The sequence below is a fragment of the Silene latifolia genome, chromosome 3 (genome assembly GCF_048544455.1).
Source record: "Silene latifolia isolate original U9 population chromosome 3, ASM4854445v1, whole genome shotgun sequence".
Taxonomy (NCBI): Eukaryota; Viridiplantae; Streptophyta; class Magnoliopsida; order Caryophyllales; family Caryophyllaceae; genus Silene; species Silene latifolia.
This window is the reverse complement of record NC_133528.1, coordinates 64,349,457-64,421,545: the sequence shown is the minus strand read 5'-3', so window position 1 is coordinate 64,421,545 and position 72,089 is coordinate 64,349,457.

Sequence of the window (72,089 nt, the reverse complement as noted above, 5' to 3'; positions counted from 1 at the left end):
TCTAAATGCTTAGCTTCATATCTTTAGTACTTCCTGAGTACCAACTAATGAACTATGTGGCTATATAGAGACTTCTCTCAAAGATTTTATTTGTAACATCTCGTCATACTCCATGTATACGAGGTTTAAGAATAGTGATACATCTTAACGTAATGAGTTAATCCCGCATCAGAAGCATGTGGATTCAGTTTCTACATGTTCAATACTTTTGAACTTGTCTAGACTCTTATCAATATAAGAATATTCATTTAACGCTAATATCCTCTTAGAACTATCTTTATAGGTCTAGATACCTTAAAAATGTATTATTCCTCTCCTAAGTCTTGCATCATTCACAATGATCAATATGTCATTCACATATTAGACTAATAATACCACCGTACTCCCACTAAACTCCATTTATAAACAGAAGCACTCGATAATTCGAGAAAAGTTTATCACATGATCAAAACATACAATTCAACTCCTTAACTTCCACTTAAGATTTCTTCTTAAGTTTGTATCCTACCTTAGGATAGTTGCGATTTACAAAACTCATGCAAGATGATTTTAAAATCCAACTATATCAAATCATATCCGAATACAATGAAGCGTTGTTGTTGCATGCAAAACCCTTTGCCACCAACCAACCAAGCTAAATAAACATTTTCATGTTTATGCTTATTTCGGACTCTTGTGGAGTTGAGACTAGATAAAGCATCTTAATAAGTTACAGGTTTGTTACTTTTAAAAAATAACATGACTCCTGTCCACTTAGGTTTCGAATCAATAATTACTGATTTTGACCAAGAAGGAACATCTTCCTACGTCTTATTCTCAGTTTGTGGCTCTTGAATATTTTCTCCCACTTTGTCTTTAAGAAATAAACTTCCTTTCTGAAAAGACAGCATCACGAGCCACAAACTTGTTGTTCTCGTGATAGTTGGGTTACAAAGCCACATGCTTTCTTCCGAAACAAGCTACAACTTAGGTACCATGCCTAATCATATCATATATGAATTGTACTTGATTGCTTTAACTATGTTTTGTTTTAGTGGGAAAAATAAATACTAGACAAATTGTGATAGAAACTACTTCCAATTTTATAATAAAGATTCAATCATATCGTATAGGATTCTTTGTATCCTTATAACACACCTTATCTTTATAGGGTGTGATTATGATAGTGATCTTGTGATACCATATCACACTTTATTTGGTATAAATCAAAGTCTTCACTTTATTGTTTCCTATTTTAACAAAGTACTAATACTTTGGTTTTATAATCTCTAGGTTTTGATACTTTTTAAATATTCATTGAACTTATTCAAAGAATTTCTCTTCTTACCTCATTAAGTGGATAACAAGTATCTACCTAGTTCGTTGGTAAAAGAGATGAAGAAGTAATAACCTTTTCTGATTGAGATTGTATTCGACCATACACTTTAAAGTGTAAATAGGGCGAATATCTTGCTCTATTCATAATCCTTTTCAAGGAAAAATCATGAATTATCTTGCTTTGAATACAAGATTCACACACACTATGAGATTTCCAATCAAATGGTTTGGGACACTAGTCAAAACTAGTTTCTAAATGCGAATTTCAATCGAGAATTGAGAAATAATTTGGGTCACCAACTTGAGTCTTGTATATATGACATTTATTTTAGTTTGAATATAATTACCTTGATTTGTATGGTCTCACCATAAACTTAATCGTGGTATGTAAGGGCACAACGCTGGTTTTAATTGCATAATAGAGAAACCCTTCGCGTTTATAAAAACTTGAATTATATTCTTATTTAGAGTTAGTGTACATCATAACGTATACGTACAATTATTGGGGTACATTTCTAAATACAAAACTAATATGAGTACACTACATCATTCATATGTTCATGGATGAAATGGCAACTACCCTAGTTTCATTCATGCAAATTTCTGAACTTATTCTTGCTTGTCATTGCACTCAAATGCTCATGATGTGGTGATAGGCTTGAATGTAATGTCAATGTCATATATATTCAAGAAGGAATATGTTGGAGTCACACAACCAACTTCCTTGATCTTTACTTATTTGGGGTTTGTATCTATTTTAGTGTCTAACACCTTCTCTTTTGAGCCTAGTTCTATCCTTAACAATTAAGATAGGTACTTACTTCTTATTGCTCCCACTAACTTCAAGAATTTCTACTTGATGAAGACTTATCTTCATATAAATTCCTAGTTTAATCCTCCACAAGGGTTAACTCTATTAAGGTATTTGGTTAATCAAAATTTCTAACAAATTAATTTTTCAATTTAACATCGTCATCTTCTTAACAACTTAAGTTCTTGATGACAAGTGTTTAGGTTGAGCAATAAGATTGTTGAACCATGAATGTATAGAAGAATTCATCAAAACATATTTTGATTAACTATGATTTCTATTCATATTTCTTCACAAGAAATCATACATAGGTATGTTTGGAATTTAAGATGCTAATATTATATGACACATGAGAATTCCTATGGAGTTCAATGGAATAGAACGATTCCTATTGAACTAGTCCATGCCCTATTTAAATGGTTCATTTGAGGATTTAGAAAGAGATTATACTTGTCGTTAGTAATAGTGGTTTAGCGGAGACTCGTGTTACAATCGAATGATATCGTATATGAGTAGGAGCGATGATAAAGAACAATATAAAACAACGAAATAGTGGGAAAAGAAACATTCATCGTTAATATATGAAAACATTTTAGCATGTTTTAGCATTTATATAATGACCTCCACCCAATTAAATAAATGATTCCGAGATCCAAATCCATATTAACTCGGGCACGGAAAACCGATACATCCCTCACTAATATAACTCGGTGGGTTAACTCTTTAACCGATTCTACAATTAGAACTCTCGGTCGATACCACCTGGGCAAAGGTCATCACACAGAGGCCTGCTTCAAACTGAAACACGCAATTCAAGATATGATCGAGAAAGGGGAATTACCTTTACCTCCACCCACCCAACCAAATAACAAAACAAACCCCTTGGGAATCCATGCAATCTCTAATGACGAGCCAACCTTGGATTGCTCATACCTCATCCTGCTGATTGATGACGAGGTGAATACCTTTGAGAAGGATACCCCGCATGGGATATTCCTGTTCAGCGCCGCAACCATGCTCATCATGTTCCAACAGGTTGAAGAAGCCATAACCAGTCTCTCAGAAAGGATTACACGACTTGAGGATGCCTACCACCGTTTGATTTTCAATCCACCAAAGCCAACATCACGTCCAAGAGAGGGTCCTCCAAGCACCCAAAACTCCCACTACTAGAAAGGATTGCTCCCGCGACCATTCTGGCATGCACTCCGCAATAATCAACTCCACAAAAACTACCCCCACAAGAACTTCCCCTACAAAAAATACCCGCCGAGGAACACCCCTCCAAGGTACCCACGCGATGCCGAAATTAACGGTATCTGGAGAGACGACACGGAATATATCTTCATCGCTTCGGGAAAGGGCAAACGGGTAAAAGAGATCGGTCACCGTACCCGATCCGGATGCCCCTACCAAAATCCGAACAATTCAACGGTCTTTCCAACAACGAATGACCAAATTGTCCCGGACGTGGACACTCAACCCAATGTTCCCGAAAACTCGATCCATAAACAACTGCAAAAGGCGAAGGACGAAATTTTAATTTGGCAACTGGTTGCTACATCCTTCGTGTTAGGTTCATATACCTATTATTAGACTCTTCTAATAGTGAACAAATTAACATTTTAATTATTAGTTCTTTAGATCTAGTGCATGCATAACAAAATAGGATATTAATAAGGAAAAACAATGTCCCTTACATTGTTATTTGGTTCGAAATAATGGGCATAAATAAGGTCACCTTCCTTATTTGTTCTTGAGCTTAAAATGATGGATGATCCTCCAAAAATCCCAATGTAGAGATTCTCCTTTGATTGCACCCAAGACTAATCCCTTAAACTAGTATACTAATTAACTAGATTAATACACTAGTACCCTTAAAATTAATTCTAATATTGTTATTATTACTACACTAGTAACCTTATTTTGATATTAGAATTTGTGAAGAACAATCTTTTAATCATCTAAAACATTTTAGAGAGAAGTTGGAGAGTAGAGAAAATTTTGCATGTCATGTGAAAATGAATGAATGAGTAGTGAATATAAGAGAACAATTCTCTCTAAAACAAGAGGAGGAAAACCGGTGGGGGTGAGGAGAAAAGGCCAAGAATTGGAATCTCCTTTTTTCCTTTGACTCTTATCAATATTATAGATGTGTAAGAGAATTAGAGTAGGTGCAAGGCTAGTAAACAAATAGCTATGATGATGTGCACTTTATCTCATAAAATAACATCATCCTCACACCACTACTACTCCCTCCATTCGGTCCATTTCCTTAAATGGACTACCATTTTGATTTGTCAATTTGTCATTTGTCACACAATATGTCACATGTAGTATGTTACATGTTATTTATTAATTTAATGCATATTTATCAAATAAATATCATTTTATAAATTAATCAAATCACATACAACAAATTGACTAGTGATACTTGATCACATAAATAAAATGGGTCATATAATTATAATTCACAACATCTTGTAATTATAATTAGCCATTCATTCTTATCTCAATTGTTTCACAAACAATAATCAATTTTAGTAATAAAGTATTTCAATTACTAAAATAAATCTTATTTAATCCCATTACAATAAGATTTCAATATTCTCTCTCACAAATGAATTGTTTAATTTTAAGGAATTGATTAATTTGTATCGTCATACAATTAATCAATTTGTCTATTAAGGGAATTGTTCTTTAGGTGTGACCTTAAGGGATCAACTGATCACCACCGTCAAACGACAGTAATGTCAAACTCTAGTTAGCCAATCATTACCGATTAATGATGACCAGTTGACTATATAAAGAATCATCCCTTACGTATTCTTAATATGAAATTTAAACATGTGATCGCACTATTGTTGAGGACACATACTCCAACAATCTCCCACTTGTCCGAGACAAGTGTGTGTCACCAATTCTCTTGTCCTATTACAATCTCCCACTCAATGCAAGGTGTCTCGCAGGTTGTACTTGCATTTGATCATATCTTGAGTGGTTTCCTCGATCTGGAGTGTAACTGTCTGGCCGGAATTATCTACCGTAGATACCTTCCGAGCGTGGCCACGCATTTCCAGTTCACTACTCCTCGAGTGGCCTTGAGATTTCAATTAACCCTGACAAGGGGGTGGACAATTCCTATCGCACTATTCCCTTTATTCAGCCACAGTTCATCATAACCCAAAATATACTTGTTTGAACTCATTTACGATAGTCGTAGAGCATAAATCAAAGCCAATCAGAAATTTCTGCCAACTTGGGCGAATAGTCTCTAGTCAAAAGAATTGACTCATAACAATACTATAGTAGCTCTTGCCACGACCAGGCTTTATGAATTACCAGAACTCTATAAGCGGTCACTGCCCGACAGAGTGTCCCATACAGTCTGCCTATGTGATCGACTAGACATCCCGTATGACTCTATGGCACTTGAACTTGCCATCAATCGCATCACACTTTAGTCACTTCGAGACGTCACCTCTTTAAGTAACCAGGGGCATATATTATGTCAATCCAGTTCACTTTAACGGGGTTTGATGCGTGCCTTAAAAATGATTTTTTACACCCTATTTCACACGCATTTCAGAGCTCAATTATGTAGTTTATGCTACTATTTTCCCTATTTCCGTCTACTTTCGTGTTTTTGTATAATATTGCAGAAATGTGAAGAATCCAGCGAAAATCGAGCCGAATCCGTCCGTAAGTACTTAGCATTAGAATTTGACATGGAGTAAAGACTCGGGAAGCGAACTTGGTGCGCGTTTCAAGGCCTAAAAGATAGCAAAAGCATGGGTGCGTACGAGTTTAACAAGCAAAGAAGCACTTCACAATATTGCAGCCTACTTAAGATGGCATTATCTCGAGTTTTAGAGCCGATAATCAAGTGATTCCAATTGGAGGTGAAAGCTTATCCTCTTAGCTTTCCAACGCCGCATAGAACGCCTGATTTGACCAAATAACGAAGAAATGGCAGCTCTTTTACAATCGTTGCGCGCTGCAAAATTCGTCAGAATGCATTACTGTACAGCACCCTTGGTCGATCGACTGACCTACATGGTCGATCGACCAGAGCACGACTTACAGAAGCTACTGTTCAGCATATCCCAGTCGATCGACTGCCTTGCATGGTCGATCGACCAAGCTTTGAATCTGACGCAAATTAAGAACGAGAAGTTAGAAGCCCAACGCAATTAGGTTTTAGAAAATAAGAAGTTGTGTTATTCCTGTATAACTCGACTGCTATCAGATTAGGAGGTATCTCCGCACGGAGACATTAGTTTAGAATTTAGCATACGGTTTACATTCAATTACTTTAATTTGTACTCTCAATAAAACTCGTTATTTCGCTTTCGGATTCTCTTGTTCCTGCCTTGTTACGGTATTCCTTCTTCATAATTCCAGTTTGTTTTAGTTATTCTTGCAGTAGTTAGAATTGTTAGAATAATCCCGAAACCTTTAGTTTATTATTGCTTTTAATCGTTCAATTTCAATTATGCATTCGTTCATCGTGTTTATCGAATTAGTTGTTGTTATCTTCATTAATATGTGTAGCTAAACCCTTCGTGCTAAGATGTAGGGGACCTATAGCGTAGATGGCGTAGAATTAGGCGGCCTGAATTAGGGCATTGGTCGATCGACTGGCTTCTCTGGTTGATCGACTGTGCCAGTTGGTCGATCGACTGCCTATAGTGGTCGATGGACTGACGCGTGTATGATTAGCACCGTTTTTAATTTATTAAGTGCAATATTTGACAACGAGACCGAGAGGAGACTTGTTAGATGCTTAGTATTGACCAACCCATTAAGATCGAGAAATAGGGGAGGGAAATAATTAATGAATTAAAACAACTAAATTGCTAAGATCGAAAGATAGGTAATTTAGGCTTTAAGAATCACTTTTCAGGGCGAGAGCTAGCATTAGTGAGACTTAGGGGCTAGTAGCATAGGCCGAAAGGAGCTACTGGTTAACTTGGACCGAGAGGACTTGTTATTTACCCATCTACACGACTTTATTTCAGACTCACCCAGGACATGCGCCGTCATAGCTATAGTGAACCGACCATCTTAGCATTCCTTTTAATATTTGATTTTATCCATTTTCTTTAATTGCTTATTTATTTGCTTTAGTTTAATTATATTGCATATTAGCTTTAGATAAACCCAAAACACCCCCCTCCCCCTTATTTGTTACTTTTAGACTGAAATCTAGAACAACTGAAATTCCCTTCCTCCCTGTGGTTCGACTCGTGCTACCGCTGTCTACAGTAGTAGTTTCGAATTTATAAATTTAAATCTTGATACTTTACGACGGTATCAAATTTTGGCGCCGTTGCCGGGGAGGCAGCGCTTGTTTTAGTTGTTTTTAATTTTAGTCTTTCCTTCTTTAGTCTCAGAGAACTTCGGTTCCTTGAGACCGTTCTCATGTTTCATGTTCTAAGTTTTCCACAGGAAGAGGATGAAATCTTTGGTGCTTATTTAGCCAAACTTTGGGAGTTTGTTGAGCCCAGACGAGATGCCTTTTCTGATCTCCAAATATGCTGCACTATTTTCCGGCATATGAATGACCTTACGCAAGCATACCTCGAGTCTATAGGTAAGTGGGATTTCGAAGGAATCCCCGTAATTGAGGTATTAGAATTCTTTAATTGGTTTGCTACTGAATCTCTTAAACCTACTTTTTCTCTTCATGTTGACTCAGATGAGGGGGTGGGTGAGACCTTAGAAACCAATCTAGGAAATACCGACGGAGACGTAGAGGAGACCATTAGCGTGGTTGACAATCCCTTTTATGAGGATAGTCTAGAACCCCTTTATGATTCTTGCAATGTTAGTGAGGACGATTTGGAGGCTCTCTTTGAGAACCTCCATCTTGACGAGTCTAGCGATGAGGAGGGTGATAGTCTAGAGGTTAAATGGGATACTTATGATGATATCGATGATGAGCCTATTTTAGGAGACCCCATTGACCCATTTGACTTTACTATCCCATGCATTTGGGACGATTATCCACCTTCTCCCTTAGTTGACCAGACTCCTCCACCTCACATTTCATACCCGTCAGAGTATTTTAATTCTACTCGCGTTATTATTGAGTCGAATGCACCTGAGTTCGTTAATTCTCCACCTGTGGTTAACTTGAGCTTTTATATTCCGCCCTTAGCTGGAGGGCAGAATAGCTTTGTGGACAATTTTGGGAGCTGTCATAGGAAATTTGTCAGACTTAAACGATTTTACATTTTAATTTCCTATGTTATTACTATCCTATGGTGCTACCAACAGTTTTGTGTAGCACATGCGCAGCTATTTGACAGGTTGCTGCGAGCTTTAAGCTGCTTTGATTAGGCTCAATTAGAGTAATTGGCTGAAGGAAAAGAGGTCGAGCGGGACCTGTCTGAAACCAGCGCTAGCCGGGAGGCAACCCGGATGTGTTTTGTTTTTGTTTTGAATAAAATTTCATAGTTGTTTAGAAATAAAAACTCTTAGTCGTGTGCTTGGTTTTTAAAGACTATAGACTATAATTTTGGGCTGCGCAATTTTTGGGCACGTTATTATGTGCAATTGCAGGTATAAAGACCACATTAACTCAATTTATTGAGTTATGTCGAAGAACAAAGATCTTTATTCGCCATGTATGACAGTCGATCGACTGCCCATAGTGGTCGATCGACCGCCTTATTCAGCACAAAAGCTACTGTTTCAATTCCCATGGTCGATCGACTAGCTATATTGGTCGATCGACCAAGGCCCGATGCTGAGTTGTTCTTTCTCCAATTTTAAATTCTTTGCAGGTAATTTCCGCTTCAATTTTGTTTTCTCGAATTACGCGCGGTATTTTGTTTCTTTTCAGGTACCTATGGTAGCACTGCTGGCTACTGAAACCTCCTAGCTCACGCTGGTTTGGGGAGGTTTCCTTCTGCGCTTAAAGTCTTGTGAGTTTCCCAGTTTAAACTTCATGTCTTGTTTAGTTATAATAACGCAAATTCCCGTTTCCCTTTTATTTCATTATATGATTTTGCACAATGGGGACATTGTGTAATTTGGTTTGGGGAAGGGTTTTGCATTGCATTCACATGTTTTATTGCATTTCTGTTTCACGTTTATTTCAGTTTGCATTGTTTATTTCATTTCCTATATATATATATATATGTATATATATATATATATATATGTATATATATATATATATATGTATATATATATATATATATATATATATACGGAAAATTCAAAAAAAAAATTTGAAAAATTTCAAAAAAAAATTCAAAAAAATTTCATGTTTATTTTAGCATATAAGTTGAGTCGGAACGGTAGTATTTCAATGATGACATTGCATTTTCATCTGTTTACGCCTAAGTCGTGCTCATTGACATGTTATTAGTAGAATCATATATGCATAGTCTATGAGTTTTCGTTAATTTATTTGCTGAATCTTGAGACTTGACTTAGTTTTTTGGCAAACTACATCATTTTCTGAGTTTTAGAGCTTATAACTAGTGTCATCTATGACCAGTTTATTTAGGATGTGAGTAGTTACTCCTTATGAGACATGTTACATAAATTTGCATAAATATGAACTTAATCTGCTTAATACCTGTATGCATTCGGTTTGTGGTTTGTTGACACATGTGGTAGAGGTCCCTTTTATTCCATTCTTACCCATAAACCCCTCATAGCCAAATTTAGCCTTTTGTCCCTTAACTACATCCTATATTTAGCATGCCTTTGTCAAGCTAGTGGTCTTAGTTTTTGGGAATGTGTTTGTTATGGTTTGGTTATTTTACTCTTTATTGAGATGTTGGTGAAATGGTGAAAGGGAAGGAAAGAAAAAGGTTTGAAAAGAAAAAAAAAAACAGAATACGAAAAGAAAAAAAAAAGAGAGATTCGAAAAAAAGATCAGTCTATCGACCGGATACATTGGTCGATCGACCGTTGACTGCAGTAGTGAAAGAAGAAAAAAATTTCAGAAATCACATGTTACAATGGTTATAAGTTGGTGATTTACACTCCAATGTTGTGTTTGTATCTTATGGGGAGTTGACTTATTATGGAGATTGCGAGATTTGTGCTTCTAATTAGCACCGGTTTTATTGATCTTGAGTTTAAAGTCTCTATAGTTGACGGTTCAGCAGTTTTTGATGACTACATAACTCGTTTGCATGATTTATATTGCTAATTGATTGTTGATTTGTAGCATTAAATTGGTTTAGGCTTTACAGTTTGCATTTCGCTCTGAGATTGAATTCGTTCCACTTAAGTTTTAGAATCGAGTCTAGTTCTTGCTTGGGGACAAGCAAGGGTTTGGTTTGGGGAAGTTTGATGCGTGCCTTAAAAATGATGTTTTACACCCTATTTCACACGCATTTCAGAGCTCAATTATGTAGTTTATGCTACTATTTTCCCTATTTCCGTCTACTTTTGTGTTTTTGTATAATATTGCAGAAATGTGAAGAATCCAGCGGAAATCGAGCCGAATCCGTCCCTAAGTACTTAGCATTGCATTTGACATGGAGTAAAGACTTGGGAAGCGAACTTGGTGCGTGTTTCAAGGCCTAAAAGATAGCAAAAGCATGGGTGCGTACGAGTTTAACAAGCAAAGAAGCACTTCACAATATTGCAGCCTAATTCAGATGGCATTATCTCGAGTTCTAGAGCTGATAATCAAGTGATTCCAATTGGAGGTGAAAGCTTATCCTCTTAGCTTTCCAACGCCGTGTAGAACGTTTGATTTGACCAGGTGACGACGAAATGGCAGCTCTTTTAAGATCGTTGCGCGCTGCAGAATTCGTCAGAATGCATTACTGTACAGCACCCTTGATCGATCGACTGACCTACATGGTCGATCGACCAGAGCACGACTTACAGAAGCTACTGTTCAGCATATCCCAGTCGATCGACTGCCTTGCATGGTCGATCGACCAAGCTTCGAATCTGACGCAAATTAAGAACGAGAAGTTAGAAGCCCAACGTAATTAGGTTTTAGAAAATAAGAAGTTGTGTTATTCCTATATAACTCGACTGCTATCAGATTAGGAGGTATCTCCGCACGGAGACATTAGTTTAGAATTTAGCATACGGTTTACATTCAATTACTTTAATTTATACTCTCAATAAAATTCGTTATTTCGCTTTCGGATTCTCTTGTTCCTGCCTTGTTACGGTATTCCTTCTTCATAATTCCAGTTTGTTTTAGTTATTCTTGCAGTAGTTAGAATTGTTAGAATAATCCCGAAACCTTTAGTTTATTATTGCTTTTAATCGTTCAATTTCAATTATGCATTCGTTCATCATATTTATCGAATTAGTTGTTGTTATCTTCATTAATATGTGTAGCTAAACCCTTCGTGCTAAGATGTAGGAGACCTATAGCGTAGATGGCGTGGAATTAGGTGGCCTGAATTAGGGCATTGGTCGATCGACTGGCTTCTCTGGTCGATCGACTGTGCCAGTTGGTCGATCGACTGCCTATAGTGGTCGATCGACTGACGCGTGTATGATTAGCACCGTTTTTAATTTATTAAGTGCAATATTTGACAACGAGACCGAGAGGAGACTTGTTAGATGCTTAGTATTGACCAACCCATTAAGATCGAGAGATAGGGGAGGGAAATAATTAATGAATTAAAACAACTAAATTGCTAAGATCGAAAGATAGGTAATTTAGGCTTTAAGAATCACTTTTCAGGGCGAGAGCTAGCATTAGTGAGACTTAGGGGCTAGTAGCATAGGCCGAAAGGAGCTACTGGTTAACTTGGACAGAGAGGACTTGTTATTTACCCATCTACACGACTTTATTTCAGACTCACCCAGGACATGCGCCGTCATAGCTATAGTGAACCGACCATCTTAGCATTCCTTTTAATATTTGATTTTATCCATTTTCTTTAATTGCTTATTTATTTGCTTTAGTTTAATTATATTGCATATTAGCTTTAGATAAACATAAACCCCCCTAGTTGTTACTTTTAGACTGAAATCTAGAACAACTGAAATTCCCTTCCTCCCTGTGGTTCGACTCGTGCTACCGCTGTCTACAGTAGTAGTTTCAAATTTAATCTTGATACTTTACGACGGTATCAGGGTTCAAATTGTCTATACAACCCATTTGGATTTAACAAAGTAATGAATGAGTTTAAAGAAACTCAAACGATAAATGTGATTATCATATATGAATAGTTAATACCCTATTACTACTTCATATCTTATAATCTATAGTGTATCTTTAACACTAACTGAAATGCAATAAAAGCTTAGCAAGTGGATATACCAGATATCCATGTATTCTAACTTTATTATTGCCATTTCCTTCTATCCAATGTCATCTCTAATAACATGAATTTATCTAAGTATATGTCTAGTCTTCTTATTAGACTTGGGCTCTTTAACTTGAAAGATGCTCTCACTGTTATCACATAACTTGTGATGAAGTCTTTGGTAGAGGAATCTACTCTCATTCCCTACGTTGACCATTTTATCACAATTTACTTAGATTCCTTTTGTAGAATTTGCAATGTACGAAACTAAAACACTTTTCTAGTCTCTTACTCCTTAGTCAATAAAATCAGCCTAGGATTTCGACAAATCCTTCTCGGTTTGGAAACTAAAGTTTGTGTAACCCTTCAACATATAACTTAGTTTATCATCCAAACAATTGAACAAATCCTTAACTGTTCTTTAAGGCTTTCACAAGACCATCTTACGAATTAACTTATTATTGACTTATTATGCTCCAAGCATATGATTCATCACAGCGTGTGCGTCTGTTGGCATACATGATCATTCTAATGGCGGAATCATTAGCAATCGATTTCATGTGATCAACAACTTAATAGGTTCAATGAACGACTATGACTCCATTATAGCAATTCCACTTTCATCAACATGAATAGCCTATTCAACCTTGTCAATGTTCAACAGATATGAAAGATCTTATCATCATAAGATTCTCAACTCTATGCCAATATACTCTCACATAGATTCGGTAATCTAAATTATATTGCACCTTTTCCTAGTCTCCCAATCACTCTTGACAGAAGAGAGCATTGGTATATTATTCTCAATAAGTAATATGTCTTCAACATATAAGACTCGGGAAAAATAATTCTAGCTCCCACTTAACTTCATGTATAAGCATGATTCTTCAATCATGTGAATGATACCATTCTCAATTATCACATGAATGAAAAGTATAATCCTTTTATGCTTGCTTAAGACCATTCTAGGATCACTTAAGAAAGCTACGTATAATATGTTAGGATTCTTAGATCTTTATCTAAGGTTTTGTGTTCCATACACATCCTTCTCTAAATTCCCATTTTAGAAAAGCGAATTTTTACTATCATTTGCCATCCTTTATCAAAATGAAATGTGGCGATTCCTAACATAATTTATCTTGATCAACATCTTCATGTCAATCCATGCATTTAAGTACTCTAAAGCTCTATTTACTTTAAAGAGACCCTCGCCTTAAAGTAAATCTACTCTTGAGTAATAATCTTTGGATTGTAATGCTATGGCTCGTATGCAACAAGGTCGATTTGGGATAAGGTCATAATACCATTACTTTTGAAAAGTAAGATATTATCAATAAGACATGTGTGCTACACTCCCACTCTATCTTTATAGATTATAGTTTCATTACTTTCACAAAGTAACACATTAACTATATATTATAGTTCCATTACTTTCACAAAGTAACATAGTAAAAATAAGATATGTTTGTGACGATCTAATCTACTCCCACTCTATCTCTTAGAAATACATCTATCTTTTTAAGAGATAGCTTTATGAGTTACAAACATATGTGGTGAATTAATTTGGAAGTTTGTCTAGACTGACATGTTAGCACATAAAAATACCATCTCTATCATGACAGTTTAATTCATGTTAAATATACTCTCTATTTCAGGTATCTCATGGTTGACCATCCGTTTTAGAATTACGTGTCCATTTTGGATTACAAATTCCCAAAATTGAGTTCAATAACTCAAACCGACTCATATTAGTTTGATCTTATTGGTAGTGACACTAAGTCATAATCCATATTTAATAAATCAAATTCATTACTTAGATCTTTACCACTACGATAGGATCGTAATGCTTTAGTACTTTGTTCAATTGGTTCTCTACGTCATTTAAAAATTCCTTTAAATTTCTCAAATGCTTCACTTTATATTTGATTAAGTAAATATGACCATATCTACTTAAATCATCGGTAAAAGTGACGAAGTAGTCATAAATTCCCTTGCGGTGATGCTCATTAGAACACATACATCGGTATGTATTAGTCCCAACAAATCACTTACTTGTGTCCCTTTACCACTAAAGGAAGTACAAATCATTTTGCAAAGGAGACAAGATTCGCATATTCCATATGATTGAAATTCAAATGGTTCATTAAATCTAGTCGACACTAGCTTTCAATGCGTTTCTCATTTATGTAACCTAATCGAAAAAGCCAAATGTACAAATCATTTGGATCACTAGTTATGATTCTTTTGGTTTGTATGTTATAGATATCTTTAGTTGAGTTGGAAGTGTCTAAAACATGAATACCATTACGAGAATTGACTTGGCTCCCACCCATGTTAATTTTTAAACAAAATACGACGATTGTTTTTTATGGCAAAATATGAATCCTTCCATGTCTAACATGAAATAATGTTTTAGATAAAATGGGTACATAATCATCATTATGTAGATTACAACTCAAAGCTATTAGCTAAAACAAGTACACAAGTCCCTCTCGAAGTGGCGGCTACCATAGCTCCATTTCCTTGTCGGAGATTATATCACTCTTGTTTAGCTTTTCCACATTTCCAAGCCTCTGTATACAATTACAAAGGTGAAAACCACAACCGGTATCCCATACCCACGTTGAGGTGGATGTATAATTTATATCAATAACAACGATTTCGGAAGAAATAGTACCAAGTGGAGTGACAAGTCCAACTTTGATATCTCCCAAATACTTGAGGCAATTTCGCTTCCAATGGCCCATGACATTACAATAATGACATTCTTCGTAAGATTGGGCACGCTTCTTGGTCTTGGTTGTGGTAGTCTCACTATCCATTTCTAATTCATTATCAGGTTTGGGTTCGTGGCCCATCTTTGCATTCCCTTTAATTATACCATTACTCCTTTCAGTTGCAAGGACACTCTTGCTAGAACTCCCACTCAATTTGATATTTCTCCTTGCTTCATCAAACAAGGATACCTTAGGTTTAGTGAGATTTTGTTCACAAGATTTTCTTACTAAAGAGGTAGGCATAAATATCGGAGTGGGTGGTGTGGAAGTGGTAAAGTAGCAAAGATTTCCATCCTGACCAATGCCAATACGTAATTCTCTAATCGTATGATCATTGTCATACTCGGAGCACTTTTCATCGAATGATTGTAGTGATTGGTGTAAGAGTATTAGATGAATCTATTGCGAATAAATAACTACAAAAAACGGAAATGAAGGAAATAATAAACGTCTATCGTTTTAATAATAGTTGTAAACAAGTATTGCATTTATATAGTGACCTCTACCCAACTATTATAAATGATTCCGAGATCCAAATTCATATTAACCTGGGCACGGTGAGCCGATTCATCCCTTATTAATATAACTCGGTGGATTAACTCTTTAATCCATTCTACCTCTAGAGCTCTCGGTCGATAAAAATTACTTTAATATTTATCTTTAGCCCGGAACACATGCAACTACGGTCACGAATACTTCCGTTGAGCTCAATCCAAATTTCGATGTAATAACATTTTATTACCCACTTACCCAACGTAACAAGTTTAGTACCCCGGTGAGCCGAGCCTACTTCCTCATGAAATTGGGACTCATGGTTTCTACTATTTGGTAAGGCTAATTCTCAATTATTATAAGTGAGAGGTCTTGTCAATTTATTATCTATCACGTTTTAAGTGAACTAAAGCGGTGAACTACGATAATTTCAATTGACACGGTCGATGACTCGATATGATATGCATGTGTTGTTATGGCGATTTGGCAATGCATGCAACATATTAAAATAAATGCAAGGCAATAAAAAATAAATTCCTAGTATGGCCTTCCTAAAATAGAAAATCAAATAATCTATTACATATTCGGAAACCAACTCCTTTGGTCCCTTGAATCTTCAAGTGGCACGCCTTCCAAGAACACCGTCTTCATCGGAACACCTTTTCGAATGGCACCGTCTTGAAGAAACTCCATGATTACAAATAATAATAAAAATACAAAGCTATTCCTATTATACATTTGTAAAATGAAAAAACTAGTAAAAATAAAAGTGATACAAGATCACATTAATTACAACCGAATCAATATTCCCTTTCATTACGGGTAATATCGATTAAAACTAAGGCCATACTAAGATAAAATTACATAATTCAAAATTATATAAATAAAAACATTCAAAAATTGAAATATGCAGCATTATAATATGTGTCTATCATGCCAAATTATGTGCCAAATCGCCCTATTTAACTCATATCGTATATAAAACTTGGTTTTATGAAAATGCGTGATAATAACTTCTTAAAATCACAAATCAATACTTAAAATCAATTTAAGCTCAAGTTAATTATCCTAACACTCTTAGGACTCAAAAATTAGTCATCACTCAATTTTTGACAATAATTCAACTTGATTTAGTTTTATGCTCATTTTTGACCTTAAAATCACAACATTTATGAAATAAATCCAAATTAAATTACAATAATTTCAAAATTTGAATTTTAAATTTTGGAACATTCTGGAATTATTTCATGACACTCATAATTTTAAAAATCATGGTTAAAAGTTTCGAATTAATTTTGAGAATATATAGTTGCAATTTATCGGTTTTATCTCATAAAACATCTAAAGTATCCAAAAATTAATCCAATCAATTTTACAACTTTATATCTGATAAGTGGGATATTTATGCAACCTAAAATAATTTTATCATGCCATGTAATTGACTTTAGCTATTTATGCTAAAATAGTCACTATTTATGCCATTTTTACACTAAAAATTCATAAATCATGCAAAATGAAATCATTTCATCTCAAAATTTACATACAGTGTATAAATCATGCATGTGACAACATACTAAAGATTCATGGCCTGGTTCGAAGTTTAACTATATTTAACCATTTTACCTCTTTTAATCCATTTTTATCTCATAAAAATCATAAATCGTGCAATATTAATCAAATTAATACGAGATTTTACACACAACTTGTAAAATATGCATGTGAGGTCATATAAAACTTTCAAGGTCAGAGAGTAAGTTTAACCATTTTTAGTCATTTAACCTCCATTTATGCCATTTTATCACATAAATATCATAAATCATGAAATATTAATCATATTAATAAGATATTTTACATGCAATACATAAAATATTCATGTGAGGTCATACTAAAATATCACGGCCATTAGTGAAGGTTAACCTATTTTAGTGAATAAAAGTTCATTTTACTCATAAAAATGTAATTATTTCACTAAAAATCATAAAAATGAATAGTAAATTACCATAAATCATAAAAATGACCTAAAAGCATTTTAGGACCAGAATATATAACATGCATCATGGTTTCGTGACTTAATCTTATAAATCATAAATTTTTAGTTTTATATGTTAACATTTTAACTCGGAAAAACAATAACCGATTATGCATGCAACATTCTATGCTCTGATACCACTTGTTAGGTTCATATACCTATTATTAGACTCTTCTAATAGTGAACAAATTAACATTTTAATTATTAGTTCTTTAGATCTAGTGCATGCATAACAAAATAGGAGATTAATAAGGAAAAACAATGTCCCTTACATTGTTATTTGGTTCGAAATAATGGGTACAAATAAGGTCACCTTCCTTATTTGTTCTTGAGCTTAAAATGATGGATGATCCTCCAAAAATCCCAATGTAGAGATTCTCCTTTGATTTCACCCAAGACTAATTCCTTAAACTAGTATACTAATTAACAAGATTAATACACTAGTACCCTTAAAATTAATTCTAATATTGTTATTATTACTACAATAGTAACCTTATTTTGATATTAGAATTTGTGAAGAACAATCTTTTTATCTTCTAAAACATTTTAGAGAGAAGTTGGAGACTAGAGAAAATTTTGCATGTCATGTGAAAATGAATGAATGAGTAGTGAATATAAGAGAACAATTCTCTCTAAAACAAGAGGAGGAAAACCGGTGGGGGTGAGGAGAAAAGGCCAAGAATTGGAATCTCCTTTTTCCTTTGACTCTTATCAACATTATCGATGTGTAAGAGAATTAGAGTAGATGCAAGGCTAGTAAACAAATAGCTATGATGATGTGCACTTTATCTCATAAAATAACATCATCCTCACACCACTACTACTTCCTCCATTCGGTCCATTTCATAAAATGGACTACCATTTTATTTTGTCAATTTGTCATTTGTCACACAATATGTCACATGTAGTATGTTACATGTTATTAATTAATTTAATGCATATTTATCAAATAAATATTATTTTATAAATTAATCAAATCACATACAACAAATTGACTAGTGATACTTGATCACATAAATAAAATGGGTCATATAATTATAATTCACAACATCTTGTAATTATAATTAGCCATTCATTCTTATCTCAATTGTTTCACAAACAATAATCAATTTTAGTAATAAAGTATTTCAATTACTAAAATAAATCTTATTTAATCCATTACAATAAGATATCAATTTTCTCTCTCACAAATGAATTGTTCAATTTTAAGGAATTGATTAATTTGTATCGTCATATAATTAATCAATTTGTCTATTAAGGGAATTGTCCTTTAGGTGTGACCTTAAGGGATCAACTGATCACCACCGTCAAACGACAGTAATGTCAAACTCTAGTTAGCCAATCATTACCGATTAATGATGACCAGGTGACTATATAAAGAATCATCCCTTACGTATTCTTAATATGAGATTTAAACATGTGATCGCACTATTGTTGAGGACACATACTCCAACACTTCGAACATCGGCAGGCTTTGTTACAAGCCTTGGGAAAGTTGACAGTTCCCTCTACCTCCTCTCCTAAAGAAGTGGTAGCACACATGACAAGGGATCTCCCGACACGAGCAACACGGTCATCTTGTCTGACGAAGATATCCCTCCATTCGGAGCCTACCTTAATCTAGCCCTGTACATCACTGTACAATGGCTCAAGAAAAATGTGCCTATGGTTCTAGTGGATGACGGATCCACGGTCAATGTCATTCCCCTCAAGACGGCTCATAAACTGGGTATCAAGGAAGCGGACTTGGTCCCGACTAATGAAGGAGTACGCGCATATGACAAGCTAGTTTCCAGGTGGTCGATATCGACGCCTCTTTCAACATGCTTCTGGGACTCCCGTGGATTCACGCAGCCAAGGCCGTCACCTCAACCCTTCATCAGAAAATCAGGGTCCCTTTTAACGGGAAAACAATCACAATTCTAGTTAGCCAATCATTACCGATTAATGATGACCAGGTGACTATATAAAGAATCATCCCTTACGTATTCTTAATATGAGATTTAAACATGTGATCGCACTATTGTTGAGGACACATACTCCAACACTTCGAACATCGGCAGGCTTTGTTACAAGCCTTGGGAAAGTTGACAGTTCCCTCTACCTCCTCTCCTAAAGAAGTGGTAGCACACATGACAAGGGATCTCCCCGACCTGAGCAACACGGTCATCTTGTCTGACGAAGATATCCCTCCATTCGGAGCCTACCTTAATCTAGCCCTGTACATCACTGTACAATGGCTCAAGAAAAATGTGCCTATGGTTCTAGTGGATGACGGATCCACGGTCAATGTCATTCCCCTCAAGACGGCTCATAAACTGGGTATCAAGGAAGCGGACTTGGTCCCGACTAATGAAGGAGTACGCGCATATGACAAGCTAGTTTCCAGGTGGTCGATATCGACGCCTCTTTCAACATGCTTCTGGGACTCCCGTGGATTCACGCAGCCAAGGCCGTCACCTCAACCCTTCATCAGAAAATCAGGGTCCCTTTTAACGGGAAAACAATCACAATTCTAGTTAGCCAATCATTACCGATTAATGATGACCAGGTGACTATATAAAGAATCATCCCTTACGTATTCTTAATATGAGATTTAAACATGTGATCGCACTATTGTTGAGGACACATACTCCAACACTTCGAACATCGGCAGGCTTTGTTACAAGCCTTGGGAAAGTTGACAGTTCCCTCTACCTCCTCTCCTAAAGAAGTGGTAGCACACATGACAAGGGATCTCCCCGACCTGAGCAACACGGTCATCTTGTCTGACGAAGATATCCCTCCATTCGGAGCCTACCATAATCTAGCCCTGTACATCACTGTACAATGCCTCAAGAAAAATGTGCCTATGGTTCTAGTGGATGACGGATCCACGGTCAATGTCATTCCCCTCAAGCGGCTCATAAACTGGGTATCAAGGAAGCGGACTTGGTCCCGACTAATGAAGGAGTACGCGCATATGACAAGCTAGTTTCCAGGTGGTCGATATCGACGCCTCTTTCAACATGCTTCTGGGACTCCCGTGGATTCACGCAGCCAAGGCCGTCACCTCAACCCTTCATCAGAAAATCAGGGTCCCTTTTAACGGGAAAACAATCACAATTCCCCCCTCTCTGATCGAGGCTATCATGAAGAAGGGAATAGCCTCTCAGGTTATTGAAGAGGACGACAGCGAAATATGGGGATTCCAAGCTGTGAATGCCCTAACCGATGAATCAGTATCCTTTTATTGTGACCCGTTCTCGAACCTCACAGTCAATCGCATTTTGATGCGCCAGGGTTATTTCCCGGGCTTACCGCTCAATCCGCTGAAGAGCACCTTTCCTCCCTTGAAAAAGGCCAAGGTCCCCAACATCCCCTTCGGGCTAGGCTATGAGCCAACCGATGAAGACATCCAGGAAATGAATCTCCTAATACGGAAACACAAAAAGCACGGAGTCATCCTCCCTCCCTACCATTTGACTCTCAATGGATACTTCATCCCTGAGGGAGAATACGAGCTCTACAATGGCTTTCCGGACCCAATTCACGACCCCATAACTAAGGTTAAACACCCGGGCGTAGAAGTCTTTCAAGACTGCTACTTCATCCCAGACCACACCAAACCTGCGTCGACCAAATCTGAGTCAACCCCATACCTGGACGGACAAGCCGTCAGTCTGCTCTTCGGAGAAGACAACATCAAACACCTCGGCTTTGAGGACATCATCAACATTGCTTTAAAAGATAACCAGTTCAATCCCACTGCCTTAATCTCTGATGCTGACCCAGAGAAAGCTACACAAGGCAGGAGGAAAACTGTCAAGTGGACCAATCGTCAAGGCCGCATTTTCAAGATCACTACTAGAGAAGGCCCCATGTTCAAAGAGGGAAGTGAAGATGAAAAGGAGTCCGAGTCAGAGTCTGAGTCAGAGTCTGTCTTAGCTCCTAGCACTCTTAATCTCCCAGTCAAAGTCCCCTTTCCACTATTTTATCACAAACTTGTGGCTGCCTCAGAGGCTGAATCAACTAGGGTCATTCCCACTCCCGCAGAAGGGGGCAACCTGGAGCTTATTCCAGGGACAACCTCCTCTGCTGTGTTGCCTTTCACTGCCCATGAGATGTCTGTCCTATCCAATATTTTTGCTCAATTTGACTTAATGAACGCTAAGTTTGCTTATAGCTTGTCTCAATTTAACTGCAATGCAATTCTGAATGAATATGAGGAGTTTGACTTGAGTGACTACCCGCCTCACCTAGCCAAAGAACTTGACAAACGAGAAGATATGACCCCCATCATTGAGGAGACTGAACCTATTAACGTAGGGATGGACAACACACCTCAAGACCTTAGGATAGGGACCACCCTTGACCCCTCGGAAAGAGAGCAGTTCATCGACCTCCTACACGAATAGAAGGACGTATTCGCATGGTCCTACAAAATTGCGCCGTATGCGCCCTGAATGGGCCCTAAAAATCAAGGAAGAGGGAGACAAACAGTTCAAAGCCGGATTCATCAAAGTTTCAGAATACTCTGACTGGGCGGCCAACATAGTCCCCGTACCCAAGAAAGACGGGTGAATTCGGGTTTGCGTCGACTTCAGAGACCTAAATAAAGGAAGCCCAAAAGACGACTTCCCTCTGCCACATGTTGACATCCTGGTGGATAACACCGCCGAGCACACCCTATTATCATTCATGGACAGGTATGCTGGGTACAACCAGATCAAAATGGCCGACGAAGACATTCACAAAACTGCATTCACTATATAGTGGGGAACATATTGCTACACAGTCATGCCCTTCGGTCTAATCAACTCCGGAGAAACTTACCAAAGAACCGCCACCACTCTCCTACATGACATGATGCACAAGGAGGTAGAGGTATATGTCGATGACATGATCATCAAATCAAAAGAGTGGGACGGCCACATCAGCGCCCTTCGGAAATTCTTCTCTCGCCTTTGGAAATACAACATGAGACTAAATCCTCAAAAGTGTGCATTCGGGGTCACCTCCGGAAAACTCCTGGGACACGTCGTCAGTAAAAGGGGCAACGGAATTGATCCTACCAAAATCAAGGCTCTTCACCAAATGCCTCGACTTAAGAACGAGAAGGAGATTCGAGGGTTTCTTGGCCAAGTCCAATACATCAGCCACTTCATAGCCAAGCTCACTATGATTTATGAAGCAATCTTCGAGAACCTTTGCGCCTCCGATCACACTGATTGGGATGACGACTGTCAAAAGGTCTTCGACGGGATAAAGGAAATCATATCCAAACCTCCTGTCCTCATGCCACCTCATCAAGGAATTCCTTTATTCCTATACCTGACTGTCACCGACACAGCCATGGGAGCAATGCTAGCACAATAGTAGAAGGTGAAGAACGAGCCATCTATTACATTAGAAAAAAGTTTATCGAGTACAAAACATGGTACACCCAACTGGAAAAGACATGCCTTGCCCTGGTCTGGTCAACAAAGAAGTTGCGACATTACATGCTCGGCTACACGGTTCACATCTACTTCAAGATGGACCCGGTCAAATACATCTTCGAAAAACCCGTACTAAACGGAAGGCTGTCTATATGGACACTCTTGCTATCCGAATTTGACCTCAAATTCGTACCCCTCAAGGTTATCGAGGGAAGGGCAGTCGCCGATTTCCTAGCAGAAAACCCCATCAACGAGGATATAACGACCGACACATGGTCACTTCCTGACGAAGACATCCTTTGTGCCGACACCGACGCATGGGACCTATACTTCCACGGTGCATCAAACCTGAGAGACTTCGGGGTAGGAATCCTTCTCATATCACCAGAAGGGGAACACGTTCCGATCTCGGTCAAGCTAGAGTTCGCCGTCACCAACAATGCCGCCGAATACGAAGCATGCCTTATCGGCCTACAAGCAGCCATAACACTTGGCATCAAGAGATTGAGGGTCTACGGCGATTCCTCACTCATCATCAATCAGGTGTCTGGACCATGGAAAATCCGAAGCGACGGCCTGGCACCTTACCAAGCAAAAATCAATCAAGAGGCCGAATTCTTCGACCAAGTCAACTACTTCCAACTACCACGGGAGGAAAATCAATTTGCCGATGCCCTAGAAAAACTTGTCGCGCTCGTCAACATACCTGACAACATGACATCAATGCCCCTATGTGTCGAGAGAAGGAGCGAGCCAGCTCACATCTGCGCCATCAACAACGACGAGGAGAACCATGTCAAACCTTGGTACCAAGCCATCCTCAACTACAAAACCAAAAACAAATTCCCTCCTAACTCTGATACAAGAGGACGAAGGGCCATCCGTTTACTTGCATCACAATTCGTGATAAACCAAGAACAACTATACAAAAGAACACCCCAAGGGATCCTTCTCCTTTGCATTGATCACCACAAAGCCAAAAAAAGTCATGGGAGAGGTCCACGACGGAGAATGCGGTCCTCACATGAGCGGAATGATGCTAGCCCGAAAAAACGTACGGTTAGGCTACTATTGGACCACAATAGAAGCCGATTTCATAAACTACATCAAACATTGCCACAATTGCAAAATGTTCGCCAACATACAACACATACCACAATCGCCCTGACCTTTCTCGACCTGGGGCATCGACATCATCGGGAAAGACAACCCGATAGGCACCAAAGGACATTGCTTTGTCCTCGTCGCAATCGACTACTTCACCAAGTGGGTGAAAGCACAGTCCTACGCAGTCTTGACCGCCAAACAAGTGGCCAAGTTCATACAGGACAACATCATCTGCAGATATGGGGTACCCCATGAAATCATCAGCGACCAAGGCTCCTACTTCCGGGCGGAAACACAAGCCTTGCTGGAGAAATACAAAATCAAGCGGCATCGATCATCCCCCTATCGTCCCCAAACCAACGGAGCGGTTGAGGCAGCAAACAAAACTCTTGTCACCATTATCAAGAAGATGCAAGATAATTACCATGATTGGCCGAGCACACTCCCATTCGCAGTCTGGGGATACCGAACCTCCATTCGAACACCAACAGGAGCCACACCCTTCTACCTAACATATGGTATGGAGGCGGTTCAACCAGTAGAGTTAGAGGTCCCATCTCTATGCATCCTACTGGAAAATAAAGTTCCTTCGGCGGAATGAATCCATCAAAGGTTCGAACAACTCACGCTTCTAGACGAACGGCGACTCAACGCCTTGCACAACGTCCAGCTATACCAACGACGTATACAACGGGCATTCAAAAAAAAGGTAAAACCCAGAAACATCAAAGAAGGCGACTTGGTCCTCAAGTCGGCTCGAGCACCATTACCCGTTGCTCCGAGGGGGAAATTTAAACCCAATTGGGTCGGGCCATACCTGGTCAAGAAAATACTTTCGGGGGCGCAGTGAGACTGAGTGACCTAGACGGGGAGGATTTCGCAAACCCGACCAACCTAGACCAACTCAGGAAATACTACCCTTGAACCCTAGCAACCAACAAACCTTTCCCTAGTTTCACAACTTGTGACCACAAACTCCCTTTCAAGTCAATTCCTCAACACGTTCTGATTTGAAATTGCATGTTTTACCGAGTCTAAGTTACGGCACCTTGCCATGTTTCAAACGACCTTTAATCTTTCAAAGGCAACATCCATTTAAACTCAAACAAAATTAAACACCTGAACTACAAGCATGGTTTGATTTCACCTCTTCAGGTGGATACGTAGGCAGTCCTTTCTAACACAAGAAGGATACAACCACAACACCCAAATAAAATTAACAAAACATTCGAACTACGAGCATGGTTTGATTTCACCTCTTCAGGTGAATACGTAGGTAGTCCTTTCTTACACAAGAAGGATACAACCATCCCCACACACAAAAAAATCACCCATACCAATTTTAAAACAAAAGAGAAGGGGAACACCTTCCCTTTTCCACAAAAAAAAACAAAAGAAAGAAGCCTTTCTCCCTTCCCAAAAAAAACCCCTTTACAGGTGCAATGTTTAGGATAATTCAAACCGAATTGCCTTTACAAGATGGATGGAAGAAACGACAAGCGTTCACAACTTCTTTCAACACAAGCAATCCTCTTATTTAATTAATAATGAGAAGGATTACAAACTTGGCAACAAATAAAGTTAAATAAGTCTACGACTTGTCAAAGCTAGAATGTCGACTAAGACATCTCACATATTAAAACTAGCAAAAAATACACAATACATAGCTAGTACAACATAATAAAAACACACAACACTATTACAACATAATAGTAAAATGGGTAATGGAGGTCTTCATTCTTCCATTCTACCCTTGCCTTTTGCCTCGGGGTACATCTTCCTCTTGTTCTTCTTGTTGGCCCGCCTAGCTTGGACTTCCTCTTCGGAACGGATCTTCAACGGATCCACAATGGCGACGGCCTCTTGCATGACCCCATACTTGGTCCTAGCCGAGCCCATACATGGCCCACTACTTCTTTGGGACCCAAGCTTCTCCTCTTCGGTGGCTTCACTACATCCAGGCTAACGTCATCGACAAAGTCGTCAAAGAAGGCACAGTTGGCCTTGCCAACTTCTCTATACTTCAAGTCGACGACCTCGTCCTTACAGGACTTGGACCTTTCTTCCAAGGTTTGAGCTCTTGACCACTTGACATAAGCGGGAGTCACCCATGTCGTGGCAACGGGGTTTGATACCTCCCAAGTCGGCCGAGTGTCCCACCACCTTTTGAAGACCTCCACAAGCTAGGAGTTTCAAAAAACACTCTCTTAGACGAGAGTATCTTGAGCGGGCACCTTTTGTTGACGCCCCATTTGCCTCATGAGCCTTTCGGGATAGATGAAGGAAGCAACCTTCAAGCCCACCACCATCAAAGAACAAGAACAAGCGGCCGGAGCGGGCAACCCCGTGAAAGACCTTAAGTGCCACCACAGCACCACCCAACGGATATGAGGAACACACTCTCCTCCACCAATCTCAAGGTTCAATTGGCCTCGGTGGACGAAAAGCTATCCGAATACAACTTCTTCCTCATTGTAAGGTGACGGAAGGAATAAGAAGAAGAATCGACTAGAGGCTCTACATATCTTAGCCTCTCCAAGAGCCAAACTTGAAGGATCCTTGGAGATCCAAACGAGGGAGCTTCTCCACAAGAGCCCTTCTAATCCAAAGCTTGGATGATCTCGTAAAGCACCAACCATGATGGATCCCAACCATGCTCCATTTGCTCAACCACATGTACAAGGGTTATACTACCATACCATTTTGACCCCTCCTTCTTCAACGCATTGATAAGGTGTGACACCCCTCGTTGAGGTAACTAAAAGTAACTAGTAAATCGTGGCGGAAACACGAGATTATTAAAACTTTTAAGGCTTCTAATGAAGTCCAACGCGAGGCATCACCAACACGATAAATAAGTTTAGTTAGTTAAATTTAAGTTTACAACACAAGTCTATTTATTGGGGAAAAGATATCCCACGAATTAACATAAGTTCAAAAGTAGGTGAGTCTATCAAAGTGATAACTAAATAAGGTCCAAGGTAAGAACTCGCTAGCTCACACGGTCTTCCCCACTTAAGCTTCATCACAAACCTGTCATTCATAATAAATATGAAAGCCACAGTCAGTGGGGAGTAACTCAGGGTTCTCCCAGCCACAATATGTCAAAATACAAGTAATTAGGAATTTAATTAAATAAACAAGCATGAGAGTAAATACTTACGGCATTACGAAAATCATGATTAGTGGGCATAAGAAAATAGGAATGGTAAAGCACAAATGAGAGAGGAATTATTAGGTCAAACTGTCACACATCAACTCGACTCAAATGTAAGACAATTACAAAGTATAGACTCAAACAAGACAACCCTCTAGACTCCAACCTCTTGGTAGGACGACGATCATAATACGGTCCTAGTCTAAACCTGGCCAGACTCTCGGGATGGACGACACCCGATTCGATAAACGATACCAAATCGTATCCAAGACTCGAAATATGGTACACCTAACCGTGCCCAAAAGTCGAGTAACCTCAAGCGGAACCTTGTCACCTAACCGTGACCCCCGGTCCGAAAAGGCGGAAGGAAAAATAGCCCAACTCGGAGGCAATGGCACCTAACCGTGACCCAATGTCCGAGGGCAAATAAATAGGGAATGTCGAGTAGTCTCACAATGTAAAATGTCACACTCGGGTCCGAACAAGAACCATAACCATTTTGCATGTTCATAACATTAATGAGTCTTAAAGTAACCAATTATCGATAGGAAAGAAGATACATGCATAACTCAATCATTATTAGAAGTCGCAAGTGAAATAGAGCAAACAGGGGACTCCCAGCCGGGTGGTGTACCGGCCGGCCACCGGGACAACATGCCAAAATCATAAATTTAATAAAACTTACGAGTGCACTCCCAGCCGGTCAAGTAGACCATTTCGCCGGTCCACCGACTGGGAATACGGCCAAATTTCAAAAACACATAAAACCTTCATGACACTCCCGGTAAATGTCAAGAGACCGGCCACGGCACACCCTACTGAAATACGCCAAACTCAAAATCACCTAAAACCCTCGGTGTACTCCCACCGGTCGGTGGACCGGCCACACCCTACTGGGACTACAGCTTACTAAAATATGTCCAAAACTTACAGAATCTCCCAGTAGGTCAAGAGGCCATTTCTGGCCCACCTACGGGAGTACAAACACACGGATTCAATGCAAAACACTTCCAAACCATTTGAAACCAACAAAAATCGTTTCCCATCAATTGTTTACGTATCCTAGCATGATTCTAACTCGCAAAAACACATATTTGAGCATGTGAATGGGTAATTTCGGATTCAAGAGATGTAGCATGAGATTTTCATCCAAACATGTGAGAATTGCAAACAAGCATGATATTCAACAACCAAATTAGCACCAATCATGAAAGATACAACTTTTAACATTCATATGAGATTATAACTACATAAAACCACACAATTTTAACATAAAAGTCGAGTAACCCATCACCGTTACCTTTTTGCACTTCAATCTTCTAAAGACTCGTCAATGATGTAGCTATCCTCCTCCGGGTTGTCCAAGTTCTCCCCTAAACACAAAAATAAAGGTATTAAGTCAAGAATCCACATCCTTGAAAGATGAGAATTTCGAAAAAGAGGAAAAGATGGCAACTTTCTTACTTAGAAACAAGGGAAATGAGAAAAGGAAGAGAATGGCGCGAAAAGGAACGAGATTAGCGAAGAATTGAGTGAGTTATGGTGATTTTAGGGTTTAGAGCAAGGGTTTAACAATGGTGGAGTGGTTGTTGGGGAAATTTCAGAAATTAGAATGAGGGAGATGAAGTTGTGAGGGTTTAGTTGGGGGTTTTGTGTAGAGAAAAGAGGAGAGAAAAGGCCCATGAGTCAAGTTAAGCCCAATAACTCAAAATGAGTCCGTATCCACTAGAATTTTCGTCCCAAGTCTACTATAACTCGAGACGGAGAATAATATTATTAAAATCTACACTATTATTACCGTTACACGGCTATGACGATATTTTATGAAAATAAGCTTTAAATAATAATTATTTAATAAAAATTACTTAAAAATTTATTTAAAATATAAGGAAAGCGCGGGGTGTTACAATCATCCCACCTTTTAAAAAGTTTCGCCCTCGAAACTTGAAACGAAAAGGTATTACCTTAAGAAAACAAACTAGGGTACTTGACACGCATGGAAGCTTCCGGCTCCCAAGTCTCTTCTTCTACATCACCACACTTCCACAAAACCTTCACCAAGGGCACCACTTTGCTCCTTAGCTTCTTCTCCTTCTTATCCAAGATACGAATCGGTCTCTCCTCGAAAGAAAGACTAGGCTCAAGCTCGGGAATCTCATTTTGCAACACATGACTAGGGTCGCTAATGTATTTCCTAAGTTGAGAGACATGAAAGACATCATGAACTTTACCCAAACTCGGGGGCAAATCCAACTTATAAGCCACGACACCAATCCTCTTTACCACTTCGTAAGGTCTAATGTACTTTGGACTCAACTTCCCTTTGACTCCAAATCTCTTTACTCCTTTCATCGGGGACACTTTCAAGAACACTTTATCTCCAACTTCAAATTCCAAGGGTCGACGGCGAACATCGGCATAAGACTTTTGTCGATCTTGGGCGGCTTTCATTCTTTCACGGATGAGCTTCACTTGATCAATCGTCTCGGCTAACTTGTCGGGTCCTAGATCACGGACATCACTTGCTTGATCCCAACAAATCGGACTTCGGCATTTCCTTCCATAAAGGGCTTCATAAGGGGCCATCTTGATAGAAGCATGATAACTATTGTTGTAAGAAAATTCCACCAAAGGTAAGCTCTTCTCCCAACTAGAATGAAAATCAAGGGCACAAGCACGCAACAAGTCTTCTAAAGTTTGAATCGTCCTCTCGGATTGTCCATCGGTAGCGGCATGAAAAGCGGTACTCATCAACAACTTACTTCCCATAGCATCTTGCAAAGCTTTCCAAAATCTTGAACAAAAAAGCGGGTCGCGATCCGAAATGATCTCCTTAGGAACACCATGGTAACGAACAATCTCATCAACATAAGCACTAGCAAGACGGTCTAAACTCCAAGTTTCTTTGATAGGGATGAACCTAGCACACTTGGTCAACCTATCCACAACAACCCATACGACATCCTTTCCACCAACGGTCTTAGGCAAAGCCATCACAAAATCCATGGAAATGGACTCCCACTTCCATAAAGGAACATCCAACGGTTGTAGCAAACCACCGGGTCTCTTATGCTCAATCTTCACTTGTTGACAAGTAAGACATCTTCCCACATAGGACACGATGTCATTCTTCATGTTAGGCCACCAAAATTGAAGCTTCAAATCCTTATACATCTTGTCTCCTCCGGGGTGAATCGAATAAGGTGATAGATGAGCTTCATCTAGAACTCTCTTCCTCAAATCAACGGCATCGGGCACATACATGCGTCCTCGGTAGCGAAGGTAACCTCTAGCATCAATCTCACAATCCTTAGCTTTCCCTTCAAGAAGTTTGGCTTGAAAACTTTTAAAGGTAGCATCATCCACAAGGCTATCTAGAATCTCACGGTGAAGAACGGGCTCGGCAACCATAGCACCAAGATAATCAAAACCACTCTCCACAAGTTGCAAACTCAACTTACGAAACTCGGCACAAAGGTCATCGGGGAGCACACGAATAGCACTCAAGGAATGAGTAGACTTCCTACTAAGGGCATCGGCAACCACATTTGCCTTTCCTTCATGATACAACAACTCCATGTCGTAATCATTCACCAATTCCAACCATCGTCGTTGTCTCATATTCAAATCCTTTTGGGTGAAGATATACCTCAAACTCTTATGGTCAGTGTAGATACGGCAATGGACTCCAATGAGGTAGTGTCTCCACATCTTCAAAGCATGAACAATGGCGGCTAACTCCAAATCATGAGTGGGATAGTTCACCTCATGAACTCTCAATTGTCGCGAAGCATAGGCAACAACTCTTCTATTTTGCATGAGAACACAACCCAAACCCATCTTAGAAGCATCACAAAACACATCAAAGTCAACGCCATCCTCGGGCGAGGTCAACACGGGAGCGGTAGTCAACCTCTTCTTCAACTCTTGGAATGCACTTTCACAAGCTTCGGTCCACACAAACTTGGTCTCTTTCTTCAAAAGTTGAGTCATCGGTCTAGCAAGCTTGGAAAAATCTTTCACAAAGCGACGGTAGTAACCCGCCAAACCCAAGAAACTACGGATCTCACCAACATCGGTTGGACTCTTCCACTCAATCACGGCTTCAATCTTCGAAGGATCTACCATGACACCATCCTTAGATATCACATGGCCTAGAAAAGACACCTTAGACAACCAAAATTCACACTTGGAGAATTTGGCAAACCACTTTTGACGACGGAGGATTTCCAAAATGATACGAAGGTGATCGGCATGCTCTTCTTCGGACTTGGAAAAGATGAGGATATCGTCAATGAAAACCACAACACACTTGTCTAAGAACTCACTAAAGGTCCGGTTCATTTGGTCCATGAAGATAGAAGGGGCATTGGTTAAACCAAAGGGCATCACCTTAAACTCGAAATGTCCATATCTCGTGCTAAAGGCGGTCTTAGGGATATCGGACTCACGAACGGGAATTTGATGGTAACCGGATCTCAAATCAATCTTGGAGAAAGTAGAAGCACCTTTGAGTTGATCAAACAAATCTTCAATCCTTGGTAGAGGATACTTGTTCTTGATGGTAACACGGTTAAGCTCACGGTAGTCAATGCAAAGTCTCATGGATCCATCTTTCTTCTTCACAAAGAGAACGGGAGCACCCCAAGGCGAGGCACTAGGTCTAATGAATCCTTTCTCAATCATCTCATCGAGTTGCTTTCTCAACTCCTTCAACTCGGTTGGCGCCATACGATACGGGGCTTTAGCAATCGGACCGGTTCCGGGTACAAGGTCGATAGAGAACTCAACATCACGCTCGGGAGGAATTCCGGGCAATTCTTCGGGAAAGACATCGGGGAACTCACAAACCACGGGCACTTCTTCGATCTTTGGTAAGGAAGGGGAGGTAGAAGTCACCACGCATAGAAAGATTTGGTAACCTTTCCTCCTCATACTCATCAACTTCAAAGCGGAAATCAACTTCACACCTTCTTGGGAACGGACTCCTCTATAGGACACACGAGTGCCTAGCGGACTCTTGAGGCGAATCTTTTGGTCTCTACACTCGAATCTTGCATCATACTTTGACAACCAATCCATACCCAAAATTACATCGAATTCCTCAAGGGGAAAACGAAGTAGGTTAGCGGGGAACAAGGTTCCCGAAATAGAGATAGGAATGTCGGAGAAAGAAAGGGAACAAGAGAACATTTCTCCGGAAGGTAAAGATATAGAGGTTTCCTCACTAGGAATAGGTTCAAGGGCTAATTTTTCCGAAAACTTGGGAGATATAAAGGATAAAGATGCGCCGGTATCGAATAGAATAAGGCAAGGTTGATCAAAAATTGAGAACATACCCGTAATGATATCGGGATGAGCGGCGGCTTCGGCTCGACTCATGACAAAGATAGTTCCTCTTGGCCTAGCATTTGGAGTAGCAGCATTCTTCTTCTCGGGGCAATCGGCAACACGATGTCCGGGCTTCTTACAATGAAAGCAAGTCAAGGGCTTGCCATAGCATCCAACTCCGGGGTGTAGAGCTTGTCTACAATGGTAGCACTTACGGTCCTTCTCAAGTTCATTAGTTGGTGTGGGAACTTGTCCTCTAGATTCTTGAACTCTTGGTCCTTGTCCTCCATGGTCTTGCATCCTTGGCACAAACCTTCTCTTGTTGGCATAGTTGGAAGTAGAAGGCACAAATGGTCTCTTGCCATGAAAGTTAGAACGATAAGAATGAGAAGAGGAGTGGGTTTTGGAATCTTCTTCAATGGCCTTCAAAGAGCTTTCGGCCCAAATAGCATCATCATAGACTTCCACAAAGGTAGTTGAGCTTCTTCTCACCATGCTTTCCACCTTAGGATTCAACTTGTTCTTGTAGAAGTAGACACGATCCTCTTCATCTTTCACGAACTTGGAGGCATAATGAGCAAGTTCATTAAACTTGTCGGTGTAGGCTTGAATTGATAGCTTCCCTTGCTTGAATTCCATGAATTCCTTCAATCTTTGTTGCTTGAGCTCCTTAGGGTAGAAGCGGGTTTCCACAAGTAACTTGAAGCGGCTCCAATCAAAGTTGGGGTCTTGAGTAGCGGTAGGACCGGTCAAAGTCCACCACCTATCGGCTTCCTTCACAAGAAAGTGAGATGCTAACCTCACCTTGTCCTCCTCTCGGGCATCAAAGAGAGAGAAGTTCTTCTCCATATCACGAAACCACTCCGAGAGAGCAACGGGATCCACTTCACCACCATAGGTCCTAGCCTTGTTCCTTGCAAATTGACTTGCAATCCAAGCATAGCTTCCTTGACGGTTGGCTTCTTGTGTAGGGGGAGCGGGTTGAGCATTTTGTTGATTAGCAAGAACTTGGGTGAGGGCTTGCATGATCGCATTTTCCACAACGGTTGGTCGTGCCATCTTCTTTGCACAAGAGTAAACAAGTTAGAACTTATCACAAAGCATACACAAAAAGGCTACCAACTTAGGTCCTTAATTCTACCCATCTCTCATTCATTATTCGGGGTCAAGTAAAAATTTTAAGTTGGGGTACACGTGTGTGCGTCGGGAGCAATATATGCTCTGATACCAACTGTGACACCCCTCGTTGAGGTAACTAAAAGTAACTAGTAAATCGTGGCGGAAACACGAGATTTTTAAAACTTTTAAGGCTTCTAATGAAGTCCAACGCGAGGCATCACCAACACGATAAATAAGTTTAGTTAGTTAAATTTAAGTTTACAACACAAGTCTATTTATTGGGGAAAAGATATCCCACGAATTAACATAAGTTCAAAAGTAGGTGAGTCTATCAAAGTGATAACTAAATAAGGTCCGAGGTAAGAACTCGCTAGCTCACACGGTCTTCCCCACTTAAGCTTCATCACAAACCTGTCATTCATAATAAATATGAAAGCCACGGTCGGTGGGGAGTAACTCGTGGTTCTCCCACCACAATATGTCAAAATACAAGTAATTAGGAATTTAATTAAATAAACAAGCATGAGAGTAAATACTTACGGCATTATGAAAATCATGATTAGTGGGCATAAGAAAATAGGAATGGTAAAGCACAAATGAGAGAGGAATTATTAGGTCAAACTGTCACACATCAACTCGACTCAAATGTAAGACAATTACAAAGTATAGACTCAAACAAGACAACCCTCTAGACTCCAACCTCTTGGTAGGACGACGATCATAATACGGTCCTAGTCTAAACTTGGCCAGACTCTCGGGATGGACGACACCCGATTCGACAAACGATACCAAATCGTATCCAAGACTCGAAATATGGTACACCTAACCGTGCCCAAAAGTCGAGTAACCTCAAGCGGAACCTTGTAACCTAACCGTGACCCCCGGTCCGAAAAGGCGGAAGGAAAAATAGCCCAACTCGGAGGCAATGGCACCTAACCGTGACCCAATGTCCGAGGGCAAATAAATAGGGAATGTCGAGTAGTCTCACAATGTAAAATGTCACACTCGGGTCCGAACAAGAACCATAACCATTTTGCATGTTCATAACATTAATGAGTCTTAAAGTAACCAATTATCGATAGGAAAGAAGATACATGCATAACTCAATCATTATTAGAAGTCGCAAGTGAAATAGAGCAAACAGGGGACTCCCAGGGTGGTGTGTACCGCCGCCAAGACCACCGGGCGGGACAACATGCCAAAATCATAAATTTAATAAAACTTACAGTGCACTCCCAAATGCCGGTCAAGAGACCGGCTCACGTCCACCGGTGGGAATACGGCCAAATTTCAAAAACACATAAAACCTTCATGCACTCCCAGTAGGTCAAGAGACCGTGCCGCCACACCCTACTGAATACGCCAAACTCAAAATCACCTAAAACCCTCGGTGTACTCCCACCGGTCAAGAGACCGCCGCCGTCACCCTACTGGGACTACAGCTTACTAAAATATGTCCAAAACTTACAGAATCTCCCAAAGGTCACAAGAGATCCGTCGCCGGCCCCCACCGAGGAGTACAAACACACGGATTCAATGCAAAACACTTCCAAACCATTTGAAACCAACAAAAATCGTTTCCCATCAATTGTTTACGTATCCTAGCATGATTCTAACTCGCAAAAACACATATTTGAGCATGTGAATGGGTAATTTCGGATTCAAGAGATGTAGCATGAGATTTTCATCCAAACATGTGAGAATTGCAAACAAGCATGATATTCAACAACCAAATTAGCACCAATCATGAAAGATACAACTTTTAACATTCATATGAGATTATAACTACATAAAACCACACAATTTTAACATAAAAGTCGAGTAACCCATCACCGTTACCTTTTTGCACTTCAATCTTCTAAAGACTCGTCAATGATGTAGCTATCCTCCTCCGGGTTGTCCAAGTTCTCCCCTAAACACAAAAATAAAGGTATTAAGTCAAGAATCCACATCCTTGAAAGATGAGAATTTCGAAAAAGAGGAAAAGATGGCAACTTTCTTACTTAGAAACAAGGGAAATGAGAAAAGGAAGAGAATGGCGCGAAAAGGAACGAGATTAGCGAAGAATTGAGTGAGTTATGGTGATTTTAGGGTTTAGAGCAAGGGTTTAACAATGGTGGAGTGGTTGTTGGGGAAATTTCAGAAATTAGAATGAGGGAGATGAAGTTGTGAGGGTTTAGTTGGGGGTTTTGTGTAGAGAAAAGAGGAGAGAAAAGGCCCATGAGTCAAGTTAAGCCCAATAACTCAAAATGAGTCCGTATCCACTAGAATTTTCGTCCCAAGTCTACTATAACTCGAGACGGAGAATAATATTATTAAAATCTACACTATTATTACCGTTACACGGCTATGACGATATTTTATGAAAATAAGCTTTAAATAATAATTATTTAATAAAAATTACTTAAAAATTTATTTAAAATATAAGGAAAGCGCGGGGTGTTACATAAGGAGGTACGCATGCACTAGGCAAAAGGCAAGAGCTCTTCTCCTAGCCACCTCGAGACATTGACATCCAACCGGTTTGAGAAGATGATGATGAGAGCCAACATATCCACACCATGGGGAGCAAGGAGAAAGTTCACTTGGCTCGTTGACAAGCCCAACATTGAACGAAACTTCTCTTTGTAACAAAACTGATTCGGAGGAAGCACCGGAGTACAACCCCGCCACCCTCCAATGGCGCCCCCCTCTTCGGTAAGAGGGCAAATTTCACCTTTCAGGAAAACGAAAACGTGATGTTTCGAATCCCAAAACCGAGAGCATGCTTCAAGAAACGAGGATTGCACCTTAACTTGACGAAGCACCAACAATTGACCAACTCCCATTACAACGAGTTGATACTTCTCGGGAGTCGACAAATCCCGACACCAATGCCGCAACCTATTTTCAAAAGCATCCATGAATTATTTTATGGAAGAAGAAGAAAGGTTTTCGTAGAGATGTTTTTCGTATTTCGGATGATGAAACAATGAAGCACAAACGACCCAATTTATAAAAAACAATCAGCGCTTTTTTTTCCGAAAAAGGGGGAAGCTCACTTGCCTCGCCTATGGCCTCACACCTTTTTAGGCTGGTCCTCAGGATCCGCACCTTGATTTTTCCCTATCAAGTTGTGTTTCTTTCTGACACCTAGAATTTCTCGCCTCAAGGCTCGCGCCTCTTCGGGCCTATCTTGAAATTTTTGTGTTTCCTCAGACTCACATTTCCCTGTTTTCACGTTTTACGAAATCCGACACAGTTTCCATGACGCAGCTTTAAACATACGAGTTTTTCTCTTCTTTTTTTAGAGGGGAAGGGCTAGTCCGTTTCCATGTCAGTCGAAAATTCCGAAAATTTTTCGCATTTTCCACAAAAATCGAAAATGGATAACACTATGTCAATTTTCTTCAAAAATTCAAACTCTTGCAAATCCGAGTCTTGATCTAGCAAAAATCAAATCAAACACACTCGCAAAATCTCTTCTGAAATTCATCCATGACGGTTTAAGTTTTAGTTTTTCAAGTCGCAAATCAATTTTCGGCAAAATTCGATGCAATTTAATTCAAACACGAATTAATTTCTCCAAATTTCAAATCAATTTCAGTTGAAAAATCCAAACGTGACGACTCGTCGCGGAATTTTCAAAATTTCTCTTCAATTTCAATTTTAACTTCGAGTCATCGTGGTTATTTTTGTTTTCATCAATTGCTTTTGCGTGTTTACATGTATGCGTATGTGTGGACATGGCCCACCTGCATAGCCCAGCCGACCTGTGGACATAAAGCGGTCTTTTGAAAGCCACGCTCGGCGGCGTAAAAATGCCTTCGACCGGATCGTTTTAGATCGGTCGGTTTTGTCTCGGTAAGGGTCTCGAAACGATTAGAGATGTTCGGAGTCGCCACCAAGCATTTGTGGGATACCTGGAACCCATTCGAATTCCACTTTATACCTCGGTCAAATCGAAGCACAAAGCAGCGTTTGACATAGGTACTAAAGATAAGGAAATCGTCCCTCTTTAGCATCCTATCTCTAGAATGACTGTCGTACGCCCTGGATAAGGTCGTCCACTATCCAAAGTTTCTGAGTAAGAGGTGAAGGTACGTATTGGGAAGCCCTTTAATCAGACACCCAATCCCGCCCGCGTTTAGCGGCCTCTACTGATCGATCTTGGTTGGTTGAATGCAAAAGTTGATAAAACGGTTTAAATGCATGAATGCGCATCCAATAATTTAAACCTAACATGTGAGAGCTTTCTAAGTCGGTTGATTTAATCCAAGTATCAAGTATAAGATGTCAAGTTAGATTAATGATTGATTTGCATGCAAGACGGAAATTAAACATCCATTTACCGTATTAGGTTTAGGGTGCATAACATGATCCATTTGTCTTAGTATGGAATTTTGCAAATGTGATTTTGAATAATCAAATAGTCATCTGATCCGTCCTGTATCCGGGTTAACCGGAGTCGGGATCGTCCTAGACTAATGCTGGAAGGGAACAGGCCCTGTACCAGACAACTATATGAGGCGCGAGCCAGCTGGCGATACAAGGGGCCTCCCCTGGTTTTGAAAATGAGAAATGGAGAGCCTGTTTAGGCTCGGGTTAGTCCACGGTTTATGTGCCGTGTTCTGACCTTTTAGAAAACGTTATAGAACGTATTAAAAATTGGTGTTTGAACCCGGTTTGATTTGAAGGGGTCGTTTTAGACCGCATTTGTTGATTTGAAGAACTTGACTCGAATAATCATCATTGTTTTGATAATATTCGGTGTCGGGTTCGATTTGACAAACTTGACATGAATAGTTTTGAAAATGATTATGGACTAATTGTTTTAAGTCCATTTGAATGTTATTAGTCGATACTCATCATCTTACCTGGGTTAAAATCCGGCATGGTATGTAGAACCAAGGATGACTTTGTGTTGGTGACTAATATGTTTGTTTGAAAATGTGAAGAAATGGAATAAAAGGCTTTAAAATACCTTTTAAATGTCATTAACCAAATATTATCACCGAAACACGGATTTAACCGTCATGGTATGAGGAACCAAGGGTGAAAAATGCTTTATGGTTAAAACATGTGAAATAAAACAACAAAGGTTCGAAAATACTTGAAATGGTAAAAACCGATTACAAATATGAAAAATGAATTAAGGGAAATGACGAGAACAAACACGGTTGATCTCTGGTCTGTTAGAAATCTATATCTCATATTCTACATATTCTTATATGTTTCAAATTTATTTAGTCATAAAATAAATTGCAAATCTTATGCATGCAAACTAAAATAGATAAGTGAAGAAATCATTTTCTCACCATATGAAATTCGGTCAAATGGGCACCAACAAGATCTCCTTCTTGTTAGTTCTTGAGCTTTCCAATATTGGATGAACATACATGACCTCAAAGTAGAAGCCCTCCAATTAGTAGCACCCAAGACAATCCCTTAATCCCACAAACTAATATGTACTAGATATTTATATTGTGGTTTACCTTAAAATTGATTACTAATACTCATATATTACATTAATAATTTTAGTAATCTTTTGAACAAATTTGAATCAAAAACTCATCTTTTTGATGAAGATTAAAGAGAGAGAAGAGAAGAAAAATACATGAACTTTTTGCATGTTAAATTAGAATGAATGATAATGTATGAGAAAACTCTCTTATTTTTCTCTCAAAAACCGGTGGCCTCATGCTTGCATAGACCATAATTATTTTTCTTTTTGTCTTCACAAGACAAATAGGTGTAAGGCTTTTGCATGGTCAAGTCACTATCAAGTGTCTTTAGACAAAAGAATAAGACAAATGAATAAGACCAAAACCCACTAAAACTCCCACCTAATTTCGGTTTACATGTTGTAATATGGAGTCCATTTTATTTTTGTCAATTGTACAATTGTATGTCATGTGACATGTGACATGTCTTATGTCATGTTTTAATTTAAAATGCATATTTAACAAATTAAATATCATTTACAAATTAAATAAATCATATTTAACAAATTGACTAGTAATATAAAATTACTTTCTCATAAAATGGTCATTTAATTACTAGTTAGTATAATTCACAATATCTTGTAATTATAACTAACCTATCATTCTCATCTCGCGTGTGTCGCAAACACCGATTAATTTTAGTAATATAACTTCTTAAATTACTAAATAAAATCTCATTTAATCACATTTTAATAAGATGTCATTTTCTCTCTTATGATAATTTGTTCAATTTTAAGGAATTAATTAATCTGTATCGGTATACAATTAATTAACCTTTTCAATTAAGGGAATCGTCCTTTAGGTGTGACCTCAAGGGATTAACTGGTCACCACCGTCGCACGACAGTAATGTCAAACTCTAGCCAGCCAATCATTACCGATATGTGTGGACCAGTTGACTATAAATATTATGTATCATCCCTTCCGCATTCTTGTAATGAGATTTAATAATGATATTTAAATCATGTGATCGCACTATTGTTGAGGACACATTTCCCAACAATCCCTCACTTGTCCTCGACAAGTGTGCGTCACCAATTCTCTTGTCCTATTACTATCTCCCACTCAATGCAAGGTGTCTTTCGGGTCGTACTTGCAAGTGATCATATCGAGAGTGGTTTCCTCGATCTGGAGAATAACTGATTGACCGGATTTATCCACCATGGATACCTTCCGAGCGTGGCCACGCATTTCCAGTTCATTACTCCTCGAGTGGCCCTGAGATATTGTTTTAACCCTGACAAAGGGGTGGACAATTCCTATTGCACTTATTCCCTTCGACTAGCCACGGCCATCATAACCCAATATATGCCCATTTGACCCCATTTACGAAGGTCGTAGTAACACAAATCAAAGTTAATCTGAAACTGTGCCATCTTAGGTGAACAGTCTTTAGTCAAAAGAATCGACTCATTAGAATACTATAGTAGCTCTCGCCACGACCAGGCTTTATAAATTTACCAGAACTCTGTAAGCGGTCACTGCCCGACAAAGTGTCCCTAACAGTCTGCCTATGTGATCGACTAGTCATCTCACATGACTCTATGGCACTTGAACTTGCCATCAATCGCATCACACTCTAGTCACTTCGAGACGTCACCTCATACAAGTGACTATGGGCGAATACAATGCTAATCCGTGTTCACTTTAACGGGGTTCAATGTTGTCTCTATAACCCGTTTGGATGTAACAAAGTATAATAAAAGAGTTTTAAAGTAAAACTCGAACGACAAATGCGATTATCACATATGAATAGTCAATGCCTGATTACTATTCTATGTCCTATAATCTAATTTGATCTTGTATGTAGTTGTTCATTTCAATTCAATTGAAATGACATTACTCATCATGTTTAGCCTATGAGAAGGCTTTGGTTAGTAAGTTTTATCAACTTCTTGTACCTTACTCAACCTTACTACATACTCGTTTTCCTTTGTAATGTATACATTTGCATCACAAAACTTTCTGAGTATGTGTCGAGATCCAATCAAGACATAGGCCCTCAAGCCTAAGAATAGCTCCTACTGTTTTCACAGTGTGCGGGACTCATCCTCTTGCACATCTCATGATTGCAAGTGTACTCAATTTCCGTTATAAATATTTCTCATTGTTCTTTATTGCCTAGAAGGATTCTAGAAAATCTATTTCTTAAATAACATAACCACAATCGTATCTTAACCATCTTGATGTGTTTTGATTATGGTTTTGTCGGAAACCATGTGCAATCTCAATTGTCAATTGTCACTTGTGTAATACTCTTACACAAAATTGCATCATAAACACTTTGCTTTACTTCCTTAATGCTTCTGCAAGCACTTAAGGGTAATCTTTATGGCTTACATGGTAAAGATTACTTAGATTCGATTTTAAAACAATTCATCATACTCGAAGCATATGAAGTGTTATACATCATTTCCTATTTAATTGATTCGGCAGCGGAAGCAAATGGAATCAATCAAATATGTTCAATTTAATTGAACTAGTCATGAATATTATCAACATAAGACCTCTTATTGACGCTAATATCATGTGGATTTATTTTCATAAATCCGGATATTAAAGATGTATTATAATACTCCAAAAGTCTTAAATCATTCGCAATGATCAATATGTCATCCACATATAAGAATAATTAAAATTACCGTAACTCCCACTAAACTTCATGTATAAAAACAACTTCTCGACTTATCGAGAAAAGTTTTACAACATGATCAAATCATTGATTCCAACTCATTGATGTCCTACTTAAGATCATCTCTTAAGTTGCACATTATCTTAGGATTGCAAGAATCTATAAAACTCATGACATGTATTGAATACATTCCTTCTTTTGAAGAAGTGGGTTTTAGATTCACATGCTGTATGCGTATCCTCATAATGAAACACAATCCCTAAGAAGATCCAGATAGACTTAAGCATTTCAATTAGTGCAAAACCCTTTGCAACCAATCTTGCTTTGAAATCTCTCTTTATTAGTGCAAAACCCTTTGTCACTAATCAAGCCCTTTTGTTTCGGATTTTCATGGCTCTAAGCCTTGTATTGAGTTGTGACTTAAACACTCTTATGTAAGTCATATGTTCATTACTTTCTAGAAGTAATCAGCTTGAATCAAACAATTTCTTTTGTAAGTTATAAGCTCTTTACTTTCTTAAAAGTAGCATGAATTCATCATTTTTAACAAGTGACGAATTTAACCTCCTAGGTTTTGAAGAAACAATTGTTGGGGTTGGTGTCCTTAACAGTTAGTGCAAGGACTTGTAAACCTCTAAAAGGATCAAAGGGCATACTTTGGTATTATTATCAGTTGATCCACGTTTATCAATAACGGTTGGCTTGCTAGATAAGTTTGACGTTATTGTCATACAGATGGCGGTGATCAACTGGTCCCTAAAAGTCACACCTATAGGATACGTTCGAGAGATGTGACGGTATGAAAATACTGTTATGTAGATGCCAAAATTGACTAACCAGTTAGTCCGAGTTATTTGACTAAGTAATTAGTCAAATGTGTGATGTTGAGATATTATATTTAATACGGATTAAATATCATGGGCTAAGGCGAATTAACCAGTTAATTCGTAAAATTAAATATACGTGATTTATATTTAATTAAATGTATATTAAAATAAATTATAAAATACTGTTTTGTCGGACACGTATTAATAATTCAGCTAACCCGCATTATTAGCTGATGCCTTAATTTCCGATAACCGATAACAGTTTATAATCAGACCGCGTCATATACATTTAGCCATTTGGGTTCGGATTACGAGTCAAATAGAAGAGGAAATGGAAAAGCCCATTTCCTCCCCATGGACTCGGCTTGGCCGAACTAGGAGAACAAAAGGAGAGCCTTCTCCTTGAGTTTAACCTAATCATCATTTGAGAGAAAATTAGGGTTTCGAAAGAGCATTCTTCTCTGTAGAAACTGAGATCTCACATCTCGACAAAACTCACAACAGTTCTCCCTATATTGCAAGGCAATCGGAGAACACTGTTCTAGCACAAGGGCATATCTCGGACCAAGTCTTGGGTGCAACGATTAGGAGGGAATCTGCTTAGATTTCTGATCTTTACGCCGCAATTAAAAGGACCCGAGGTTGATTTCTATACACTTATCGTTTCTATTGTTTTATCGTTTTATGACTATAAATTGCATGTAAATTTTACGTTATAGTCCTGCATTTTAAGGGGTAGTATACGGATATTAACCCTCAAGTGGTATCAGAGCGAGGCCACGTGAATTTTTCATGTGTTTTTCATAAAACGATCTTGAAACGATTTTGTTTTGGCTAAAAATTTGTCTCGGCAGCCTATTTTTCACTCGGCAGAATTTTTTTTTAAAATTTGCTGCGTTTTTTATGGTTGCTTTGGGAACCGTTGTCTTGTTTACACGGTTGCTCTCGATGTTTTTGTGCTTAAAAACCCGTGCCCAGTATACACGGCAGAATTTGCTTGAAACCGTGTCATGTATTACACGGTTTTATCATCTTTTTTGATTTGTTTTTATGCATATTGTTGTTTTATACAGAGATTATAACAATATGTCATGTTTTGTCAATTGTCAAATTTGTTTTGATGCGTTTTGATCGAAATTTCAATTGATTTTATCTCGAAAATCAGTTTTCACGAGGGTTTTGGTTTTTCCAGAGGTTTTCAGCCACTTTTGCATTCGATCGAGCGTATTTCTACTCGATCGAGTGCTGTTTTTGTCTTGTTTTTGATCGATCGAGTCCCTGTTGTACTCGATCGACCCTGTCTCAAAACCTTTTGCTCGATCGAGTCCTTGCTTTTACTCGATCGATCGACCTGTTTTCAAAACCCCTCTGCTCGATCGAGTTGTCCTCGTACTCGATCGAGTAGTGTTGCTGATATAGGTACTCGATCGACCACCAGTTTAGTCGATCGAGCACCTCCTGATTAGCATTCCTCTCGATCAACTTGCAGTTCAGTCGATCGAGCTCCCCTGTCCCTCGATCGAGCACTTATGTCCCTGGATCGAGGGATTTCGTCTTTAACAGCTTTGAAAATTTGTTTCTTTTGATTTAAATTTTCCTTTGGCTTTAATATGTACTTTATCCGGATATAGTACACTCGCTTAATAGTGAATCGGTTCACTCACGTACCATATAGTTGTTTTAAAGTGTCTTTAAAATGACGGATTATAATAGATTAAAATTAAATGATAGAAGCGGTTTTATCACACGAATTTTAATCATTAAAAGGTGGTTTGGATAAATTTAACATAATTACAGAATTATGTCACGAATGAATTTGTTTTAGTTGATGCATTTTTATTTATCGTTTTGTTGAATGCCGTGAATGCCTTTTAATTACGTATTTAATTTTACAAGCGATTGTAACTTAGTGTGGCCTTAGTAGAACGTGTTACCGTAATGATGGAACACGGTCTTGGTTGTATTTTGAGATCTTGTATCTCCGTTTTGGATTTTTCACTTGTAATTACAGTTTTAATTAGAATGTAAATAGGTTTATATTTGTAATTTTAATTGTAATTTTTGAGAAGACCAAAGATGGAGACCGGATGCTCACTCCCGCTACTTGGATCAAGATGGAACATCAAGACAAGCTTTTCGGGTCCAACGGTGGATTCCAAAGTTGTATTATGTTCTTTTACTAGGATAGGCCACACTAGGACATTTTTTATTTACGTATTGCATTCCCTTATTTATTTTTCGCAACGATTATTTGCATCATATTCCGCCTAAAAACCAAACCACCTATAATTTATTGCATGAAAACTGACACATATAGAGGTCACGAGTTAGTTTTCATTGACATTCGTATGTCACACGTTTTAAGCCATCATCCAAATAAATTCATTCACGACAGACGCTAGTTATTCGTTCACTTAAAATGAATTATAATTTAGTTGATGGGATCTTCCTCGTATAAACAAAAATTGAGAACAGTCTTTATAGGTCAAACTCCAATGAGTCCCTTCTTCGTCGGTAGGCATACTATGACCCCTTCTACGTCGGGTAAGTTGGAACCGATTGACCTATTTTATCTCAACACTATGGTCACTCGTACGATCCTGTGATCATGGTGGACTATAGATAGGATTTACGTAAATCTATCGACCAAGAGTTCTTCCTAAGAATTAGCTAAACAGTTGGCTTATCGGTTTACGAAATTGAGTCTTGGGATCACTTGTATCATTCTTGAGGGAGATCAATTATGCAAGTGGGAGAGTCTACATGTTTAAAATGAATTTTAAAATAGACTTAAATCACCTCGATGAGTTGCTTATTTCGTTTTGCTTTTCTTCTTTTTCAGGTGTAGATCACGTATTAAACCGCTAAACAACAAATGTCTGGTTCAAGTGATAACCCAATGCCAAGTGCCACATTGGACCGTGAGTCCTGGCTTAGGATCTTCATGAGTCGGATGAATCGTCTACTCGATCAAGAATGACGGATCCAACTTCGCGGGGATCGGGAGGCAAAGATTACGGAATGCTTTGCCGCTGCCGACGGGAAGCTCGGATATCTGCTGAGCCCATGCCGTTATACCCGGCCCCACGGCTGGAATAAACGAGATCGACAAGTATAACGATTTCGCTTTAGAAGCGGGTGCGGTAAAGAACGTACTTATTTTTGCAATGGAACCCAATTTGCAGAAACGCTTCATAGCCCATGGTGCAAACAAGATTTTCACCACGCTCACTAAGGAATTCTCGAAAGCACCGAGAATCGTGACCTATGAGCATACCACTCGCTTCTTTGATGCGAGACTCCGAAGGGCCAACTGTTAGCCCACACATTCTCAAAGATGATTGAGAATGTCGAGAAACTCGAGACCTTTAACTGTAACATCAGCGAGAATATTGTTATCGACCGTATTCTTCACTCACTCCACGATGGTTATTCGCAATTCAGAGCGAATTACTATATGAATGATTTGAAGAAAACTCCCCATGAATTGCACTCCCTTCTCGTACAGACCGAGAAGGACATGAAGTTCAGTGGGAGTTCGAAACAGGATGTCCTCGTTGTGTCAAACAAAGGGAAAGGTAAGGGCAAAGCTCCGGCAAACCTAACAGTAGGTAAGGCGAAGTTCAAGAAGTCAGGTTCAGGTAAGAGTGGTCCTGGTGAGTCGAGCAACTCATCAGGCGCGACAAAGAGCAAGGATGGTAACATGGAGTGTCACCATTGCCACAAGACTGGGCATTGGAGGCGTACATGTCCCGTATACCATGAGGACTTAAAGGCAGGTCGTGTTAAACCTGTTGGTATGTCTTCTCTCTCTTCTACTTTTATTCATATGATTGAGATTAACCACGCAAGTTACGGAACTTGGGTACTTGATACTGGTTGTGGTTCTCATCTGTGTAATCATGTGCAGGGGCTCCGAAACATCGAACCCCTCGTAAAGGGTGAGGTGGACCTGCGTGTTGGGAATGGAGCAAGAGTAGCTGCCATCTCCAAAGGGACATATGTGATCCAGCTTCCTAGCGGATTTGAGTTATCATTATATGATTGCTATTATGTACCCAGTCTCTCTAAAAACATTATTTCATTTCTCGCGCTTGATAAACTTGGTTTTTCATTTGTAATAGAAAACAATGCTTGCATTTTCTCATTACACGATATGATTTACTGGCAAAGGCGCTTTCCATGAATGGAATTTATGTTTTAGATCAGACCAATGAAATATTACACATAATGAATAAAAAGTTAAAGGTTGGTGACAAAGATCAAACGTATCTATGGCACTGCCGTATGGGACACATTAATGAGAAACGCGTTAAACAGCTCATCAAACATGGAGCTATCTCGGCCTTTGATTTTCAATCATTTGGCACGTGTGAATCATGTCTCATCGGTAAAATGACTCGTATTTCCTTCAAAGGTGTTGGAATGCGCGCTGCTGACCTATTAGGGCTCATACACACGGATGTATGTGGTCCTATGTCAATCACCGCACGAGAAGGCTATAGATATTTCATCACTTTCACGGACGATTTGAGTAGATATGGCTATGTCTACTTAATGAAGCACAAAAGTGAATCCTTTGAGAAATTCAAAGAATACCAAAATAGGGTGCAGAACCTATTGGGTAGAAAGATTAAAACACTACGTTCAGATCGTGGTGGCGAGTATCTTTCTCACGAGTTTGATCAACACCTAAAGGACTGTGGGATTGCCCTACAGTTAACTCCACCTGGAACACCTCAGTTGAATGGTGTGTCCGAACGGAGAAATCGAACACTACTTGATATGGTTCGATCCATGATGAGTCACACGGTTTTACCCGATTCATTATGGGGTTATGCTCTTATGTCGGCCGCTCTAATACTTAACCAAGTCCGTCTAAAGTCATTGACAAGACTCCATATGAACTATGGAAGGGAACGGTCCCTAACTTGTCCTTTATACGGGTTTGGGGCTGCGAGGCTTATGTCAAGTGGAGACCTGAAGATAAGCTCGGCCTGCGATCGGTCAAGACATACTTTATAGGTTATCCTAAAGGAACACTTGGTCATTACTTCTATTCGCCAACCGAACAACGCGTTTTTGTTGCGGCTAGTGCGACATTCTTAGAGAAGGAATTTCTCGAGAATGCAAAGAGTGATAGAACCTTCGACCTGTCGGAGATTCCAGAACCAAATGCCGAGCAACTATTGGAGGAACCTATTCCTTCAACCCCGGCTGCGGTGAATATTCCTGAGGAACCTAGGAGGTCGGGAAGAGTCTCTATTCCTCCGGACAGATACATTGGTATGGTCGAGGAACATGACATAGATGACGTTCTACTCTTAACGAGTAGTGAACCCGCAACCTATAAAGGTGCCATGACAAGTTCTGACTCAAAGCTATGGCTTGAGGCCATGAAATCCGAGATGGACTCTATGTATGAGAACAACGTGTGGGATCTTGTTGACTTACCTGCTAAGGTTCGTCCCCTTCAATGCAAATGGCTTTACAAGATAAAGCATTCTGTGGAAGGTCAGCAAGATATCTACAAAGCACGACTAGTTGCTAAAGGTTTCACCCAAGTGCCAGGTTTGCACTACGATGAGATTTTTGCACCCGTAGTCATGCTGCGTTCCATTCGGATTATCTTAGCGATCGCCGCTTTTCATGACTATGAAATTTGGCAAATGGATGTGAAAACCGCCTTCTTAAACGGTTTTTTGGAGGAAGAGTTGTACATGGTACAACCCGAAGGTTTCATCGATCCAGTACATCCTAAGAAAGTGTGCAAGCTTAAGCGTTCCATTTATGGACTTAAGCAAGCATCAAGGAGTTGGAATCATCGCTTCGACCAAGTGATAAAAGACAATGGATTTACTCGATCGGTCGAGGAACCATGTCTATATATCAAGTCGAGTGGGAGCAAGATTGTCTTCCTAATATTGTATGTTGACGACATACTCCCGATTGGGAATGACATACCTCTCTTAACTTCGGTGAAAGTATGGTTGAAGAACCATTTCCAGATGAAAGATCTGGGAGAGGCACAAAGAATTCTTGGCATCCGTATCTATCGAGATAGATCACGACGGATGTTATCTCTCGATCAGAGTCTTACATAGACAAAGTCCTAGAGAGATTCAAAGATGACTAACTCCAAGAAGGGGTTTCTTCCTATGGCTCCAGGGGTGCATTTGAGCAAGTCTCGGGCACCAGAGACACCGGAAGAGAAAGAGCGCATGACACGGATTCCTTATGCTTCGGCAATAGGATCAATCATGTATGCCATGATATGCACACGTCCGGACGTGGCATATGCATTGAGTATGACAAGTCGATTCCAACAAAGAACCAGGTGAACCACATTGGTTGGTCATCAAGAACATTCTTAAGTACCTCCGGAGGACTAAAGATTGGGCATTGACTTATGGAGGCTCTCAAACGCTATGCGCAATCGGTTACGCAGATGCTAGCTTCCAAACGGATCGTGATGACTCGAAATCTCGGTCGATTCGTTTTTACTCTTAATGGCGCTGCAGATCACCGGAAGAGTTCGAAACAAATCTGTTCAAAGAGATTCTACGACGAGTCCGAGTACTATGCCGCGTCCGAAGCAACAAAGGAAGCGATATGGATGCGTCAATTCTTACATGGGCTCTCTCGTAGTGCCTAGTTCGAATGACCCGATCACCATCTATTGCGACAATAGTGGTGCCATCTTCCAAGCTAAGGAGCCTAAGTCTAGCAACAAGTCTAGACATGTACAACGGAAAGCTCATCTAATCCGAGATTACGTGGAGCAAAAGAAAGTAGTGATAGAAAAGATTGCTACCGATGATAACATAGCAGATCCTCTCACTAAAGCATTACGACAAGATAAGCATGAAGGGCACGTAAATTCCATGGGAATCAAACGTGTTCCTGAGTTGTAGTACTCTTTTATGGATCAGATTCATTCTCCTTTGTACTCTATACGACATCATCGTTTTGATATTTTATATATATATTTTGTTTTTCATGTGGAATTGTACGACAATTTTGAACACCACAAAGTGATCTGAACAAACATCATATCTTGTTAGTCCTTAATTGCCCACATGAGCCGATAACTCTGGCAATTATTCTGTGACGTTGGTTGATGGTGGGTTCAACGAGCCATAAGTCAACAAAGGTTGACCGACCAATCACAGAGGTGATTTATACGGATATTTCGTAGGACACAATTGTGACATCGACGTGGAGTCCTAAATGTTTTATAACATTCGTTGCCCGGTCGTGGATAGGACTTCCATGGTGATCCTAAGAGTCGATTCTTTGACTATCGACAGTCTCTTGAGACTACGGCAGATTTTGGGTGACTTTGGTTTCTTTCTCACGGTCATCCGTAACAGGGGGCCAAGTAGATTTTTTCTGGGTCATTTCATGCTGTGCTTAGATCGGAAGGAGTCGAGTTGAAGGAAATATTCAGCCTTTATCAGTGTACTCGATATTTCTCGGGGCCACTCGAGGAGTCAGAATCGAAATGCATGGCCATGCTCGGATACGGATTCGTTTTATCAGTTAAGTTACTCTCTAGTCGGGGAAACCACTCTAGATACAGATCGATTGTAAAATACGACCTTTGTGGATCCAGATCTGCAAATTGTTTTACATTGAGTGGGAGAAATTTTAAATGAATATGAGAATCGGTTATCGCACCTACACTTGTTCGGACAAGTGGGAGTTTGTTGGAGCTTGTGTCCTCCAGTTAGTGCGGATAACGTCATTGCACATACACTTGTACGGACAAGTGGGAGCTTGTTGGGGTTGGTGTCCTTAACAGTTAGTGCAAGGACTTGTAAACCTCTAAAAGGATCAAAGGGCATACTTTGGTATTATTATCAGTTGATCCACGTTTATCAATAACGGTTGGCTTGCTAGATAAGTTTGACGTTATTGTCATACAGATGGCGGTGATCAACTGGTCCCTAAAAGTCACACCTATAGGATACGTTCGAGAGATGTGACGGTATGAAAATACTGTTATGTAGATGCCAAAATTGACTAACCAGTTAGTCCGAGTTATTTGACTAAGTAATTAGTCAAATGTGTGATGTTGAGATATTATATTTAATACGGATTAAATATCATGGGCTAAGGCGAATTAACCAGTTAATTCGTAAAATTAAATATACGTGATTTATATTTAATTAAATGTATATTAAAATAAATTATAAAATACTTTGTTTTGTCGGACACGTATTAATAATTCAAATAACCCGCATTATTAGCTGATGCCTTAATTTCCGATAACCGATAACAGTTTATAATCGCACACGCGTCATATACATTTAGCCATTTGGGTTCGGATTACGAGTCAAATAGAAGAGGAAATGGAAAAGCCCATTTCCTCCCCATGGACTCGGCTTGGCCGAACTAGGAGAACAAAAGGAGAGCCTTCTCCTTGAGTTTAACCTAATCATCATTTGAGAGAAAATTAGGGTTTCGAAAGAGCATTCTTCTCTGTAGAAACTGAGATCTCACATCTCGACAAAACTCACAACAGTTCTCCCTATATTGCAAGGCAATCGGAGAACACTGTTCTAGCACAAGGGCATATCTCGGACCAAGTCTTGGGTGCAACGATTAGGAGGGAATCTGCTTAGATTTCTGATCTTTACGCCGCAATTAAAAGGACCCGAGGTTGATTTCTATACACTTATCGTTTCTATTGTTTTATCGTTTTATGACTATAAATTGCATGTAAATTTTACGTTATAGTCCTGCATTTTAAGGGGTAGTATACGGATATTAACCCTCAACAATGTCTTACACAAAACGTCTCATGTAGCCAAGAAAGACCAGTTTCTTGCGACATAACATTCTCTGTGGCATTCTTTGTGGCTCTTGAATAATTTCTCCCACTCTATCTTCTAGAAATAAACTTGTATTTTAGAAAGACAGCTTCACGAGCCGCAAACCCGTCGTACTCGTGATAATTGAAAACGAAAAATGAGCATCTGTTTCTTGTGAAAACTTACAAACATGGTACCTTACCATATCATATCTCATATGATTCGTTTTAGTTTTAGTGGAAAAAATAATTTAGACAAAATGATAAAATCCCCAAAAGAATCAAGTAACTCAAAGTAACTTGATTGAAGTCCAAACCATATCGAATAGCGTTTGATTTCTTATCCAACCACACATTATTTCATAATGCATGCTAAGAGAGATTAACTTGTGATACTATATCACATTTCCTTTGGCTTATATCAAAGTCTTTACTTTGATAATCCCATCACGACTAAATCGTGATTCCTTGAACTCTTGAACTTCTTCAAAAATTTCTCTATTTACCTTATTAAGTGAACACATTAGTGTCAACCTAAATCGTTGGTAAAAGAAAATGATCAACCTATTTTGGATCAATGATTTACAACCTCGATCTCCTTTTCAACCAAAAATCACGAGATATCTTGCTTTGAATACAAGATACGCATAAACCATAAGATCTAATGGTTTCAAGAGTACTCGATAACTCTTTGCGTTAATCATTCCAGAAACTAAGGTTTAATCTTGGGTTACCAATTCTAGTCTTACATCATCTTCATGATATATCATTCTAGTTTGGTTTAGAATATAATCACCTTGATAATGGGCTAGTCATACATCAAATCGTGGAATATAGGGTCACAAAAGTGAAACCTATTTTGTATCTTAACAAGTTTATATTCTTATTTAGAGTTTATGCACTTAATAGTCACAATTAAGTACAACTTTAAATCCAAAAACTAGATTGAGTACACAATTACTCTATCTCTCGACATTATTGTTGCTAGTCGTCATATTCTAATCATCCTTTGTATCAAACATAATGATGAAAACCACCACCGGTTTCTAATATTGACGAAGTAGTACTAGCAAAATTTTATGTCAATCAAATAAACATTTAAAGAAGAAGGTCCCATTAGATGTCCCACAACTAACTTGTTGATTCTTCAATAATTTGGGGTAGTTTCCTTTCTTGTGTCCAACATTTAAGACAATGGAAACTTTATCGGTCTGGATTGATAGGTTTAGTATCGTTATTCTCAACAACTTTACTTTCAACATTACCTTGTATCAATTCCATTATAATCTTTACTTCTTGAACCTCATTCTCATCTTAACGGTTTAAGAGAATGCTCCCACTCATTTCAATGAGTCTTTGCTTTGAGAAGCAAAGTTGAATTCATGAAGATTACTCTTCATTTGTTCGTTTTAGTCTTAAAACTTTCATTGAAGTGGTTGCGATATTTTGGTCAATTACGAATTCCAACAAATCTAATTACCAAAAAAATTTATCATTTCAAGGTACTTAATTCAATTAAGTATATGAAAAATAATCCATTGTAAGTAGATGTGTTAGTCAAGAATCAAAAACCTGTTTGATAATGAATAACTTTAATCTATACTCTTTACAAGAGATCCTTAGCAATGGTTCATTTGAGGTTTTAGAAGCAAATTCATATTTGTCTTTAGTTACGATGTTTTAATGGAGATTTGAAAAAATCGAAATGATATCGTATATGATTGTGGTAAAGAAATAGAACAATATAATAACGGAATAGTGGAAAACTTAACATTTATCGTCTTATTAATACTTGTAAATAACAAGTAAAGTATTTACATAGTGACCTCTACCCAACTATGATAAATGATTCCGAGATCCAAATTCATATTAACTTGGGCACGGGGTAGCCGATGAAACCCTTATCAATATAACTCGGTGGATTAACTCTTTAATCGATTCTATTTTTAGAACTCTCGGTCGATAAAATTATATTAACATTTATCTTTAGCCCAAAACACATCCGACAAAGGCACGGGGTAGCCGATGAAACCCTCATCAACATGAATTCGGTGGATAGACATTTATCACCCACTTCACCAACGTAACAAGGTTTGTCTTACGGTAAAGCCGGCTCAACTCCCTTGCGAAACTGGTACTTCATGGTTTCTACTATTTGGTAAGGCTAAGTCTCAATTGTTTATTTTTAGCGAGAGGTCATGTCAATTTATTATCTATCACGTTTTAAGTGAACTAAAGCGGTGAACTACGATAATTCTAATTGACACGGTCGATAAACTCGATTAAAAGATGATGCATGTTTTAGTTATGGCGATTTAGCGATGCATGCGACATATAAATAAAATGCAAAGCATAAATAAAATAATCCTAGTATGGCCTTCCTAAAATAGAAAAACTATTTAACTATTACATATTCGGAAACCAACTCCATTGGTCCCTTGAACTTCGGTTGAGGCACGCATCTCGAGGTAACACCGTCTTTATGTATCACCTTCTTGAAGAAATCCGTCTTCAAGGAACTCCGAAATAAATAAAATTACATAACAAATTACATAATTTCCTATTATACATTTTTAATTAAAATAAAAGAAAAACTATTAAATTACAAAACGGTGATACGAGATCACAATAAATTACAACCGAATCGATATTCCTTTACATTTCGGGTAATACCAATTAAAACTAAGGCCATACTAAGTAAAAATTACATAATTCAAAATTACATAAAATAAAATTATGACAATAATAAATAAAATGCAGCATTATAATATGTATGAACATGCCCAATTTTATGCTAAATCGCCTTTAAGGAGCCAATATCGTATATTACACAGTTTTTACGGATTTGCGTGATTCAACGTTTTATAATCACAAAAATTACATAAATTCATATTTATGCACAAGTTAATTACCCTAACCTATTAGGACTCAAAATTAGTCTCCACTAACTATTTGACCATAATTAACTTATATTTCTTAAAATTGTTCATTAGAGGACTCAAAATTACAATAAAAATGCTATAAACTTCAAATAAATCACAAAAATTTCAAATAAATTCAAAATTTGAAATTTAAACTCATGAACATTCTGGAAAAAATACCATGACACTCATAATGTTCAAAAACTTAGGTTAAAAATTTCGAAAGTTATCGGGAAAAACAATGTTGCGGTTAATCGGATTTATCAATAAAAATCATAAAAACATGAGAAAAATTATATTCATCAACTTTTCAATTTTAGATCTGAAAAATATAATAAAATGCAACATGTGACATTTTTCCTTAGTCATGAAGTATGTTTTAGCAGTTATTCACTAATTAAGTCACTATTTATGCTATTTTTCATCAAAAATCCATAAATCATGCATGAAGACTTCATTATAGCCTATTATTTTACACACATCTTGTAAAATTGCATGTGACATCATACTAAAATTCTATGACCAGATTCGAAATATTTCTCATATTAACCTATTTTTCATTTAAATTCGATTTTTAAAATGAAAAATCCATATTTCGAGCATAAGAACTCGTAAAATTATGAAAATTTCCAGATCATCTAAAAATAATATATGTGAAAACATATCCCAAAACCACTGGAAAATTCGAAGTTTAGCTAATTTTCGTCCAAAAATGACATTTTTATCATAAAAATCACATTTTAATGCCAATATTATATAAAATGAACACTAAAATCCATAAATTAAACCAAAATATCCTAAAACATTTTAGGACCAGAAACTTTAACATGCATAATAAATTTTGTGATATTTCATAATAAACACAAATTTATAAGTTTTGTTTGTTAATCATATAACTCGGAAAAACAATAACCGATTTGCATGCAAACAACCTTGTGCTCATGATACCGCTTGTTAGGAATCTATATCTCATATTCTACATATTCTTATATGTTTCAAATTTATTTAGTCATAAAATAAATTGCAAATCTTATGCATGCAAACTAAAATAGATAAGTGAAGAAATCATTTTCTCACCATATGAAATTCGGTCAAATGGGCACCAACAAGATCTCCTTCTTGTTAGTTCTTAAGCTTTCCAATATTGGATGAACATACATGACCTCAAAATAGAAGCCCTCCAATTAGTAGCACCCAAGACAATCCCTTAATCCCACAAACTAATATGTACTAGATATTTATATTGTAGTTTACCTTAAAATTGATTACTAATACTCATATATTACATTAATAATTTTAGTAATCTTTTGAACAAATTTGAATAAAAAACTCATCTTTTTGATGAACATTAAAGAGAGAGAAGAGAAGAAAAATACATGAACTTTTTGCATGTTAAATTAGAATGAATGATAATGTATGAGAAAACTCTCTTATTTTTCTCTCAAAAACCGGTGGCCTCATGCTTGCATAGACCATAATTATTTTTCTTTTTGTCTTCACAAGACAAATAGGTGTAAGGCTTTTGCATGGTCAAGTCACTATCAAGTGTCTTTAGACAAAAGAAAAAGACAAATGAATAAGACCAAAACCCACTAAAACTCCCACCTAATTTCGGTTTACATGTTGTAATATGGAGTCCATTTTATTTTTGTCAATTGTACAATTTTATGTCATGTGACATGTGACATGTCTTATGTCATGTTTTAATTTAAAATGCATATTTAACAAATTAAATATCATTTACAAATTAAATAAATCATATTTAACAAATTGACTAGTAATATAAAATTACTTTCTCATAAAATGGTCATTTAATTACTAGTTAGTATAATTCACAATATCTTGTAATTATAACTAACCTATCATTCTCATCTCGCGTGTTTCGCAAACACCGATTAGTTTTAGTAATATAACTTCTTAAATTACTAAATAAAATCTCATTTAATCACATTATAATAAGATGTCATTTTCTCTCTTATGATAATTTGTTCAATTTTAAGGAATTAATTAATCAGACGGTATACAATTAATTAACCTTTTCAATTAAGGGAATCGTCCTTTAGGTGTGACCTCAAGGGATCAACTGGTCACCACCGTCGCACGACAGTAATGTCAAACTCTAGCCAGCCAATCATTACCGATATGTGTGGACCAGTTGACTATAAATATTATGTATCATCCCTTCCGTATTCTTGTAATGAGATTTAATAATGATATTTAAATCATGTGATCGCACTATTGTTGAGGACACATTTCCCAACATGGTCTGAGTACCCCATTTAGGCGCGAGCCTGTTGGCGACCTAAGGGGCTTCTGCCTCAGACCAAAAATCAGTTTTGGCTCGTTTCACTACTACAGATACAGGCTATAACAACGGGTAAAAACCGTTGTAAACACAAAAAGCGGATGTTGTTAAAGCGGCCGTTGTAGAAGGTATGTACAACGGTTTGCTTATTTAATGAAACCGTTGTCGAAAGTATTCACCACGGTTAAAAGCCGTTGTTGTTGGGTGTTCTCCGTTGTGGAAAGTGTTTCAAAAATTTGGAGGGAATAATATAACAACGGTTGTCATATGTATAACCGTTGTTGTAACTTTCCCTCCAAAATTGTGAAGTCTTTTGACAACGGGTTTATGCTACATACCCGTTGTTGAAATTGTTAGTAACAACGGTTCTTAGTTTAAAACCCGTTGTTGTAACTTTACCTCCAAAATTGTGAAGACTTTTAACAACGGTTCTTCGTTTAAAACCTGTTGTTGAATATTATGCGCGGTATTTGTGAAAGTCATTCACAACGGTGTTATTTTTATTAACCGTTGTGAAAGGTATTCACAACAGTTTTTTTAGTAACCGTTTTTATTACGAACTCCTAATGTTTTGAAAAATTAAATTTGTTTCATGCCATTCAAAAACCTCGCATATATCAAGAAGACCATATACCAAATAAAAAGATAAATCACAGTGGGTTCATCGAACTCAATAGATTCAATACAACCACAACAAAAGAAGATCATATATATATATATATATATATATATATATATATATATATATATATATATATATATATATATATATATATATATATATATATATATATATATATATATATATATATATATATATATATATATATATATATATATATATATATATAGAGTCGGGATCCGGTGAGAACTACTAAATATTTGAGGATTGAGTAACGAATGAAATATCACGCGTTCTTCTAAACAATATCACTCGCTGACATTTAAAAAAAACACACTGAGACTTGTTCAAAAATCATAACGCGCGACAAATTAATTTGACTCCACACTTTCTCTCTCTAAAACTGAATCAAAAACAAAGGAAACGAGGGATTAGATTGGCGAATCACTCAAAATTACGAAGCAATACCGATCATTCTTCAATACAATTGCGTTTTTGAGCAGAATTCAGGTACAATTTTTGCCTTAATGCTCTCGAAATTTTGAATTTAGGAATATTTTAGTGAAATAATTGTTAAAATCGAGTAATTATTCAATAAATATAATATTATTGTTTTGAATCTAAGATATAATCAAAAACTAGGTATAATTATGGGAAATTGTTCAATTATTTTCGATTTTTGATTCGTTTTTCCTCAAATTAGGTATACAAATTATTGCTAAAATTTATTAATTTTCATATAATTGAACCAATTACTATCATCAATTGTAGTTATAGTTGTTAATTAGATGTTTTTTGTTCCAATCTCGAAAATTAGGGTTTAATATTGTTCAATTGTGAAATTTAGGGTTCAATATTATTTAATTGTGAAAGTTAAACAAAATTACTGAGTTTTGTTTAACGTTAACGAGAGTCTAGTTTTACAGGAGTGTAGTGCTCAACATATCTCACTTAATAGAGTTGTGTTTATATTTGTTTTAGTGTGTTATCACATACGAAGTGTGGACCAAAAAAAATGAGAGTGAGATATGTGGTATCCCAATTGGTCTTTAGTTTGTCATACATCTATTCAATTCTTGCTATTGTTGATTGCGTTCTGTATGTAATGCTACATGAATTAAGGCAACTAACTACTGGATTAACAACTTACTGGTTTTTGTAAATATTTCCAAAGTGTCAATTTCTTTGATTCACTAGAGATGGTGAATGCTCAATTTTGGAAGTGTAGGTTGGACTTGGACCCTTGATTGATGTGTAGTCATTTTGTGTTTTCTTTGTTGAATTGTCCGATATCTATTAGACATCATGTTCGTTCGGATAAGCTAGAGGGAAAACTGAGTAAATGTGGAGTAGATTATCCGACTGAACTGGTTTCAAATGTGTGTTCTTTTCAAGCTTCCTAGTCTCTACCATCTGCAGTATTTTTTAAAAGGCTTTTGTTGTCATCATTTATTAAGTTTGAGGACTGGTGGACCATTTTTAATCCATCCACTTACAGCAAAAACTGTAGCAATTACGAACTCGAAGCTAGTAGGGAAGAATTATTATATCTTACTGGATGAATTATTTTTGTGGTGGTTGTGATCTGTGTAAGATGGGATGAACTTTTGATGTTTTTCAATGAGTGTATAACTTGCAACATTAAGAGCTAGCCTTGTAAGGACCATCCTACCCAAATTTCTGCCTCCTTTGAGAGTGTTTTGTAGTGTCGACTTAATATCTTTGGCTATATGAGATTATTGGCAGTTGGAAATTCACCTATCTATTTTCTTACTTGCAGACTTGTGCATATGGGCTTTTTGGTTTTCAATGCCATCTTGGTGAGAAGTTTGTCTGTAGTTTCGTGGTGTGGGAAGTCAGTGTTTGGGAAGAAAGAAAATAGCAGGGCTCTAATGCTAGTTTGCAGTCAGGTTGGTTGATCTGGTTGGTTAATCTGTTTGCTGAGCGCATTTGTGTCGTCAAATTCATCTCTGTGAAATCATTAAGAAATACATATAAAAATCCCCTATGTAGCATCTCAACTTGCTGGTGCGTTATTAATGTAACGGGCTATAGGGATTGAAAAGGGATGGTATGACACTTTAGAGGGGTTTAGCATTCCTCTTTTTTCAGTTGAAACATTAAACAGCTAAAAGTGAAAGTAGATTGCATTTATACTCGAACTTGAGCAATAAAAATGACTCCCTTTCTTGATCTAGTTCCCCTGTTTTCCTGTCTCATTTATTTTCCCTTTCTTATTTATAAATCAATGCTATTCCTTACCATATGCAGAAGATTGTAGATTGGCATAGCATGAAATTGTTTGTTAGGACTTGTGGTATTTTTTTGCTTATCAATATCAGGAAACCTCAGGCAGATTTGTTACTTGTTTTTGACTTTTGTGATACTGGGAAACAATATCACACGTTATTAAAAACAATATCACACCTTATACAAAATAATATCACTATTTCACAAGTGCTTTAAACGACTCTCCAATTTTGTGGTACTGTGAAACAATATCAGAACCTTTAAAATAAAATACCACAAGTCCTTAGAAACAATATCACAGTTTTGTTATTAATGTGTTGAACTTGCTACTGACATTATGTTTTCGTTCTTTGTTTTCTTTTTTTTTTTTGCAGTTTTCTTCACTTGCGGATGTTGTTTAAGAGCTTGTGTGAATGCTTAAAAAGTCTATATTACATCATCAACTTAGCAAGATCGTCTTTTTTTACTCATTTTATTCACATATACAAATTCTTTTATGCTTAGATGTAATTACAAATGGCAACAATTTTGTATTCTTTCTCCATTTTTGGTTAACAATATCATAAAACCTCAGAATTAATAATATAGTGTTACCAAGGTTTGTCTTTTGTATTTTCCAATATCACACATTATTGTAAACAATAGCACACTTCATTTGAAACAATATCACCGTTCTTCTGAAACAATATCATCACATCACGCTTAATTGTAGACAATACCCCTTGTATGATACTATTATACAATATCACATGTACTTGTGAAAAATATTACTCTGCATACAAAATAATATCACGGTTAAAAGTATTTTAAAATGAGTCTCCAATTTTGTGCTACTGTGAAACAATATCACAACCAGGTAAATAAAATACCACAAGTCATTAGAAACAATATCACACTGTATATAAAACAATATCACATTATATACAAAACAATATTGAAGTAAAAAAGATTTTTAAATCCCTATCCAATTTTTTTATATGAGAAACAATATCACAACCATTAAAGTAAAATATCACATGATATTTGAAACAATATCGCACTTTACCAAGATATATATGAGAGCCAAAAGAAATTGTTTAGCCATAACTACTCTTGTAATCTTGAGATACAATTTTCACCTACACCAGAAATAATTGATGATTGAGTAACGAATGAAATAAATTCTAGCATCATTAGTTCATTACATCCATGTACTTCCAATTACAATTTTTTGTCCAACATATCTAGTTGTCATTATAATTGCTTCCTCTACCTTAGGTTCTTCCTGGAACTTAGGTTCATGCTTATTAGCCTTTAGTTTGAAGGTCTCAATGACTATATCATAATTCATAATGCTCATAAAACTTGTCAAAACCATCTATCAAAGCTTCAATTTCCCTGATCTCGTCTTTAGCTTGAATAAACTTAAAATATGCTTCCATGTACTTTTCCCAACCAACCTTGGACTCTAAAACCTTCACCTTAGAAGAAAGTAGAACATGAACCTTCTTCAATTTAGCAAGTATCATTTCCAACTTCTTTGTCTCATACTCACAGTGTGTAAGTTCACGGCATGCTTCTATATATCTGCTTCTATAGACAACACTTCTACCTTGGCTTTGTACAGCTAGTCAGATGCTTACTGATGCTTACTGCAAGGTTATGGCGGTTCTATGTCCTGAAATAAATCGAAAAAGTTTTCATGTACTGCTAATTGTCATCAAAATCCACTCCATAATCCTGCAGCCAAATGAAGCAGACACTTATAAGTGCAACGGTCTTAAAAGGACCCCAACTGATATATTTTTTATTCAAACATCTAATGATCCGACCTACTATAATTACTTCATGCGTCTGAACCAATATGCTAAAAACTTCCCCACATCTAGATGAGTCATATGTGCCATAAAAGTACTCATTGGTGCAGACATCATAAATTCGTAACTTCTTTAAACAGTCACCCTAAACAGTCTAAAAAACGAATTTGAAGGCTATAAATCACTCACCAAAAGACTTTCCAGGGTCACGTTTAAACCTAGAAATGGAATACACAACTTCATCTATGCTCGTCATTATAGTCCTTTACCTAACGCACTCAAACAGTACACTCACATAATTAAATCAACTCAATTTATCACTTAATATACAAATTGGACAGAAAAGCTAGCTCAATTAACGCTAATCGAAAGCATATACCGGCATCGAACTTTCTTGTTCAAACGGAAAACCTACACGCAGAAATAAAACATCACTATAAACCAAACAGCAAAAAAATACGACAAATATCCACAATTGCTCAATACAATCAATACGATTTACTCAATCTATGATTAACTACCAACATATTGAAGAACTAGACAAGTTTCTGTAGTTGATAAAAGAAGTAAACACACAAACCCTAAAAAATTGCACAGTACAATCAAAACATGTAAATCACTTGAAAAAATTAGGGAAAAACAAATGCAAAGAAACAATCATTTGGATCAATTGAGTTTATTGATGAGATTTCAAAATCAATTATGAAAAATTCTACAAATGTCCACTAATTTGACATGAAATCACTGAGGCGTCACAATAGTTTGCAATCAAAACCTTATTACGAGTAATGCACAAACCCTAAAAATCAAAATTGAAAGGCGAAAAAAGATTGAAATGGAAAAAAAGAACCTGACATGTCAGTTTTGAGTATGAAGAGAAGATTAATCATAAATCAGAGTACTACAGCAGGCGCATACAAGGATGCTTATAAATTCGTTATCGAAGATTAATTATGTTGCGCAAATCATACATGAATTCAATTTTTAATAGATCACCTCAAAGAGATTAAAATAAAAATCAAATTAATCATAACCCTAACATAATTATAGCATAATAACATATAAATTTGTAAGAAACTAAGCATTCAAAACTCGATCGACTCGGAAAAGATGATTATTAAAGAGGAAAAAATAGATAAAATACCTGACATCGCGTTCGGAAGACGAAGACAAACTTCGAGGATGATAATCGCACTAGAGGAAAACGCAAACAATAAGAACGAAAATGATGTCGAGATGAAGTAGGCGGAAAAATTGGAGGAAAATCAGAGCATTTGGCTGAAGAGAGAGGTTAGAGAGAGAAATAGACTAAGAGCTAATGAAGAAATAAATTAAACCTGCGATAGATGGACTTATATATTAAAAACCAAAATGACAGATTTGCCCTTAATTACGAGCGCAATAGATGGCCATTAGATCTCTTAGATCTGACGGCTAGTATTAATCCTCAATCCTCAAATATATGAGTCATACTTACATGATCTCATTCCTATATATATATATATATATATATATATATATATATATATATATATATATATATATATATATATATATATATATATATATATACTTACAAGGAGTTGAATTTACATGAACTAATCATTCCCTAACTTCAACAAAAAATTTACTAATAAGTTGATCTAAACTCTGAGTATCATGCATTTCTATTTTCTAAGACGTATTTGCCCAACATGTCCCTTACCACGTCTATATCTATACTTGAGTACTCCTCAATCTGTTGTGACGGGTTGATTACATACTGCGGAAAAAACAAAGAGAAGACATTATTGTAACAACATCAATTACTGCATAGCAACATCATGGTATATATAGCAGCAAGCAAGACAACATTATCTCTAATTTAAAAAAAAAGTAATAAACACATTATTAAAATACTAACCTTTTCTGGAATAATGATATATCTTCGCCTAATAATCTCCAACATGAACCGACAAACGTAGTATCCACATTGTATGCTATCTGGCTGGCGAGGGGCCTATTATTACATAAAAACAAACAGACGAGAAAAGGCTCACATCAGAATCTTGAACTTTAGGTATTGTATTAGTATTAAACACAGATTTTTGCACTTAATGTTATTGTATTTGAGCACGTACCCCTGTTATCGAAATAAAATCAGGGCCAACATCAGAATCTTTCGTGGGTTGATCCTGCTCGTTTGCTCTTCTCTTCTCAAAGGCCCGTTTTTTTTTAAAATAAAAAAGGAGGGAGAAACTCATTTTTTTAGGGGCAAAAATGAGCTTTTTTCTATAAATAAAAATTGAAACTTAATGTTATTATAAATAAATTAGTATTATAAAATTACTTATTAATCAAGCGCTTAAAAGTCTCGCTTGGTGGATGATGTATAGAGTCCAACCAGAATACTTTTTTCCTTGTCGGCATGATGGCTGCTAGCACCCAATGAGTCCTACATCAAGAGACATCATCATTATTAACAAGTACATATATTAGTTATGAAAATGCAATTGTAGGGGGAAACGTAATATTAATTTGTTTATTACCCTTTTTCATTATAAGCGCCAAAAATCAGCTTCTTGGTTGTCGCCAATTGCTGAGCAATATAATCTACCCGTTCTTCGAACGAGAAATCCGGAATAAATAAAGATAAAACATAGGGGCACAGGAATCCGTATTGATCAGATGGAATATTCTTCTCGGGGATCACTCTCAATTTCAATATCCTACATTATTACGGTATTAATTCCGGTATTTAAAACACTATCTAGTAGTCAGAATATTAGAATATGAAATTATTTATTAAAAAACTCACTTCATCCAAACAAATAGGTGTTGGACATCAATCTGGTCTAGGCCAGCCCAAATGGCTAGCATATCCCATGATAGAAGTGCTTGGCGCTCAACCCCTAGAATATCCTCCTCGAGCGGAATAACTATCAATTGCTCGGTGGCTATGCGACGGCCAGCCTCCTCATGCAGTTTCCTCATCGTCACCGTTCTTACTTTTTGCATGTAATCCTTCCCAGAATATTGTGAGTCGTTTAAACTCCTAACTTCTTTCAGGTTCGGGAAAGAATGAGTCTTTGATTTTGTGCTACTACCACCAGCCTACATATGTAGTAGATAATTAAAATAATAAAAAAATCCAAAGGTAACATATCCTAGTTGGAGTAATAAAAATAAAAGCGTACTTAATTAAATACCTCGTCAACCTGCTCTTTCAATGATGAGGTAGTAGTAGCAGGTAAGACTGGGGACTTACGCTTATCAGTCTTTTTTGTCCCTTACACAAAATTACCATGCTTTTTATAAATACAGACAAAATATAAATAAAGGGAGAGAGGTTTTTAAAAAAATGGAGAAGTTAATTAAATACCTCATCAAGTTGTTGTCTCGACGAGGTCGTTGGCATGTCTGTGGACTTAGGCTTATCCGCCAAAGCCGGCTTTTTTGTTCCCTACAAAAAAAAACATATAAATTTAACATATATAAAAACATTCAACAATTAAAAATTTAACATATATATAAAGGTATTTCTTCTAACCCCAACTGCTTTCCGCTGCTTAGGCGGAGACGGCCGAGCCAAGTAGATGTGAGTTTCAGGCCATTGGATGAAACTTCCAACCGCATCTCCCAGAATGGTAATGTCGTCACGAACTGGGACAGGCAGTTGAAAGTCTTCATGGCCTGGAAAGACTGTAGTTATCTCTACTTTGGTATGATTCGGCAAAAGTTTTTCGCCATGAACTACAGTTTCCGCTGCTGCAGATTTGGTGTGCATTTCTACGAGACCCCGGCCAACACGCACATGTGGCTTTTCGGTTTTAGGGTCAGCAAGAATAACTGGCCTCTTGTTTACGGCCTGAAGAATATACACATACATTATTATATCCCAAAATTTAATAGAATTCATATAAATTTAACTAATTAAACACTTCATGCATAACTTACTGAAAACAGGGAACTGACTTGAAGGAGATGTATGCTGTTTTCCACCAGCCGTCTTCTCAAGTTGCATCTCCTTTTCAGACCCATTATTTACCTAATAAAATTAACCAATGGCACCAAGTCAGAAGTTATAGCATTAGAGCTGGCAGGGAATACACCCCCTGATCTTACCCAAAAAAAAAAAAAAAAAAGGAAGTATTAGGTACCTGATCGGCTTTAGTTGTTACAACTTCAGAAGCATTATTAGGTACCTCATCTTTCTGAATCTCGTTGACCGATACTTCCTTCTAATGTATTGCCAAGGTAGTAGCGGCCTCTTGACCAATCTGTTGTACCTTATTATTACCCCCTTTAGAAATGACATCCTCCATCATCTTCACTTCTTCTTCGGAAAGCTTGCCTCCAGCATTCATCTTTAGTAGTACGGATGCCATTAACTGAAGCTGCGTGCCAAGAATGTAATGTGTCAGCAATTTTTATCCCAACAATAACATGTGAATTGAACTTAAATGAAAATAATAGAATAAATGTTACCATGTCAGCCTTCTCAGACTTAGTCTTCCTTTTCTTCTTTATCGGGGCAGTTGTCCCATAATATTTCGTTACTCCAACCTGTAACGGGACGCCCCTCAAAGGACCTGGATGTTCGGGTCGGCCGATCGCTCTAGCAAGAACGTCATTACGACCACTGGGAGTGAATTTCCCTTCTTCTACCTCTTTCAATACGTTGTCCTATAATATACTCCCTCCTATTCATTCATTTTGTCCCCCTTCTATTTTGCACAAGAATTAAGAAAATGATTTTGGACAACACAAAACACTCTATTCCACTCTACCCCACATGTAATTAAATTTGGACCACACAAAAGTTACCAAAAAAGGAAAGAGGGACAAAAATCCGACTAGCTTCGATAAGGAAAGAGGGACAAAATGAATGAATAGGAGGGAGTATTAAATAAACTTCAAATTATATTTGTGACTAAAATAATAAAGTTAGTAATGAACTCGTCTTAATAAAATAATGCTTACTATGTTGGCCAACACTTCCTCATCATATTTGTCACGCGACCGAGATCCTTTAGGCGTGTGCCCTTCTTTATAAGTTACATGCCGATCCACCTCTTTCACTCCCTTTGCCACCTACACATTAACATGGTAACATTTATACACGTAAATGTGTATCAATGCAAGTCCAAGTGTGATTAAAAAAATAAAGTCTCACAGGGGAATAATGCATGCTACTTACGAGGTTCTCTTCTATCTTTCTGTAACCGCCTCGAGAACCATACCATTTCCCCTTCTTGCATGAAATGTTAGCACGATTTCTTCTGCTAACGGCCTTCAAATAATTATATAAAAGCGCAAGTAGATGAGATAATAAAAAGATTATATAAAGGACTCATTAATTAAAAAAATGATAGGTAAATCGTTAAAAGGCGAGGATATTTAACCCGAAACTTCTCGGTAGTTCTCATCTTTTGAAAAGATCCCATTGTTCCTGACTGATGGTGGGACACTTGTTTTCCGGTGGGCTCTTACGCATCTCCCCCGTTGCCTTGTCCACATACAACCAATCCCTAGCAACGTCACACCTCCACTGCCAGTGGACATCCGCTGCCTTATGCATTAAATACTTCTCATGGCTTTCATCGGGTATAATAAAGCCTTCCTTTACACGAGCCAAGTATAACTCCGCCAATTTTGGATTCAAAGTTCTAACATCATCTAAATGGATATGCACAAACTGTCTTGTGCAAGTACCAATCCAACTGGAGAAAAAACCCGCATTTGGACCAGTAGGGAAACCCATCTCACTCCATGTTATTTCCAACGGCTGTTTAGCGGCTATAGCTGCAAGGATTTTCTTGCACTTCGTAGCACCCCTCTCACCAGGCTTATTATCCTCAGGCTTATTATTCTTTTGACTTATTTTACGTTTTTCACCCATGATAATCCTAAAACCCAAATATGAATGATATAGGAAATGAACAACTTAACAACGTACATGCAGAGTATTATCTAAAACCCTAAACCCTAATAGGAATGAAAATTTAAAACAACAGATTGAGCTTCTAAAATCCTAAACCCTAATAAGAGGAGTGAAGTAGATGATGCGGGATGATAAAGATAACAAATAAGACGAAAAACAAACAGATGCATGAAAAAGAAAAAAGATGATCGTCTTAAAACCCTAATGACGAAACACAAAATCAAAGTGAACATACCTGATGATGATGATGATAAAGAGAACGAGCAGGATGATAAGGGAAGGCAACGAAATCTGGGCGTCGGAAATTGGGCGACGGCCGGCAACGAGAATGTAGAAAGCGAGGAGGAGAGAAGAATTAACTCAGGATACCAACGGTTGAACTAATGTTGTGTGTGTTTGTGTATGGTATGCTGTATGGGTTTGTAAATTAGTTTTTTATTAAGACACACTATTGACAACGGGTGCTCAAAGAAGAACCGTTGTTATATGTTAATAACAACGGGTCAATAAAAGTCAACCGTTGTCAAAACTTTATTACAACGTTTAAAATATACCCGTTGTAATATATTTTCACCAAATTTGCGCCAAAATGAAATATGTCAAAAAAATCATTGACAACGGGTAGAGGCACTACACCCGTTGTTGAAAGTATTAACAACGGGTAATTTAAATATAACCGTTGTTATTGTTGAACCTTGTTTTTTTTTTTTAAAATTACTGTAATTCCATTACGGTCAAACTCAGTAATAATACATACTCGTAATGCCAGAAGCACCATTTACTTTGCAACATTATTCAAAGAATTTCAACACCAAAGATCCACATCTAATAATAAGATCAAGAAAATAAGACAACACCAGCATGCATGCATAATGCATATCTAAGCTACAGGATTTACCATGCCATGCAAATTTGGGAATTTTTATTTAACAATATAATGACCATTATTGATTTACCAATAAATTAAACCATCAAATTATTGGTCCGAAAATGACTCAAAATGTTGGTCGTCCATATCACCGTGTCCCGATGAACTATCTCGGGATCGGGGGCGTTTCTTGGATGTCATAGTTTCTTCGTTAACCCAAATACCTTCACCATGGTCATCACGCATATAGATGCGTTCAGTGTCCTCATGATCAGTGTCAACATCGTCGAAATAAGATACAGTGGTAGACTGATCCATTCCCTCAAAAACGACATCCTGATCATCATCACCATTATCGGATGGACTACTCCTTCTACTCCTAATAGACAAGATACAACGACCACTTCTTATCCATAGGATCGGTGACATAGAACACTTGTTTAGCTTGGGATGCCATTATGAAAGGATCATCCTTATTATTGCCAACCTTATCTAGATTGACCAACGTAAATCCCATCTTATCCTTTCGGACACAATGGATGTTGTTATCAACCCAGTTACATCGAAACAAAGGCATTGTGAAATCAATGTAATCTAGTACCAATATTTCTTGAATAACACCATAATAAAGGCATTTTCCCCAAATAGGCTTTTTATCTTTTGAAGTAGCAAAGTGCATTGCCTCAAATTCAAAACTCACACCACTATTTTGCATTGTGCTCAACTCATCTTGCCCGCGGGTGTAAAAAGTATATCCATTAATGGCAAAACTGTTGTAAAAGGTGACCCTGGCATTTGGACCTAAACCAAGACGTAGTAACCTAGGAGAGATGTCATCACCAGTTTGATCAGTACACTCTAAGACAATATTCCTAAACCACTCTACAAACGTCTTCGTATGCTCGTTCGCAATCCACTTCTCGGTCTTGTTTGGGTGATCGTATTTGAGCTCATCTTTGTGTTGTTGAATATAAGATTGCACCTCATCTTCGTTGTTTAGCACATACGTGTGTGCTAAATGCAACATTTCACGTGTCACAATTTTTTCAACCCGGCCCCTAATACCTTTTCCGGTCATCCAAATCACTATGACGATTCTTAGGAACGCCAATCAATTCCTCGGGGAGAGATGAGCGTAACAATATGAAAGAGCTTCGTCTAAAATAGCGCGTTCAAAGAATACAACCTTCCTGGACGATACCGATTAGATGTATAGTCCTTGTAGACTTTCATCAATCTTTCGAAAGGATACTGGTATCTCAAGTACACGGGCCCAAGGTACAAAATCTCCCTAACCAAGTGAATGGTCAGATGAATCATGATAGTGAAGAAAGAGGGTGGAAAATACATTTCCAACTGACAAAGAGAGGTTACAACGAGGTCCTACAATGAATCCGCGTCATTGGGATCGATGACTTTCTCGCATATGGACTGGAAGAAGAGACAGAATCTAGTTATAGCATATCTTACCTTTTCAGGTAAAATGGAACGAATAGCCACAGGAAGTAATTGTTGCATCAAAGTGTGACAATCATGTGACTTTAACCCGGTGAGTTTTAGGTCTTGCATCGACACTAGGCTTTTGATGTTCGACGAATAACCATGTGGCACTTTAATTCCATTCAAGCATGCACGAACTCTTTTTCTCATTCCGTGAAAGGGTATAAGTCACAAGGTAAAAATGTACGATTACCTCTCTTCCGTGGTGCCAACTCTAGCCTAATACCCATCATTTTCATATCTTCCCTAGCTGCGGCGTTATCCTTTGTTTTACCAGGAACATTCAGAAGGGTATTGATAATATTATCACGGACATTTTTCTCAATGTGCATGAAATCGAGGCAATGCCGACCTCCAGTCGGCCAATATGGAAGTTTATCAAAAAATATGGATCTTTTCTTATACCCACGAGTAGACAATTTAGAGCCGCTCTTCTTCCCATAATCTATCTCAATATGCTTTACCTTCTGATAAACTTCATGCCCACTCAAAATTCTAGGAGGTTGACGAAGTTCTTGTCTTCCATTGAATGCTTTCTGCATCTTGCGATAACAATGGTCATGATACAAGACCTCCTATTTCCCATATACACATACTTACGAGAAGACTTCAAGTATTCAGACTCGATATCCTCCCCACACAATGGACAAGCCTCTTTCCCATGAACTGTGTGCCCAGAAAGGTCGCCATAAGCCGGATAGTCAGTTATTGTACACAATAACATCGCTCTCAAATTGAAAGTTTCGTTCTTATATGCATCAAATACTTCTATCCCACTATCCCACAACAATCGCAAATCATCTAGAAGAGGTTCCAAATATACATCTATATCATTTCTAGGTTGTTTAGGGCCGGAAATTAACAACGACAACATCAAATACTTTTATTTTTATGCACACATATGGAGGTAAGTTATAAATAGCCAACACTACTGGCCAAGTACTATGTTGGCTACTCATGTTTCCGTGTGGGTTCATTCCATTAGTGGACAACGCTAGACGTAAGTTTCTAGGTTCATTGCCGAACTCGGGATACTTAGCGTCGAACGATTTCCATTGCTTACCATCTGCCGGGTGTCTTAGCTTTCCATCATTTATTCTTCCTGTTTCATGCCAAGTTAACATTTTTGCATCATCGGGATTCGCATAAATCCTTATGACTCTTGGTATCAATGGAAAATACCACAACACCTTAGCCGGGATCCCTTCCTTATCCTTATAACGCCACTCCAAACATTTAGGGCAATTGGTTAAGTTTTGATATAATTTCCGATACAATATGCAATCATTTGGACATGCATGTATTTTCTCATATTTCATACCCACTCCTCTTATTAGTTTTTTCGCCTCATATGTCTTAACAGGTAGAACATTACCATCAGGAAGTAACTCCTTTATCAAGGCTAAAAAACTAGTGAAACACGTGTCACTCACCCCATTTGCCCCCTTGATATTATACAACTTTACCACAGCCGACATTTTTGTGAACTTACAACCAGGATACAGAGGTGCTTCAGACTCACACAACTTCTCATACATGTTGTTAAGGTCATCACAATTACTAGTGTCATCACCTACATCTTCAAAAGCAATGGACTCATCATCATTCTCTTAATTATTTATAGACCCAACATTCAACTTCTCTACTTCCAACTCTTCCAACTCAAAAAACTCGGCAAACTCAGGATCATCAGTTAGCCTTTCGTGTACCTCAACATCATCTTCTTCAGAGTTATTCTCTTTCGCTAATGATTCCCCATGAAAAATCCAACGTGTATAGGATCGACTAAATCTCCACTTTTCTAGGTGTATTTTAACGTCCGGAAAAGCCATATAGCTAATATTACCACATCTTTCACAAGGATATGCAATACTAGAAGAACCTTTCAAATTGTTCGAAACGAATTCATAAAATTCAGCTAAACCATCCTTGTAGGTGCGGTCAGTCATATTTGCATCAATCATCCAAGTTCGAGTCATTATTCTACATTCGTAATAATAGGCAACTAATTCAGAAAATACAATAATAGGCAAACAAATAAACGAAATTCAGGAAATCAATTAAGCTAAATTATCAACAAATTAGATAATAACCCAAAAAATCCTATATCTATAAGCGTTGCTAAGAAACATATATATACCTGATTGATAAACACGATGAGGGAGAGAAGACGGTGACAACAGTGACGGAGATGAAGACAGAGAGACGATCAGGGAGGAATGGAGGATGATATAGTTGCAGTATTAGCTTGTGTTTGTGTTTTGTAGCGTATAGCAGAATAAAGCAATCTGTTGCTCTTAAGATTTTCATAACATTAATAACAACGGTTATTGAG